Source organism: Hyperoodon ampullatus (genome assembly GCF_949752795.1).
Source record: "Hyperoodon ampullatus genome assembly, chromosome: 14".
NCBI lineage: Eukaryota > Metazoa > Chordata > Mammalia > Artiodactyla > Ziphiidae > Hyperoodon > Hyperoodon ampullatus.
The window spans coordinates 61,457,364-61,526,141 of NC_136927.1; the positions used below are offsets into that span (position 1 = coordinate 61,457,364).

The following is a 68,778-nucleotide window of genomic DNA, read 5'->3' on the forward strand; positions in this document are numbered from 1 at the left end:
GTCGCGCAGGCCCAGCGGCCATGGCTCATGGGCACAGCCGCTCCGCGGCACGTGGGATCTTCCCGGACCGGGGCATGAACCCGTGTCCCCTGCATTGGCAGGCGGACTCTCAACCACTGCGCCACCAGGGAAGACCCATATACCCATTTTTAAGTGTGTTTTTAAAATGTGTTCTCACCAAACTCTTGTTTTGTCTCTTGCTTTTCCTCACATAATAGTATGGCAAGGCCAGCATTCCATGTCCAGAAATTAAATGATCCTCATCACTTTTAACAGCTTTGCCACTTACTAGCTGTGTGACCTTGCACACATGGTTTAACCTCTCTGAGACTTGGTGTGCTTAATCTGTAGATGGGGATAAACATGTAACTGTCACATAGGGCTATTGTGAGGATTAAATGAGTTAACCCACGTAAAGCACCTTGTATAGTGTCTGACACATACCAAGTGCTCTCCCTGAGCACCATGTTTAGCTGTACCATAACTTACTTAACCAGTTCTGTACCCATGGTCACTTAGTGTGCTATGTTGTTTACAAAGATGGCTACAATGATCCCCCCACCCCCACACATGACTCTTTGCAATATGACTTTGATGTTTTTTCCATCAAGGGATGGAGTCTATTTCTAGTCTCCTTGAATCTGAGCTGGCCATGTGACAGGCTTTGATCAATAAAATGCAGTGAAAGTGATGCTACAGCTCTTCCGAGCCTAGGCCTCAAGAGGCCTTGCTGCTTTCGTTCTTTTCCTTTCAGACGCCATCATGAAGAAGCCTGAGCTAGCTTGCTGAAGAAGCCACATGGAGAAGAACCTAGGCACTCAAGCCAGTAGGCCCAGCCACCTGCCAGACCTGTGAATGAGGCCATATAGGACCAGTGAGCTTGCCGACTTGCTAACTGACTGCAAATACAGAAGCAAGCCTGGCCAAGACCACGTACGGCAGAAAAGAGCTGTCTCAGCTGAGACATGTCCAAGTTGCCAATCCATGCAAACATAACCAAAAATTTATTGTCGTTTTAAACCACTCTGTTTTGGGGTGATTTGTTGAGCAACAATAGAAAGCTGATATGCTGAGGCTATTCTTACGCAGTGCCTATGGCCCTGGTTGGAATGTAAGCTCCATCTCTTGTATGTGACCTTGGGCATGTCCTGTAATCTGACTGAACCTGAGTTTCCTGGTCTGTACAGTGGGCTACTTTTAGTTCCTACCTCATCAGGCTGATGTGAGGATTAAGTGAGATGATGGACATTCAATGTGTGGCACAGGACAAGTACTGTGAACATCTTAACTGTGGTTGTGGCTGTTGTTATTGTTGTTTGAAGGAAGTCTAGCCTGAGACTTGTGCCATGGGGGTCAGGAAGTGAGTATTAAAGATAACTGAGCTGGTCTTTGGAGGCTCCATAACTAGTGAACACTGGAGACTGATAGCTTTTTGGAACTAGAGACCTATACCAGGCTAGCCTGAGATGGCAGGGGCTGGGTCTCCACTGTGTCCTACAAAGTGCAAAGGGTTGTATGTCTGTGCCTGGGTGAGCCCTCTGAATGATGTCAGGGATGGAGGATGGAATTGGGTAGAAGAATGAAGAACTAAGGCTGTAGGAGGGGCCGAGATCATAGGAAAGGTGTGAGGGCTAAGTCTTGGGACTTACCCCCACTCTTTTCAAATGAAATTCCAGACTCCTAATCATGGCCTGAATGCCTTGGCCACCTCTCCCACCATATTTCCTACCCTTCTTCCCTTCACTCACAGTGCTTCAGCCCCCCTGGCCTCCTTCCTCAAACTTATCAAGCTCTTTCCTGCCTCAGGACCTTTGTTCTTACTTTTTTTTCTCAGAGGGAACTTCTGAACCACTCAAGCTAAAGTTCTCCCCTCTTTCATTCTTTTTCACAGCTACTTATATTTTTCCTTCACAGTACTTATTCATTTTTTTATCTGTGCATTATTTATCACTTTAGAAGGTGAATTTCATGAGAAACTGGTATCTGTCTTGCTCATGCCACATCCCCAGCGTCTAGCACACCGTATGGCTCATGGCAAGTGATCAACAGCTGTGAATTGAATAAATGTGAATAAAGATAGGGGAAAAGGAGCCACAAGAGCTGAAAAGACATTATCCAAAAGCTAAGTGAAGGCCTCATTTCCTGGAAGACGGCCTCACAGAAACCTTGGAATCATCTTGTCTAACCTTCTCAGTCCACAAGTGGGGAAACCAAGACCCATAATGGAGAAATAACCAGCCTGTGGGCACCCAGAAAGCCATTTCTGTGGACTCTCAGCCCATTGGGGTCAAATGCCACAGACCTGTCTGACAGATAAGGCTCAGAAAAGGTCATGGCCACCTCCCTGAGCCCATCACTATATGTCTGCAGCTGCCACCACCCCATCCCACAGGGGAGGAGATTGTCTCTTTGGGAGCAGAGGTGCCAGTCAGCTGATGAACTGTGAAAGGAGGGCTGGGGAGGGTGGGGAGGCCCATCCTGGGTAGCAGCTATTCTGAGGCAGCTCAGGGATAAAAGCAGGTACCAAAATAATCCAACCTTCTAACACTTGTTCCAGACCTCACACCTCTGCCCTACCAGAGGTGAGGCTAACACTTGAATTCCTCTCAGTAACACACACACAAGCTTTTAGCAGGGCCTGCAGGGAACAGGGTGATCATCAGACTCAGCCCTGTCCACCGGGGGCTCACAGTCTGATGGAACAGGCAGGCTAGGGACCAGTCAGGTTGCTGAGTGATGGTGCCTAGGTCTGAGGGAACTAAAGGTAGGGAAGATCCCGAGAGGAAAGGATTAGCCCGATGGACATACAGAAGTTAGCCAGTCCAGGAGGTGACAGGAACAGAAGTAACTGCCAGTGCAAAGAGAGGGAGGCTGACAAGTTTCAAGAATAGTCTGTAGTTTTAGTGGGTGGGAGCATCATGAAATTGAAATGAGAGGGGCAGAAGAGGCGGCTTGGCGGCGAAGGGAGTGTCCAAATTATGCAGGAACTTGGATATCAAGAGAAGAGCTCGGGCTATCTTTGGTGCACAAAGGCAAGACTTGGGAGGTTTTAACCAAGAGGACGTCATGATCAGTTTTGCAAGATAGAAACTGCCCTATAGCTGCCCTGGAGCCGTTGCCCAGGCAAGCGGGGTGGAGGGAGGCAGATCGAAGGGAGAAAACAGTTTATTCTGGATGGGCAGCTCTGCAAAGGGCTCCTGTAAGAGGCATGAATTGGGTCTCAGTCTCTAGAGGGCTAGTACCGTCACTTCCTCGACTGCTGCGCCACACCACTCCCGGGGTCCAACTTTCGTTCACTTGTTCCGGAACTCGAAGTTTGAGCAGAAAAAAACGTGCTGCTGGAACCCCAACCCTAGACGAGGGGCCTGAGCAGCAGACTTCAACTCCCAAAACGCTTCGCTCTCCAGCTCTGAACGTCGCGCATGCTTCTTTCCAAGAAAGGCGGGCCGGCTTGCCGACTGGTAGAACTCGCCAGCCGGGTGAAGTGCGGGAAACCTAGGGACCGCCATCTTACCTTGGGTCAAACCAATTATACACTGAGTGGGAGGTTCGTGTTCTCTCTCTCGTCAGTTCGTACAGGTACTGAAATAAAATGCGCTTAGTTACTGCAAGTCTCCTTATTATGCTTTACGTTGAAAACTTGTTCCATTTTGCGCCCCAGTCTGGAACTGAACTCCGAGGAATACAATGACACATCCCAGCATGGCACCGCACTCTGCGAGATTCCGCTGGGGGAGGAGTCGGAAGCGGTCCCGCCCCGCCTCCCGGTCGGAGGGGGGTTCCGCTTCCGGCAACGGCGGCTGCAGCCTCGCTCTGGTCCCTGCGGCTGGCGGCCGAGCCGTGTGTCTCCTGCTCCGCCGCCGCCATATTGTCTGTGTGAAGAGAGGGGAGAGCGGCCGCCGCCGCTGCAGCTTCCACCACAGGTACCGTGGGAGCCGCCAGGCGAGGTCGTTGGGGGGTGCGGGTGGGCCCAGGATGGGGCAGTGGGGCACGGCCGCCTCTAACGCTTCCAGCAGACTCCCGAGCGGCCCTTCGCCTTCCCCTGCCCCCCCCCAACACACACTAGCCGAGGTTCCTGCAGCCCATCGGGGAGGCCCTGGGCCACCCCCCAGGGCGGGGAGTGAGGCTTGGGGGCAGAGGCTGATAGGAGGGTGGGAACTGGCTCTCGAGAGTCCAGCTTGTTGCGGGGGAGAGGACTGGGCTGGGGCGGGGACTAGGGGGCAAGTTGGAGGAGGGGGTCGCCAGAGGGGGAAGCGAGCTGGAGGGGTGGGGCCGCTGGGGGGGATGCCGGGGGAGGGTGCCTAGGGGAGTGGTGCCCGCAGTGTAGGCTGGGGTGGACCCTCCCGCAGAGCAGAGCAGCTGTAGTGGGGGCCTTCTAAGGTCCCTCTAGGCGAAATTGGGCTTCCCACCTGCACACTGGGGTGCAAGGTGAAGGGGACCCGGGGCGAGGTCGCTGAGGATAAAGGGGAAGGGACCATGAAGTGGGGCAGAACGGGTGGAGTTGGAGTTAAGGGTTAGTTGGGAGCCTGGATGGAAGAGGAGAGGTATGTAGAATGAAAGGTTGGCTAAGAGTGTGCATGTTAGTTTGTGACCTTTGAAGAGTAGGACTTTTGTTTTTGTTTTTCGGTTTTTGTTCATATTTTTGCAGCGTTGGAACATTTCTAGCCTTGGCAGGTGATGGGTGGAGCTTATGTAGTTTGTTTTTGGGAAGGAAGGGTCAGGAGAAGTTGCTTCTCGGCTGTTGCTATTGTGGGAAGGAAAGAGTTCTGGAAAGGAGGTAGCAAATTAATTGAGGAAGACCTGATTACCTTTCAGCTGCTAAATTCTATTGAGAAGTGGGTATGAGGAGAGGAAATGAAAAGAAAGCTAGAAAGGGAAGATTTTTCTAAGAGTTGGAAGACCCCATTCCATCTAAGGAGTGGCAGCAAATATCTGGATTATCAAATATAAGTGCCACTGTTATTTAGCTGTGTGACCTAACTTCTGTAAACCTCGGTTTTCCTATCTGTAAAATGGGGGTGATAATATTTCCTAGATGGTAAGTTTATGGTGAGGAGTAAATAAGATAATTTGTGTCAAGTGCTTACCACAGTGCCTGGTAGGTAGTAAGTGCTCCATAGACCTTACCTGTCACTTTTATTAAAGGGACTAGCTGGTATATATGGGGTTCCTTCAATCTAGGTAAAGTTTATGGTCAATAATCTGACAATAGGCAAGGCTTCAGAAAATTATATTTGTAGTTGTTGAGGTGTTTTTCTTTTGTTGTAAGTCAGTTGGCTTAACTGGCTTGGTGGACCTTGAGCTGAAAGACCAGGACCAATACTAGTTCTGCCTCGTGTCGTTTTTAAAAGTTCATCAGCAGCTTTACCTGGGCAGTTGTATCCTTCTGTGACTTTGAAATACTTGCCTTTCATTTGCTATTGGGGGAGGGTGTATGACTTGAAGAAAGAATGAAAATATTTGAAGTTTGCTTAGATTGGTTTATCAGCTGATTACAAAATTAGGTCACCCTAATTTTGACCAAGTTTGGGTAACTTTTGTTTGAAGACCAAGTTTTGGGTAACTTTTGTTTAAATGCAAAAACCAAACATGCCTAGTTATATCCTGTTATATGGAATACAGTAGAGAAGAGGCGCACACATTTAAGGGGGAGCAAGAGGTTAGTTTCTACCTAATGGGTTAATTGCCTAGCTGTTTGGGGATGAAACAAGTTGCTTTTTTTTTACAGTGTATTTTTGGTTCTTTTGCTTAGCCACACTCTTCCAGGGTGAGAGTCCTTGATTTTACCATTGTCTCTGTCTCTGAACATATAGCTTTACTTCACATACTCCTTTGGAGAAAGGAGAAGTTTTCTTTGGTAACTAAGTTTAAAACTTTACATAGGATTTGGGTTTGTCGTAGGCAGAGTGACCACCACCACCATCCCCAAGATGTCTAAACTCTAATTCCCAGAATCTGTAAATATGTTACTTGGTAAAAGGGACTTTGCAGATGTAGTTAAATATCTTAAAATAGGAAGATCATCCTGGATTTAGTGGGTAGGCCCAATCTAATCACGTGAGCCCTTAAAAGCAGAGAACTTTCTCCAGCTGGGAGTCGAGAGAGATGGGGCAGAAGGGGAAATCAGAATCGAATCATGAGAGGGACTCCATTTGCTGTTGCTAGAGGGGGCCACGTGGAAAGCATGAGAAGGAATGCGGGGAGCCTCTAGTAGCAAAGACCAGCCCCGGCTGACAGCCAGCAAGGAAATGGAGACCTCAGTCCTACAACCACGAGGAACTGAATTTGGCCAACAACCTGAATGAGCTTGAAAGTGGATTCTTCCCCAGTTTCCAGCAAGGATAACACCTTGATTTTGGCCTTGTGAGACCCTAAGCAGAAGACCTAGCCAAGCCCACCCAACTTCTGACCTACAGAAACTGTGAGACAATAAATTTCTATTGTTTTAAAGCCACTACGTTTGTGGTTTCGTTACGGCAGCAGTAGAACACTAGTGTAGATTTTGGTACCAAGAGTGGGGTACTATTACCTAAGAATGTGAAAGCGGCAGTAGAAGAGGCCAGCAAATTTTTGAGGAACATAATAGAAAAGACCTAGAACAGATCATTAGTAGAAGTAGTGAGGGCTGAGGTGGAAGTGAGGTGTGCATTGGAAACTGGAGGAAAGAGGATCTTTGTTACATAGTGGCAAATAAGCTTAGAATTGTGTCCTGTGGTCAGGTGGAAAAGAAAACTTATAAGTGATGAACTTGGATATTTAGCTGAGATTTCCAAGCGAAGTATTGAAGGTACAGCCTGGTTTATTCGTGGGGTATGAGTCTCAGTGAGCTCATGTGAAATTCATGTGAAGCCCACTAGGTTCTTGAGCGTTTTATACTAGCAAAAACAGTGCCAGCTTGGATTGGAAAACACAAAGTAGTAAATTAAAGAGAGCTCTCAACCCACCCGCCCCCCAACCCCCACCCCCAGTTTTACTGGTAGGAAGCAGGCTGGTAAAAAAAACTACTTAGATGTGAATGTGCTCCTTTTCATTAAAAAAGAAGAATGACTCAGAGGGTGGAACCAAGAGCCCAAAGAGGTGGAGTCAAAGGCCGCAGAAGAGTTTTCCCTGGCTTTGAAATGGAATGGAGTTTGCCCACATTTTGAAACTGCTTTGGACTGATGGATCTGATTTTTCTTATATTTTCCGCACTTTCTTTTATATTTTCCCTGTTTGAACTAGAATGTCTATAAGTTGCCTTATGCTGGTCTCACCATTGTATGTTGGGAACAGATAACTTTTTTTTTTTCCCTAGGAATTGTGCTCCAGAGGTTGCACTTAATGTATTACAACCAGAGCTTCATCCACATTTGATTTAGATGGTGAGATTTGGGAGTTTTGAATTGATGAGCTTTAGATGAGATTTTTGGACTTTCAGTTGATGGTTTAATGGAATGAGACCTTAGGATACAATGGATATATTTGCATTTGGGAGAGATATGAGTCTTTGGAGCCCATAGGGTGGACTGTGTTAGGTAGAATGACCCCCCCAAAGATGTGCCCTAACCTCTGAATTTGTTACTGTTTTGTGGCAAAAGGGACTTTGCAGATGTAACTGTGGTTTAAGGATCCTAAGATAGGATCCTTATCTTATCCTTATCCTGGATTTTCTGGGTAGGTCCAGTCTATGCACATGAAAGCAGAGAACTTTATCCAGCTGGAGTTAGATTTGAAGCAGGAGAGGGACTCACCCTGCCATTACTGGAGGGGACCACGTGGAAAGCACAAGAAGGAATGCTGGCAGCCCCAGCTGACAGCCAGCAAGGAAATGGGGACCTCAGCCCTACATCCGCAAGGAACCACATTCAGCCAACAATCCGAATGAGCTTGAAAGCAGATTCCCCACCCCAGAACTTCCACCAAGGAACACAGCCCTATGGACACCTTGATTTTTGGCCTTGCAGGACCATAAGTAGAGGATCCAGCCAAGCCTACCTCACTTCTAGCCTTTAGAAACTGTAAGATAATAAATTGTGTTATTTTATGTTTGCGGTAGTTTGTTACAGCAACAATAGAAAACCAATTAGAAAATTTTAAAATTCTAAGAAAAAGAAAACTAATTCGAGGGGTTTTGCTGATTTTATTTAAGAATCTTTGGGGGATTATTTTCTAGAGAACAAAGGCAGCAAAGATTATTCTGTAGTGATTTGGTTCTGGAAGACTTCACAGAATAATGGTGTTGAGAGGAACCTAGGCCTCTTCCCTAGATGTTTTAAGCATCCTGTTACTGTCATTAGATGCAATTTGAAGGGGCTAAATGACCAGCTCAGTAAAACATAGATTCTAGAGCTCTAGGCCATTCTGGTAGAATTTCTATAAATTGATAATTCTTCCATGCCTATAATAAACGTCTTGGACAATTCCTTCATTCATCTTTATCGGCTGAATAAGGCGTTGAGTTTATTTGACAACCCTTTGTAGACTTAATTCCTATTTTTTAGAAGAGATGCAAATGAGTGATTATTTTTTATGAATGGATAACCACTACTATATACAGTAGTCTGTCTGGTCTTTCATACCTCCCACCCCAACCCAAAGTTGTCGTAAGGTCTTTTCTCCCTGTCATTGTCATTTGAGGTTAATAAGATTTGGGTGTATAACTAAATCACTTTGCTGTACACCTGAAACTATTACAATATTGTAAATCAACTATACTTCAATTTCTAAAAAAGCCAATACAGTTTAAAAAAAAAGAATAAAGTTTGGTGATCATAATTGCAGAATAGAGTTCTAGCTTTTAAGAAAGGCTTTTTGTTTATCTGTATGCTATTGATTAGATTCATAAAACGTGGATTCTCAACTTTAGTGAAGGGAACTTCAGAGGATGGAGGAAATAAGGCAGTTTCTCTTTGAGTTAGTTACCTGAATAGAAGGATGATTACAGAATTAGAGCATTTCAGGGTACGAAGGACTTTTGTGATTATCTGTTTGACTTTTAGGTTTAGAGTAAAAGAAATTGGGCCACATGAAGGTTAAGTGACTAAACCAAGTATCTCAGCCCTACAGCTGGCCTAGAATCCTGGTCCAGGCAATGGGGATTCATGGCTTTTAAACTATATTCCCTGTGTACCCCTGCCTTGTCCTTTTTTTAGATTTTACCTTAGGTTATCTCTCTGTGCCTCAGTTTCCTCATGAGGGTCATTGTGAAGATTAGTTGAGATAATGCACGTAACACATTTAGCATAGTACCTAACACAGTTAAATGCCCAAAAGATGTTCACTGTTATAACATTTATGATAATTGTTTTGACAACTGTATGACAGCTTTTACGTAAATATTACAGTACAATTGTACAAGTTCAGAAACTGAGAATGATATGATTTGGCATTGGATTAGGTAAGGAATTAGCATTTTAAGGTAATGCTTGTGATACTTGGTTTAAAATGAGAAACCGGATTTGATCGTCGGTCTATCACAATTCATTGGGTGACTTGGGCCAAGTTTGTTTCACAAGGGTGTTAGTGTGTTCATACACCTAAATTTCTTTGAACTCCTAAGATGGATAATTTCAAAAGTAGTACTATATCATTTAGTTGTTTCTTATTAGAGAGAAATCTAGGCCAGCTAGCTTTTCAAATGAAGAAATTCCTCTAGGATTATTAAGAAAAGGAACTGCTGTCATTTGTCACTGTAACAAATATTTACATTGGGTTATAGACAACTGGTAGTTTTTCTTAAATATTTGGTATGATCCAGGGTAGACTGCAGCTGACCAATTTGTTGAGCAAACTTTTTTCCCTTTACATTATAGAAATCAGACTGAGTTTTTTAAAAAGTTTAAGGTGCAAGAATTAACAGTATCATACTAGGAGTGAGATTTCACTGGTTTCTACAAATTCTGTGTCTTTCAGCCTTAGACATAAGTGTACTTAACAATGGTTACTGTGGTGGGCAAGCTTTTTTTACATTAATGGTGATAGTGTTTTCTTGCATAGGGTTTTCTTGCATAGGTTTCTTGGTTTTAGGGTTAAATACCAGAGTACACTTAGAATAATGTTTTATAATTTTATGTGTCACATCTTAAATGCCTTTATATTGGCCACTTTTTTCTTTTCATTCTTCCTGGTCTTGTGGATTTTCTGACAGGTTTTTATTAGCTGAAACATTTTAATCTGCTTGGAAAAGTGAACACTTGAAATTTTTCTGAAGTTATGACTAATGCACTAATGGGCATTTCTCAATTTAGCTAGCTCATTAATATTATATAATCTTTAAGAAAGCAACCTTGTTAAAAATGAATGTGTAAATTATTTTCCTAAAAATTTAATCATGTCATATCAGAGAGTACAAACTAGCCATTTGGCTTTATTGAATTTATAACCAGTTTTAAACAATGTTACTCTTTCAACAAGCCCTGAGTTCTTGCTACATTTCAGGTAGGTGCTGTGCTGAAGCTAAATTATCCCTGACATCAAATTTAGCCCTGAGGCTAAATTATCCCTGACATTGTAAATTTGTCCAGTGACATTTTGTAATAATGCATCATTCCATAACTTAGTAGCTTTCTGGAGTGTTTTCTTATGAAAACTCCTTTGGCTTTGTATCTTAGGTATAGTTTCTGAAACAGCTGCAGAAATTTGGTGGGCAGTGGATTGAGAATTCCTCATTCTGAATGGAATTCTTTAACAGATTACTGGGAGGACTGGGGAAGGAGGCAGCAGGATAGTTGGAAAGAGCTCCAGCTTTGGAGTGAGACAGACCAAGTTTGGGTTAAGTAACCAAGGTTACTTAACTTACTCTTAAGCCTGGATTTTGTCATCTCTGCAGTTAGGATAACAACTACCTTGGGCACAACTTTTTTTTTTTTTTTTTTTTTTGTGAGGTACGCGGGCCTCTCACTGTTGTGGCCTCTCCCGTAGGCTCCGGACGCGCAGGCTCAGTGGCCATGGCTCACGGGCCCAGCCGCTCCGTGGCATGTGGGATCTTCCCAGACCAGGGCACGAACCCGTGTCCCCTGCATCAGCAGGCGGACTCTCAACCACTGCGCCACCAGGGAAGCCCAGCACAACTTATTTATTAGCCTTCTGTTTCTTCATCTGTAAAATGGGGGTCAGTACTTACCTCAGAATATTCTTGTGAGGATTAATAGCTAAAGTGCCAGCTAATGTTATCTCAGGGTAACTCTGAGTATTAAAGGAGATAATTTATAAAATGCCAGGTGCCTTTCCTTTCCCTGTCAGTGAAGACAGTGTGTTCATTGCCAGTGCTGCTGTACTTCTGTTTCTGGTGTGGCCTGCTGGGTGGGTGAGGTACTGAATTGCTGCTGCTTAGGGGTGGGTCAGTATGTAACTCATGCCCAGTGTAGACTGCCTCAGTTACTCACCTTCAGTGTGCATTGCCAAAGTGGTTATCTGGTCTTGGTGAATCTAGGGTTCTCTTGCTTCTAGATAGAGAAGTGAATCTTCCCATCGCAGACTTGGGGAAAGTTCAAGCTTTGCTCACCTGTAGACTTGTGAACCTGGGATCAGAGGCCTTATTCCCAGTGGTTCTTTGATCACAGTTTGGGAATTAACTTTTGTGTGTTTGGAGGAGAACTTTTTCCTGCATTAACATGTTCTCTGTGTCTTGCTCTCTCAGGTAATCCACTAACGTGCTTTCTTTGCTCTGTATTCTTAAATCATACATACACTCCTTAGGCAGAGCAGGAACCTGTCTTTATCAGTACTTTACAGTACTCTGTATTTATGACTCTATAGAATGAATACAAATAGCCATCTGCCTTGGGAGTTGTTCTTCCATCTTTTCAAACGTGATTTTGTATACCACTGTGACCTGGTGGCCAGCCCATTCAGATAGGAGAATAATGAAGACTCCAGATTGTTGAAACTCATATCCCTCACCCCTCACCTTGCCTCCAAATTTAAAGCAATCCATTTCATTGTCATATTACAAAGGTAAGCCGTTGTTGAATCAGTGTGCAGAATTGGGGAATTAGTGTTGAATTAGTGAAAATAACCTATTTAGGCTTTGAAACCTAACATTTGACTTGGGTTCAAATCTGGCCTCTGCCACTTAGTATCCTTGTGACTTTTGGCAGGTTATTTAACCTCTTAATCTATGTTTATTTCTAGAAAGAGAATCTACATCTCATACCACATCTAGTTTATAAGAGGCATTCAAATGATAGCTATTACATACATAGATGGACTCTACTTTAGATTACTCTAGGTCGCAAATGAATCTTTTTTTTTCCAGAGGGTTGTGGCCAGTGGAATAAAGCTTCAGATGGTGACTTTATTTCGCTCGTGTTGCCTGGTAAAAAGATACACAGATGATAGCTTCTTTGCCCATCGTTGATTATATTTTGTATTATTGGAGACTACTGTACTTCAAACTTATGTCAAGTGTTTGAGATATAACTGTTAATTCAAATCAAACCAAACTGCTTGGGTTTTTTTGTTTTTTGTTTTATTGAAGTGTAGTTGATTTACAGTGTTTCAGGTGTACAGTAAAGTGATTCAGAGATATATATGTAATATATATTATTTATATATATATATATTTTTTCATATTCTTTACCATGCTTAGGTTTTCTTATAATTCTTCCCTTCACTGGAAGACCTCCCACTGTTGCTATGTTATTTATGTAACACTGACACTTTGATTCCTTTTCTGGCTTAAAGGTGGAGAAATGAAATTCACACAGAAGGCCCAAATGCTAATTTTTTTTGTGATTCCATACTTGCTGGTTTGTTTTATGGAAATGCCTGAGTGTATTGCCTTTAAAGCAAGAATCCTGTGAGTTTTGCAGATGGGAATAAAAATAAGGCCCAGTGATATATTAAGATTATAATGTCTTGAAATCCTGCAGGGTTATGCAATCAGTAACTTGATAACTTCATGAAGTTATCGGGTGTTATTGTGAATATTTATATTCTGAATTCAGACCCTTAACAGGGCCCGAAAAAACTTATACTCTTGGCTTTGAACAGGTAGTTTTCTTGCTTATTCAATGTGCACTTGGAGTCTTGGGATTTGAGGGTTGGAGTGGGTATGGGGAACTGTCAACTATTTGTTAACCTTTTTGGCCTGTTTATTTTTCCCCAATTAAAAAAAAAAACATTATATGGCGTTAGTTTGATAAAGTAGAGAAAAAAAAGATAGCTTCATTTAATCTTACATTCATTTTCCCGACTAATCTATTTCCTTTTGATTTATTTCAAGCTATAGGGTTAGGAGGTTTAGGCTGTTTTTGTTTTCTTGTGCCAATGACCTCCAAATAGATGATCTCCCAGAAGGAATGGTAGTATATTAGTGAACTGTACTTGAAAACTGCAAAAGGTGATTGCTTATCTCTTGAAATAAAGGGGAGCTATGAAATAAAGGGGAACTATGAAATAATAGTAATAGTTTTCTCAGCCTACTTGCATGGATTTTGACTATTGAGCTTACGATCTCTTTAGGTTAATTAAATCAGAATTTTTCAGCCAGTGGACTATATCAGGGAGAGTTACAGAAGTGCTGAGATTCTGGTCCCCTCAGCCTTCTGGCCATTTGTGCAGGGTACAGGGCCTCCAAGCCAGTGATCTTAGGTCCAGAGGTCTTGATCCTTTATCCAAGTCTGCCATATAAATATTTTCTCTTTGTGTTTTGACTTTTTAAAAGCTGTAAGCCCTAATTCAGAAAGTTCAGTAATTGAGTATCTTAACAGTTTTAAGACTCTAGGGGATTCCAGTCTTAAAGTAGTCTTGGCTTTAAGTTTAGAAAAAACCATTTTAAAATCTCTGACCCTGAAGCAATTCTCTTTCCATGTATATTTCAGGGGATATACTTTATTTATTTATTTATTTATTAAGTTTATTTATTTTATTTATTTATTTTTGGCTGTGTTGGGTCTTCACTGCTGTGCGCGGGCTTTCCCTAGTTGCGGTGCGCGAGGGCTACCCTTCGTTGCGGTGCAGTCTTCTCACTGTGGTGGCTTCCCTTGTTGTGGAGCACAGGCTCTAGGCACACAGGCTTCAGTAGTTGCAGCATGTGGGCTTCAGTAGCTGTGGCTCGCAGGCTCTAGAACGCAGGCTCAGTAGTTGTGGCGCAAGGGCTTGGTTGCTCTGCGGCATGTGGGATCTTCCTGGACCAGGGCTCGAACCCGTGTCCCCTGCATTGGCAGGTGGACTCTTAACCACTGCGCCACCAGAGAAGCCTCAGGGGATATACTTCAAAGTGTAAGATTAAACGATTAAAGTTTGGACACTTGTAAAGAAATTCAATTTCTTATTTTTTTAAGCAGTAATGGAAGGCAAAACTGAAGTTCCCTTGTGTAAAACTGGTGTCCTCCCCTGACTCTGAATGCCACTGTATCTTTTCTGAAGCTGAAATTTGTTAATCATTCATCAAGCATGGGTCTCATGCTGGAACATAAATTGAAGCCTAGGATACATTGTCTTCCCCTCTTCCTTCAGGAAAAAATGGGATATGCGTAACTTGAGAAATTTAATTGTTTAGTATTTATGTAAATTATCAAGTTAACCTTTTTTTTTTTTTTTTTTTTTTGCTGCTCGCCTTGAGTGATCTTAGTTCCCTGACCAGGGATCGAACCCATGCCCCCTGCAGTGGAAGCACGGAGTCCTAACCACTGGACTGCCAGGGAATTCCCATCAAGTTAACCTTTTAAAATTGACATTTTGCAATGTGAAAAATGTACCTTTCCTTTTGTCTAATTCAGCGATTCTTAGTTTTCCTGGGGTTTACAGATTTCTCTGAGCCTGTAATGAAAGCTCCTGATCTTTTCTTCAAAAAAATGTACCTGTACAATGCTACTTTGTATATACTTTAGGGAGTTAATGGACCTCTGATCTCATTGATAAACTCCATTTTGAAATAATTTGTATGGTCCAAATAGCAGTTTCCCCTTTTTATTATTTTTAATACAGTAACACTTGCATGACTTATTTGTCACAGTATTCTTTTTTTTAATTGAAGTGTAGTTGATTTACAACGCTGTGCCAATCTTTACTGTACAGCAGAGTGACTCAGTTATACACATATGTACATTCTTTTTTAAATATTCTTTTCCATTATGGTTTATCCCAGGAGATTGGATATAGTTGCCTGTGCTATACAGTAGGACCTTGTTGTTTATCCATTCTGAATGAATAGGTTGTGTCTACCAACCCCAAATTCCCAGTCCATTCCTCTCCCCCTCCCCCCCGGCAACCACAAATCTGATCTCTATGTCTGTGAGTCTGTTTCTGTTTTGTAGGTAGGTTCATTTGCACCATATTTTAGATCCCACATATAAGTGATATCATATGGTATTTGTCTTTCCTCTTTCTGACTTCCTGCACTTACTATGATAACTGCACTCTAGTTGCATCCATGTTGCTGCAAATGACATTATTTTGTCATTTTTTTATGGCTGAGTAGTATTTCATTGTATATATGTACTACATCTTCTTTATCCATTCATCTGTCAATGGACATTTAGGTTGTTTCCGTGTTTTGGCTATTGTGAATCGTGCTGCTGTGAACATAGGGGTGCATGTATCTTTTTGAATTATAATTTTGTCGCGGTATATGCCCAAGAGTGGGACTGCTAGATCATTCTATTTTTAGTTTTCTGAGGAACCTCCATACTGTTCTCCATAGTGGGTGTACCACCTTACATTCCTACCAACAGTGTAGGAGGGTTCCCTTTTCTCCACACCCTCTCTAGCATTTATTTGTAGACTTTTTAACGATGGCCATTCTGATTGATGTGAGATGGTACCTCATTGTAGTTTTGATTTGCATTTCTCTAATAATCAGTGATGTTGAGCATCTTTTCATGTGCCTCCTGGCCATCTGTATGTTGTCTTTGGAGAAATGTCTGTTAAGGTCTTCTGTCCATTTTTTGGTTGTTTTTTGTTATTGAGTTGTATGAGCTGTTTGTATATTTTAGAAATTAAGCCCTTGTCGGTTGCATCATTTGCACATATTTTCTCCTAGACTGTAAGGTGTCTTTTCATTGTTTTTTGTTTTTTTGTTTGTTTGTTTATGGTTTCCTTTGCTGTGTAAAAGCTTGTAAGTTTGATTAGATCCCATTTGTTTATTTTTGTTTTTATTTCTATTGCCTTAGGAGACTGACCTAAGAAAACATTGGTACCACTTATGTCAGAGGGTTTTGCCTATGCTCTCTTCTAGGAGTTTTATGGTGTCATGTCTTAGTCTTTATGCCATTTTGAGTTTATTTTTGTGTATGATGTGTTCTAACTTCAGTGGTTTACATTGCAGCTGTCCAACTTTCCCAGCACCACTTGCTGAAGAGACTGTCTTTTTTCCATTTTATATTCTTGCCTCCTTTGTCAAAGATTAATTGACTGTAGGTGTGTGGATTTATTTCTGGACTCTCTGTTCTCTTCCACTGATCTGTGTGTCTGTTTTTATACCGATAGGACACTGTTTTGATTACTGTAGCTTTGTAGTGTTGTCTGAGGTCTGGGAGAGTTATACCTCCTGCTTTGTTTTTGTTCCTCAGGTGTCACAGTATTCTTTCAACAAATATTTCTGAAAGGTATTCTATGTCAGCTTCTGTGGTAGATTCCTCAGGATACAAAGGCACTCTTCACTACTTTTGGAGCTTTGTTTAGCTAGGGCAACAGATGTGTAAACAGTACAGTGACACTGCTAGATGGAAAAGGTAAGCAAAGTGTGCTGTTGGAGTACAGAGGAGGGGTCTTGATCATTAGAAATTTTCTGTAAATCTGTGGTTAGGTCTGTATTTCTTAATTGGCAAAAAGCATACTGCAAAGTACTCCAAGGTGTTTTTTGTTACGTTCTAACTGGACTAGTAATGGAAACTAAATCATGGAGCAAATGGTGTTAAGTTGAGAGCTTAAACCGGCTTGCTGTTGCATCTGATAATGCTGAATGTCTTCTTTGCCCATATTTTTCCCCAGTTACCTTTTTAAAATATATCATTTTTAGTTTACTTATATATTTATAAATTTATATATTTAGTATAGAGCAGGGATTGCTAACTGAAATACTTGCAGGAGTCGAGCCAGTAAGATAAATGTATAGAGTTGTCCAGGTTTACCTGTGGCATCTTCCAGTGGGTTGGTTTTAGAGCCCTTTGTTGGATAATCACCGTTAGCAGATCCAAGTGATTTTGTCAGTGCAGGAATGCAGAATCATTGTTACCAGAAAGACAGATCTTTTCTCCTTCCTTCTTAAGAGAAACTGAAGGTTGATTTGTTTTTTAGTGTTGGCAACCAAGTCACACTTAGAAATATTTATTATGAAAATCTTTAACAAATAATTGAACTTAATATCTGATTCACTTTTTTTTTTTTTTTTTTGCGGTACGCAGGCCTCTCACTGTTGTGGCCTCTCCCGTTGCGGAGCACAGGCTCCGGACGCGCAGGCTCAGCGGCCATGGCTCACAGGCCTAGCCGCTCCACGGCATGTGGGATCTTCCCGCACTGGGGCACGAACCCGTGTCCCCTGCATCGGCAGGCCAACTCTCAACCACTGCGCCACCAGGGAAGCCCCTGATTCACTTTCTAAAAACACTGTGGAAAACTTGCACAAGAATGTTCATAGCAGCATTACTCATAATGACCATAAAGTGGAAACAAATGTCCATCAACTGATGAATGGATGAACAAAATGTGGTATATCCTTACAGTGGATTCGGCCATAAAAAGGAATGAACTACTGTAAAGCTACGTCATGGATGAACCTTGAAAACATGCTAAATGAAAGAAGCCAGATACACAAGGATACATATTATGTGATTCTGTTTTTATGAAGTGTCCAGGATAGACAAATCTATAGAGACAGAAAGCAGATTAGTGATTCTTAAGAGGTGAGGGGGTATTAGGAGTGACTGCTATGGGAAATTCATTTTCTCTGGAGGTGAAGGTAATGTTCTGGAATCATATGGTAGTGATGGTTGCATGCTACAAACATACTAAAAACCACTGAATTGTACACTTTAAAATGATGGATGTGATGTTGTGTGGATTTTATCTGTTTTAAAAATTGGAAGAAAAAATACTGTGTGAGCCAAATAGGACATATATGTTTGCTATAAAGCAGAACGAATAGGCCGTGAATCTAGACAGAATATTTTAAAATCACCACCTCATTGTGACACTGTAAAAATTGCTCAGATTCACCTTCTGTAAAATGGGAAAGGTATTACCTAGGTCTTAGACTTGTTAGGTTTAAAAGTGATAAATATAAATCCCAAGGAGTAGTATAGGCATAGGCGTTCACATTTCTTTAGAATTGGAAGCTGGAAAATGTTTGCTGCCCTCTGTTCCAGCCTATTATCTGTTGTTGGCAAGTCTAGGACAACCCACCCTATTAATTATTGCTTATTGATCACCTGCAGGGAGTATCTCCTGGGTAACCTATCTCCATGATAGTAAAGGAGGGAGAGGGAGAGGATATTACGCCTTATATTCTGCAGTTTCCTCACTGTAATCAGATAGGTTAAATGACAGATCCAAGGTCATATTTGGTCCTAGTGGCTCCAGTGTTCCTGTTCTTTTAAATCCAGGGTTCACATTTTTCAGTAATAGAGTACTGAACTGTTTCTGTAGCTCTATCAAGGATTGTACGGCACTGTGCTCATCACCTGGGTAAAATGCATGGCCTCATAAAACTTGTGGTTCCAAAGAAACATCTCTCACACATACTGACTGGCTTCACATCTCATTGGGAAGTGATAGTATGACTGTTATGTGATAAAATTTACATGCAAGACCAAAGAGCATCTTTAAAATTGGCTGCACATCAAATATCCATTATACTTGTACAGCCAAACTGCTTTTCTCAGTTCTGAACAGGAGCAGGTCCGTATGCAAGGAAATTTGATTTTTGCCAAAATATTATCTATTACTGTCTTAATATCAGTTCATCAGACATTTATGGAACATATCAACATGCTTAGGCACTGTGATAAACACAGGGTATATACCAAGAGAAATAAACCATGGTTCAGGTCCTTGAATTGATAGTTTAATGAGTGAGAAGTATGTAAACAAAACACATGTGATAATGTCATAAGTATATAGGGGTGCTTTGGCACCACAGAGGAAGTATTTTGGTTCATTTTGGAGAGTTGTGGAAGGCTTCATTGTGGACGTAAAAGTGGCTGATTCTTGAAGGGTGAGTAGGATTTCCCCTAGCAAGCTGTATTGTGGAGGGCATAAAGTATAATGGCACAGAAAAGGCAGGGGGAGCATGTTCAGTACTCATTTGCTTAACATTTTGAAAAGTTTTAAACTTTTTACAAAGTGTTATGGAAATACTAAGCTGTGCAGTAGGAAGACATTAGGATAGAATGGAGGTTAAAAACTGATAGCCAGTTACAATACTGATTGAAATGGAAATGGCTGGATATTCAGGATTTTCATTTCTTCTTGTATCAGTTTTCCTAAGTCTTTTTCCCCTAAGTATTTCAGATATGTTCTTCATGTTATCCTGTGTTTTAGGATACAGCATATGATAGGATTTCTCCCTTTTTTTAATTTTATTTTTTAAATCAGTATACAGTAAAATTGATTCCTTTTTGTGTGTACAGTTCTGTAAATTTTGACACACAGAGAGTCAGGTAACCACCATCACAACAAGGGGACAGGACAATTATATCACCTCCCTCATATTACCCAGCCTCCCACCCCTATTCTCTGGCAACCACTGTTCTGCTCTCAGTTACTATAGTTTTATCTTTTCACGAATATTATATAAATGGAATCAAGCAATATATAATATTTTGAAACTGGATTCTTTCACTCAGTATTTCTTTTGAGATTCATCAAAGCTGTGTGTATCAGTAGTTAGTTCCTTTTTATTGTTGAGTAGAATTCCATTGTATGGATGGACCACAGTTTGCTTATCCATTTAAGATTCTTTGGTGATTATGAACAGAGCTGCTGTAAATCTACATGTATAGGCTTTTATGAACATAGTGAGTGGGGCTTCTGGGTTACGTGAAAATTTTTAACTTCCTAAGAAATTGCCAAACTGTTTCCAGAAGGGCTTTGTTATACTATTTTGCATTTCTACTAGCAATGTAAGATCTCTCTAGCACCTAGTATTGTCCACATTTAACTTTTAATTTGAAGTAATTTCAGATTTACAGAAGAGTTGCAAAGATAGAATCCTCATATACCCTTCACCCAGCTTCCCCTAATGTTAACGTATCACATAACCATGACACTTTATTAAAACTAAGAAATTAACACTGATACAGTACTATTAACTAAACTGTGGACTTTATTTGGATTTTACCAGTTATGTCGTTTTTCTGTTCCAGGATCCTGTCCAAGATACCAAATTACATTTAGTTGTTTTGTCTCCTCTAGTCTGTGACAGTTTCTCAGTCTTTCCTTGATTTTCAAAGCTTTGACAGTTTTGGAGAAGACTGGTGAGATTTGTAGAATGTCCTTCAATTTAGGTTCTAATCTTTTTCTAATCTCTAATCATGATTAGATTATGGTTATGGCTTTTTGAGAATGCCACAGAGGTGATGTGCTCTTCTCATTACATATTTAGGGTATATGATATTAACATAACTGATCTTTAGTGATGTTTAGATAGTGTCTACCAGGTTTCTGCACTGTAGAGTTGCTATTTCTCCCTTTCCATACTTATTCATTAGAAGGGCTTTCCTAAGTCCAACGCACCTTCAAGAGAAGGAACATTAAGCTACACCTCCTCGAGGGAGGCATATCAAATAATTTGTGGACATATGTTAAAACCATCATAGTAGTTAGTGAGTATCCTGGAGGAGATACTTAGAGGCTATGCAAATATCCTATTCTCTTAAAAATTTTACTAACCAATTTTAGCATCAGTCAGTGGATCTTGCCTGTGGCAATTACTGGGCTGATCTAATGGTAATTTTCTATTTCTTTTTTGCTTTCTACACGTGTAAGTTGAATTCTTGTATAAGGAAGATTTTTTAAGTTTATTAAATCATTTATTTATATAGTGTGGACTCATGGATGTTTATTTTATTCTTTGGGGTTACTATCTAATACTGTCATTATATTTTATTCAAATTGTTCAAGCTTTTGCACTTGGAACTCTTTCAGGTTGGCTCCCATGTCCCTTTGACTACAAGATTTGCCAGGCTATCCTATGTTTTCCCTGCCTCGATCCTAGAATCAGCCGTTTCTCTAAAGAGCCTGCCTTCCTTTTATTGGAGAAAGGTATTGAGAAACCAAGGTTTGGACACTATTCTTGTTGCTACTCATTGACACTACTTCTAGGTGGTCTTAGTGGACAGAGCTAGGAATTTGCATCCAGAAATGTCCGCTGTTCGTGGTGCACAGTTCTATGGGTTCTAACAATACTTAGAGTAATAAATCCACCTCTGCAGTATTAAACAGAACAGTTGCATTTCCATGTGTCAGTCACTCATGTTCTGTCTTCATAGTTTTGCCTTTTTCAGTATGTCGTATAAATGGAAACATACAATACCTAGCTTTTTGGTTCTGGCTCCTTAACAAAATATATTTAAGATTCATCCATGTTGTTGTACAAATCAATAGTTTGTTTCCCATTGTATGATTATACCACCATTTATCCATTCACTTGTTGGACATCTTGGTTGTTTCCATTTTTTTGCAATTATGAATAAAGCTGCTGTCAACATTTGCATACAGGTTTTTGTGTGAACATAGATTTTCAGTTCACTTGAGTAAATACCTAGGAGTGGGAATGCTGAGTTATATGGTGTTTATTTAACTTTATAATCAGTGGCCAAATTTTTCCAAGATTGCTATACCATGTTGCGTTTTCATCAAGAATGAATTAGTTTTTGTTGCTCCTAATTAGTTTCTGTTACATCCTCACCAGCTTTTGGTGTCGTCAAATTTTTATTTTTAAGGTATTTTAATAACTCTGTAGTGGATCTCATTTTAATTTGATCTTTTGTGAAGTGTCTGTTCACATCTTTTGCTTGTTTTTTTCTTTTTGGTTTTTTGGGTTTTTTTGCGGTACGCGGGCCTTTCACTGTTGTGGCCTGTCCCGTTGCGGAGCACAGGCTCAGCAGCCATGGCTCATGGGCCCAGCCGCTCTGCGGCATGTGGGATCTTCCCGGACCAGGGCACGAACCTGTGTCCCCTGCATCGGCAGGCGGACTCTCAACCACTGCACCACCAGGGAAGCCCCCTTTTGCTTGTTTTTTAATTGGAGTGTTTTCTTATTGTTGAGTTCTTTGTATTTCATACATGCAAGTCCTTTATCAGGTATGTGATTTGCAAATATATTCTATCTGTGGCATTTTTTTCATTCTGTTCACAGGGTCTTTTACAGAGCAGAAATGTTTTAGTGTTGATGAGGTCCAGTTTTTCAGGTTTTACTTTTATGGATTGTGCTTTTGGTGTCATGTAAAGAACTCTGCCTAATCTCAAATCACAAGATTTTCTTATAAAGGTTTGATCATTTTACATTTAGATCCACAATCCATTATGAGTTGTTTTTTTTTATAAGGTGTGAGGTTTAGATTGAAGGTTGTGATTTTGTATATGGGTCACCAAGTTTCCCAAGACTATTTACAGAAAAGATTATCCTTTCTTCATTGAACTGCTTTTCCACCTTTGTCAAAAATCATTTGGCCATATTTGTGTGGGTCTATTTCTATACCTCATTCTGTTCTATTGATTTATGTTTTATCCCTTTGCTAATGACACAGGTTTAAAAACTGTAAGCTTTGCAATAAATAACTTAAAATTAGATCGTATGATTCCTTTAGCTTTATTTTTCTTTTTCAAGACTGGTTTGGTTATTCTGGTTCACTTGGATTTCTTTTTTAATCCAGTCTGACAGTCTTTTGTCTTTTACCAGAATGATTTATTTCATTTATATTTAATATAATTAGTCATATTTGTGTAACTTTTTTCTCTGTTTCTTATGTTCTGGTGTTTTTTCTTCTTTTTTCTTACCTTTTTTTGGATTCTTCTTATTCAATTCCCCCCCACCGCCAATCTTTCTAGTTTGGAAATACATGGTATTTTTGTTCTATCAGTAAGATACCACCGTAAATATTGTAACTTGGAGCCATAACTTACCAAAGATTTTTTTTGAACTTTTCCATAAATTTTGCTCTTCATTTTCTCTTTCAATTCAAACCTTCCAAATGGGATTATTGTTCCTTATTTTCTTTCTTTAGAGATATTTACTGGATGTAGTTTTTTTTTTTTTTTTTTCTCCAGTACACGGGCCTCTCACTGTTGTGGCCTCTCCCATTGTGGAGCACAGGCTCCGGACGCGCAGGCTCAGCGGCCATGGCTCACGGGCCCAGCCGCTGCGTGGCATGTGGGATCTTCCCGGACCGGGGCACGAACCCGTGTACCCTGCATCGGCAGGCGGACTCTCAACCACTGTGCCACCAAGGAAGCCCATGGATCTAGAATTTTAATGTAGCAGCGGGTTTTTTTCCCCTCAGCACACTATAGGTATTAAACTGTCTTGGCTTCATTGTTGCTTTTGGAGAAAACTGTTCTAATGTTGCTTCTTTGAATGCAGTCTGTCTTCTCTGCTTGCTTTTCAAATTTCTCTTTATCTTCGGTTTTTCTTCTGTTTTATTGCATGATTAGTTGTGATTTCTTTTTATTGATCTTGTTTGGTATTTGTTGGCTTCTGGAATGTGATTGTGTCTAATTGCTTCTGGGACTTTCTCAACTGTTAACCTCTTCAGCTATTGCCTCTGCCCTGTCCCATTTTCTCCTTTTCTTCTAGTTCCAATTAAAAGTATATCAAACCACTTCACAGTATTATTCTTCTCTTATTTTTTCATAGTTTTGACCTTTCTGCTACACTGGGGATAATTTCTAGCCTGTTTTCTAGTTCCTTAGTTTTCTCTTCATCCTTTTGAATCTACCTTTTTTTTTTTTTTTTTTTTTGGCCCCGCTACGCAGCTTGTGGGATCTTAGTTCCCTGACCAGGGATTGAACCAGCGCCCTCCATATCAAGAGTGTGGAGTCCTAACCACTGGACCACCAGAGAGTTCCCTGAATCTACTGTTAAATCAGCCCATTTCAGTCACTTCTTATTTCTGAAAGTTCTGTTTTGTTCTTCCATGTTTTGAAATCTGCTGTTACTTTTTAAGTATCCTGTTCCCTGCAGATATTCTGAAACTTATTGCTGTAAGCATAGTCCACATAGTTGTTAAGTCTCTGTGGGTTTTTTCTGTTGTCTGTTCTTTTCTGCCAGTCTAACTATTGGAGTCTTCAACACCTAGTTATCTTTGATTACAAGTTGGATATTGTATATGAGAAATTATTTGTAGGATTCATTTGAAGCCCACAGCAAGCTTGTTCATGTCAGGGGTATCTGTGGACATTACTGGTCCAGGGACCACCTTAAAACAAGCTTTAGATCAGACATTCCCTCCAAAGGGCTATAGTTCTTCCCTGGATCTTCTACTCGCTGTTCACTCCCACCCTAAGATTGTAACTCTCAAGTCTCAGCTTATTATGTTGAGGGCCTCGTCTTTATCCTCCCTCCCTCCCTTCTTTCCTACCTTCAGTTTATTTATTTATCTATTTATTTATTATGAGGAGGGACTCCTCACCTTGTGAGAGCCCTGGGCTTTGGTTTCTGTCAGAGCAAAATTCTAATTCTCAGGGATCAACAAAGACGCTTTGGGCTTCCTTGCTTGCTTACTGCTCTGGGTTCTCATTTTCTCTTCACTTTTGGCTATATGCTTGTCGGTGTTATTTAAGAATGTGAGGTGTGTGTGTGTGTGTGTGTGTGTGTGGTGTGTGTGTGTGTGTGTGTGTGTGTGTGTGTGTGTGTGTGTTTAATCCATTCTCTTTGGTTCTCAGTAGGAGAGTTGACCTAAATAACCTAGCCCGCCATTACTGAAGACAGGAAAGTTACCTGCAAAAATCTTCACTTTGAAAACTGAGAAGCGGTCACACTTTCAGGGATTGTCTACAAGCTCTAGCTACTTGTCCTTTCTAGGCGTTTTGCTTTGTGACCTCTGCAGTAGAACTGATTTGTTAGAGGAGTGGAGAAAGGAAGAGAATGAGATCTAAAGTGCAGTGGTTGTGAATTAATCATTGTTTCGGGGGAGAGGGCCACATATAGTAACAGTTGAGCAGAGTGCACTAGTGTTTTCCACCGTAGGTATTAAAAGGTTGTTGATCTGATGTGCTTCTTATAGAGGATAACAGGGTGTGCCAGCTTTTGGTCATTTTGGGATACAACGTTATAGGTCTTTAAAATTCCTAACTTAAAGAATTGTGCTTTACAGTTTGTTGTATTGGTGTTTCTCATCTGAATAATTCCTGTGCATCCTTCAAAACTGAGCTTAGATGTTATTTCTTCCCTGACTGCCTTTCCCCAAACATTGAGGTACTCCATAAATATTTATGGAATGGATGATAGTGGGTTGGTGGGTGACTTCAGTTCCCTTCAATTCCTGCAGAGCACCCTGACTTAATTCTTTCAAGCACTGATCAGAGATTTTAATGGTCTGTTTTCTTTGTTGGAGGGCAGAATTACTTTCTCTTTATTCTCCAGGGCCTAGAGAAAGGATCCCTTCCTGGCAATCAAGCATGTTTCCTGGTACATAATAAGTGTTAGATAAATGCTTAATGAATGAACATTCTGCTCTTGATTTTGAAAGGAGGAGATAATTGGAAATTAAGGGCAACTATGGACATTTGAAACAAGTAATTCAGATAGTATTAACTACTTATGCTTTTTTTGTGTTCATTTGACCTTCTAAACAGTGCCACTTTGAAAGGGGAAAGGACAAGTTTGTATGACTAAATGTTTGTCTTTGCTTCTACAACAAGGCAAAAACATATACGTAGTTTGTTCCACAAATCCTCTTACCAGTTTTTGCTGCCTGATTGCTAAGAAGAATTCATTCTCTGCTGCAGTGCTTCAAAGATGTTTTTTCCTCATACAACTGCTTTTCCTCTAAACAAGTGGTCCTAAATCACGCAGTCAGTGCAATATAAGCACATTCCGCATTCTTTACTATAGAACTCTTTGTCCTGCCTGGACGAGTATGAGCTCTTGTTCATTAACTATGGTTGATCTAGGGATGGGCAGGGGAACTTTTTTTTTTTTCTTAAGATGGAGACCCTAATAAGTATTAGAGTTAAAAGACATAATAAAACTGTGTCACAGTTTGAAAAATTTTTAAATTTAGAGTTCCAGAATAACCTTTTCTAGTTCTAATACTAGAAAATTGATCTATAAAACTACATTAGTACAAATGACTGATTAGACTTGTGCATTTTCTGATATTGGTCCATTCACTAAGCCTCTGATTTTCTTTTTTACTTGCCAGATTGAAAAACAGAAATCACATGGAGTAGAAGAGATTAGAGGGAGAGTGACTGAAGAGGGCAAAAGGAGTTTTTATTGAAATTAATTAGTTCTGTTACATTTATGTCAATAAACTTACTAGTTTCACAGTACATATTTTAGCCTGATGATTTAGTGAAGTTTTCTTTTCCTTGCATTTTATTAAAGTATAGGTCAAGCAGAGCCATGTATTAATAATTGGCTTTGGTTACAGGTGTGGTCTGACTTTAGTAGGGAAAATTGTGTTGACAAGATAATTTGTCATAGTTGATTAATTGGCTTTTATTAGGCTAAGCATTGAGCAAACAAAACTTAGCCATGTCTTCAGAGTCAGTCTGAGGGCTTTTAAAATAGAATTAGTGATCTGAAATTTGAAATTATTAGCCATGAAAGTTACATCTCCTTTTATGCAATACATGAGGACAGTAAGAACTAAGTAAGGTCATTTAAAATGGAAATTAGGGCTTCCCTGGTGGCGCAGTGGTTGAGAGTCCACCTGCCGATGCACGGGTTCGTGCCCCGGTCCGGGAAGATCCCACATGCCACGCAGCGGCTGGGCCCGTGAGCCATGGCCGCTGAGCCTGCACGTCCAGAGCCTGTACTCCGCAATGGGAGAGGCCACAACAGTGAGAGGCCCGCGTAATGCAAAAATAAATAAATAAATAAAAATAAAATGGAAATTAAAAGGAAAGGTAATACTTCTTCTGTAAGTTATATTTTTTTAAGGTATACTTCTATTGTGAATGGTAGGTAGGAGAATTGACCTTCAGGATACTCAGGACTCAAGCACTTTTCCCAACTTTCAGATAAGCCATTGTAAAAATTGCTAAACTAGAGTTTCTTCAGTATTCTCTTAATTCTAATTGTTGTGGGAGAAAAGTACAAATCTTAACTGTGGCCCTGTTATTTAATAGAAGAAGCTATAATGGTAGGGCGGGGAGTGAAGAGAAAATTACTCAAGAACTCTTGAGTTAGTCTTTTAATTTTCCTAGCTATGTACCAGATGACCTGAAGTGTTTAGGGGTACTCTACCTTTTGGAGGCAACTTCATTTTTATTTCATTTTTTTGAAAATAAACCAACATTGATTTGATTGACGAATAATATTTACTGGACCTCATACAAAATGCAGAGACTTGAGCTGGGTACTGTAAAATCAAAAGATGAATTAGATAATGGATCTTGACTTCAAGGAGCTAAGGGTCTAATAAGGAAATTAAGGTATGATGTAGAAAGTGATAAGTTCAGTTCGATAGGAATGAAAAGACATGAACCTTGGGGGCCAGCCATTTTGGCTTTGAATCCCAGCTCCATCTCTACTGGATATTCTTGCCAAAGCTACTGAATTTACTTAGGCTGTTTTCTTATCTGTAGATTAGGAAAAGAAATGCCTGCCACATACAATTCTGGGGGAGAGGTGTGGGGGGGCAGGTATTTAAAGCTGAAAAACTCTTTTAGCTCCAGACTTATAATACCTGATTGCCTTTTCAGTACCCTTTTTAATATGTCGAAGAGCCATTTTAACCTTATGTTCAAAACCTGATTTGTGAGCTCTTCCAGAATGTTTTCTGTCTCCATGAATGGCATCAACAGTCTCTCTAGCCAGAAATCTAAAAGTCACTTCCACTCCTTACCCCATTATCCAGTCCACCCAGAGCTATTGATTTTACACCATAAATTTTGTTCGTCATATTAGTTCACTTATCTCCTTTGCTACCACCATAGGTCAGGCCTTCATCATCTGTCTTACACAGGCTACTGTTGATAGCTTTCTGTTTCCCTGAAACTATTCTCTCTTGCCTGTCTCACACCCAGCCAGAGTAAACTTGTTCAAAATGTACATATGGGTCACTTTTCTGCTTAAAATTCTTCAATGAATTTTCATTATCCTTAATCTGCAGATAAAATCTTAAAGGCACATTCGTCTCACTGTTCTGCCTTGCTCATTATTGTATTCCCAAAGCCTAGCATAATACTTTTTCATAGTAGATGCTCATATATTTAAGGGATGAACAAAGGAAGGAATGTCTGAAAGAACCAAATCTGTAGTTGAGAGATTTAGGCTGTCCCTGTATTTCCTTCCTTTTAGGCTGCATGTGAATATACATATACATTTACAGCAGTACAAGTGAAATAGTATTTCTGAATAGAATAATGTTTATCTTCTTTTTTCTATCTTTTCACATCCCCTCTTTACCCCATTCCATCACCCTCCCTCATCCCTCCCTGCACCATTTTATTTATCTGAAGTTGCTAAGCTATAGTTTAAGAACACACACCCCACCGTCCCCCACCCCTGTTTTCTTCTCCCCGCATAATTAATGAAGGCCAACTATTTGGAATTCATGTGAATGACTCTCTTACTCTAAGCAGATTATTTGGTATGCATGACAGTAAAGTGAAGCACCTCTTTGGGTTACTGCAAAATAGCTCGTTGTCCTCCCAGTGGAGAATCAAATTCACCAGTTCATAAATTAGGTCCCAGTTGATGAGGCACAAAGCTGCAAGGGCCAGTCAAACAAGTACTTGAGAATCTCAGGAGTTTCATTAGTGAATAGCCTTGCTCTGCGCTTCTCAGAGAATGCCAAGGCCTTATGAGAGCAGAAGACTGGGTGGTAAGAGTGTGATTGATACATGGGCTAATAAATGGGAGTTGGGGAATATTTTCCATGTGAGTCAGATGATTTCCGCGGAGAAATGAGGTCTCATTTTGTAATGGCATGTCCACCCATGAGTTGGCCCTCAGAGGCTGGGAGTTAACCACAGCTCCTATAATTTCTGTGCTTGGCAGAAAACTAGGAGTGAAGACCACAGCCTTTTAAGGTTAGGCTTCTGCTTATTAGTTTTCACTAAGGAGCAATGGCATAGTAATCATTTAATAATAATTTACATGTGTTCAGTGTTTTTGAGCCCTTTCTGGAAGATCATCTCACTTGAGCTTCCCTTCAGTCTGCAAGTGCAGTTAGGCAGGTTTTATAAGTGATGAATCAAAGCTGGAAGAACCCCAGTAGAGGTCCTGTAGCCAAACAGGGATTTGAACCCAGGACTCCACTGCTTGCTTCACCACATTGCATATTGCATCTAATCCCATTTATTAAATTTGTGCTGATTTTACAAACTTCTTAAGTTCATTGGGGAAGAGCTTTGACATCCAGGGTGTCTTACAGAATATCAACAGAAAGAATAAAATACCTATAAAGGAATATAGAGACTGAAGAGAAAGATACTGTTTCAGAGAAGAAGGTAAGAATTTAAGAGTTTAGTATTGTTAAAATTCATAAATTCCTGGGACTATTTCTGCTGGTTTAATGCTGTTGTCTATACCGTTTTGGCTATTTGCGCACTTACACACACCTTTACCCATCTCCCTAGTGTCTTTTGCTGTTGTTAGTGCAGTGATAGTCGTCACCAAAAAAGCCAGCAGTCCTAAAGCACAAATGACCTTGTTTCTTTGGGAAGAAAAATTACAATAAAAGTGTCTGCTTTCTGGTTTTTTGCTTGTTTGGGTGTGTGTGTGTGTTTATACTTAATCGATATTAGGTAAAGATACATTCGGTTATTATCACCCAGGTGGTTTTATAAAACCAAAGAAATAAATATTTGGAAATAATTTTAAAGACGGCTTTGGTCCACTTTTTAGTAAGTATCTGAATGATTTTATTGTGTTCTGGCCATTTAAGTTGTATACATATGGGACCCCAGAGTTGAACAGAGGCAAGTTATAGGGGCTTTTATGAATTGGAGAATTCGTAGGTAGACATATGGATCTTTTGATCTCATATATTGCTGGGGGGGCAGAGTATCATTGTTTGTCACACTTTTGGAGGATAGCATTAACCCCCATCCTAGTCTTTCTTGCTTTTCCTCTAAAAGCTTTAAGCCGCTGAAATTGTGGGCATAAGGAGACATCTCTTCTGGCTTACTTTTTGGTGTAGTAGCTAAGCTCCAGCTTAAATACAACATTGGAAAGAACATGTAGATTGTTGTGAGTCTCATAGAGGTCTCAAATAGGCACAGTTCTAAACACTTTACACTTATTAGCTCATTGAATCCTCACCACAAACCTGAGAGGTGAATACAGTTATCTCTGTTTTGTAGTCTGGTTAAGTGTCGTCAGCTCCTTCTAGCTGTGTGTCCTTTGGCAAGTTACTTAACCTTTCTTTGCTTCATTTTCCTCATCTTTAAAATGGGGGTAATGGTAACTGTCCTTACCAGTTCCTTGTGTGGTAAGGGTTATGAAATAGTTCACATAAAGCACGTAGTGAATGCTTGTAGGTGTTAGCTGTTGTTATCTAACTAGCTTATGATTACATGGCAAAAAAGATTATCGTCACAAGAATCAGAAGTTTGGTTTCCAGTCCTTAACTCTCCTGTTAAGTAGCTATGTGATTATAGGTAAATTTTCCTCTTTCTGGGCCTCAGTTTTCTTATACCCATTTTTTAAAAACTTTTTACTTGGAAGTAACTTCAAGTTTATAAGAGACAGAAATAAAAATAGTACAGATATGACACCAAAAGCACAGACAACAAGACAAAATAGACAAATTAGAGTTCATCAAAATTTAAAAGTTCAGTGCATCAGCGGACACCACCAACAGAATAAAAAGGCAGCCCACAGAATGGGAGAAAGTATTTTCAAATAACATATCTGATAAGGGGTTAGTATCCAGAATATATAAGGAACTTCTACAACTCAACAAGCAAAAGAAAAAAAATTAAAAATAAAGGACTTGAATAGTCATCTCTCCAAAGAAGATAAATAAATGGCCAGTAAACACCTGAAAAAGTGCTTAGCATCACTAATCATTAGAGAAGTACCAGTCAAAACCACAGTGAGATACCACTTTATATCCATTAAGATGGCTGGTATTAAAAAAAATTACATAAATGCTGGAGAGGATGTGGAGAAATTGGAACCTTTGTGCATTGCTGATGGGAATATAAAATGATGCAGCCACTGTGGGAAAGAGTGTGCTGGTTCCTCAAAAAATTAAAGATAGAATTACTATATGATCCACAGTTCCACCCAAAAGAATTGAAAGGAGGAACTCCAGAAGATATTTGTACAGCAGTGTTCATAGCAGCGTTATTCACAATAGCCTAAAGGTGGAAACAACCCAGGTGTCTATTGATGAATGAATGGATAGACAAAATGTGGTATATACATGCAATGGAGATATTCAGCCTTAAAGAGGAAGGAAATTCTGGCATATACTACAACATGGGTGAACCTTGAAGACATGCTAAATGAAATGAGCCAAGTGTAAAAGGGCAAATATTCTACAATTACACTTACATGAGGTACCTAGAGTAGTCAAACTCAGAGACGAAAAATAGAATGGTGGTTGTATAAGGAGCTGGGGGAGGAGGGAGTTGGTGTTTAATGGGTACAGAGTTTCAGTCTGGGATGGTGAAAATTTTCTAGAGATGGAGGATGTGGTGATGGTTGTACTAGAATGTGAATGTACTTAATGCCTCTGAACTGTATGCTTAAACATTGTTAATTTTGGTAAATTTTATGTTATGTATATTTTACCACAATTTTTAAAAATATATGTTTCAACAAAATTAAAATAGTACAAAGAAACATCTGTATCCCCATTTACCCAGATTTACTTACTGTTATATTTTACCCCATTTGCTTTATCATGTGTGAGTGCATTCTTGTATACACCTAATCTAAATCCAGTTTTGTCATTTGATCTGATAGTATTTGTAATAGCATTTTTTCCCCTCTAGTACAGGATACAGTCTAGAGTAGGACATTGTATTTAGTTGTCATGTCCCTTTAGCCTTCCTTTATCTTGTATAATATTGACATGTTTAAAGAGCACAGTGTATTACTCCCCACCCCTGAATTTTTTAATAGAAGCTTCCTCATTTTATGTGTGTCTTTGCCTTGTAATTAGATTGAGGTTACACAGTCTTGGCCAGAAAATGCATGGGTGATGTGTCTTCCTCAGGTTATAACATCTGGAGACTCAATATATTTTTTTTAAATATGATTGGCTTTATTCTGTGATTTATGCATCATCGGACAGCGTCCCATCAAACAAACAGAAGAAAGGTGTTCCCTCAATACATTTGTAACTAAATGCAGAGTAAAGGGAATCTACAAATGCTATAGGAATCTCAGAGAATGGAGATAACGAGATTGGAGTGGTCGGGGAAGACATGGAGACTTAGTTTACTGATTTGGTAGAAAGCACATTTCTAAAATTTTACCAGCTTTTCCTCGGTATCAAATTCTGCATTGGTTCAGCCAATATATATTACTATCTTCCACCAGTTTTTTTATTTACTTATTTTTTAAATTAATTAATTAATTAATTAATTTTATTTATTTTTGGCTGCGTTGGGTCTTCATTGCTGCGCTCGGGCTTTCTGTAGTTGCGGCGAGCGGGGGCTACTCTTTGCGGTCCACAGGCTTCTCATTGCGGTGGCTTCTCTTGTTGCAGAGCACGGGCTCTAGGCGTGCGGGCTTCAGTAGTTGTGGCTCGCGGGCTCTAGAGCGCAGGCTCAGTAGTTGTGGCGCACGGGCTTAGTTGCTCCGAGGCATGTGGGATCTTCCCGGACCAGGGCTCGAACCCGTGTCCCCTGCATTGGAAGGCGGATTCTTAACCACTGTGCCACCAGGGAAGCCCTCCACCAGTTTTTATTAAGCTTGCCCCTATATTAAATAAATCAGGAGGAAATTACTGGTTTCTTTCTTTTTCTTTTTAATGAAATCAAGTGTATCTTTCAAATGGTGATCACTGGCCTACGTATTATTATGTAAAGTTACCCAAATAATAAAACGACGTTGAACTTTGATGTATGAGAACAAGTCTTTATTCTCTTCCTGGTTTCATCAAATATTAGAGTCAGGCTAAGGTTTGTACTCTTGATTTTGCCACCATTCTAGGGTGTTTTAGCACCCTTACTTGAGCTGTAGAAAGCTGTTGAAAGGAAAGTGCTGTTCTTGCTAATACTTTTTTTTTTTTTGCTGCATTGGGTCTTCGTTACTGCACGCAGGCTTTTTCTACTTACGGCAAGCCAGGGCTACTCTTCATTGCGGTGCACGGACTTCTTATTGCCGTGGCTTCTCTTGTTGTGGAACGTGAGCTCTAGGTGCGCGGGCTTCGAAAGTTGTGGCTCGCAGGCTCTAGAGTGCAGGCTCAGTAGTTGTGGTGCACGGGCTTAGTTGCTCCGAGGCATGTGGGATCTTCCCGGACCAGGCCTCAAACCCGTGTCCCCTGCACTGGCAGGCATATTCTTAACCACTGTGCCACTAGGGAATCCCTTGCTAATACTTTTTGTAGAATGTATAAATAGTAGTAGTGCTGATGGGCTTATCCACAATGCCATTCTTCCCTTTCAGGCTATCTTTTAAAGAGCATCCAAAGTTTAGATGAAGAGGTAACAGGCTACTTTGTAGAATAGGATTAGGGCCAGTATAGGTTTAAGTATGTTTCTTGGGATTTTGGTGTTTTGTTTTAATTTTTCCCCATGTTTCAGGAAACACTGTGATTGGCACAGTTGGGATATATTCATCGGTTAACAGGTAGGAGAGCCAAAGGTATGTTTGAGGCCATTACTCAGGATGATTTTTTTTTCTTCCTATATGCTTTTTAAAAATGGTTCCTTGGCCTTTGTGTGTTTTGTTTCTGCAGTTTGAAGAAAACAGTTCTGAAACGAGGTCTTACCCCCAGCTGCCTCTCAACACAGTGATTGCCATCTCTCCAAACGTCAAGTCCAGCTTTGTCCGCCAACCTGTCTGACATGTCGGGACCCGTGCCAAGCAGGGCCAGAGTTTACACAGATGTTAATACGCACAGACCCCGAGAATACTGGGATTACGAGTCACATGTGGTGGAATGGGGGTAATAATTTCCGTTTACTTCACTGTACTCACCCAAAGGGCTGACTCTTGTTTATTTGTTGCGTAATTTACAACAGGAAGCTTCCCTGACTGTACAGTTATAAACCTCAAGATTGAACGCAATTTTTGTTTTCTTCTACAGTAAAGAAACAGGGTATTGGCTTTGGTCAGTTAACAGTTCTGATGGGTTTACCATTTAAAAAACATTTTGGTCTCTTATTCTTTTCTCCGATGTATATATTCTGTATGGTAACAAAGAGTTATCTATTAGCTTGCTCAGCTAAGGGCTTTGCAGTTTGGTGAGAATTAATACTTGAGAGACTTTGAAAACACCAGGCTCTTACATAAAGTATTTTTGAGGTCAGAGAATGTTGTCCCATGATGATACTGAAGGATAAAACAGTTCTCCAGAAAGATGTCCTCTTTCTGATGAGAAGCAAAATTAAACCCTTAAAACATTTGCCCTTATCATGAGGCTAGCCATGTGTAACGTGGAATTCAGCCCAAATTCCATCCTGAACAGTTGCAGTCTGCCTGAACAGCTGTGTTTGCCCTCCTAATTTTCTGTGCAGTCTCATTTGGATGTTTGCATTTCTTGTCCCAACATAGTATGTATTTAATTGATCAGGTCGTACCTTTTGTGATAAAATTATTTTGATATTCAAATGCAAAAGATAGCAATTTGAAAGCTTGGTAAAGCTGCAGCTCCCATACACTACATTTTATATCTGTCCACATGTGATTTTCATAGCATGTAAATGGTCTTCAAAATTTGTCATAGGGTGTGTTTTAATGCTGATTGGGCCATGATTCTTAACGGTAAGTACATTATCTCTGCACAGGGAGGTACAGTGTGCTTCAAAGATACCATCAAGAACCATGGTACAGTGCCAATAAGTGTTATCATTATTGATAATCTAACAATTTTCCTCTTACATCACATGTTTCGGACTCTAGGAATACCTGAATTTTACTGCAGACATTTCAACTCTCTTCAACTTAAGTGCTTTGAGCTTAGTTCTGCTTAAATGGCACTAAACAACCCTTTTGAGTTTTTGGCGTGGTGCTGTTTGCTTGCTTGTATTTGTTTTCTGTGCCCTCCCACAGGAAAAGAACTCGACCAGAGCTAAGAGCTTCCTTCCCTAGACCTGCCGTGATTATTACATTGTCCATTGTCCTTAGTACCTTTTACCTTCTCTGTTCATTCACTTTTCTTTTTTTTTTGCTTGAGAAAAATGAATGACTGATTTTTTACACGGAATTGTCAGTGTCTCCAGCAGGAGTAAATAGCATTTAGGCCTTATTGAAAAGACTCTCATTCTTTAGAGCAAATTCCTCTAAGTTGTAAGCAGAGGCAGGGAGAAAAATGTTAGCATTTCCCTTATTCTTTTTCACCACTGATGTTGCTTAGTAGTCTTGGAATATGGGTAAAAGTAGGAGAAGGGACACCTAACTGTGGTTCATGATCTGTGGCGTGGTTTGCAAACTTCATTACGTGGACTGTCCTCAGAGCTTTGGAGGGCAAGTTGGAGGTCAAACCTATATGTTTGAAAGCCACTTATCTGCAAAGAGACCCATTAAAAATCGGCTGCTCCCAAAGTGTGGCTGAAATGAAATATTCTTGTATTGACTTCCTGTAAGATGCCAACACTGAGCCAGGCACTGAGGGACAGGAATATATAAAAATTATTTTCCAAGGGAAAGCTGTCTGTTGTTGGAGACAAACATACATAACAAACCCCAATACAAGCTATCTACGTGTGGTATGTCAATAGAGATGTGAACAACTTGGGATTTGAAAGATTAACTGAAAGTCTTAAATTTTTTAATTCTAGGATTTGGAACACACATTTTAAATTGGCCAAATTTTTTTAAAATACAAAGAAGCCAATTTGGGAATTATTTGAAATACATTTTATTTCTTTTACTCTACTGGCTATAGTTTTGTAAGTTGAATTAGTGCTTGATAATTTGAACTTTTTAAATCATTGTGACTGACTCTTTTTGTTCCCAGAAATCAAGATGACTACCAGTTGGTTAGAAAATTAGGCCGAGGTAAATACAGTGAAGTATTTGAAGCCATCAACATCACAAATAATGAAAAAGTTGTTGTTAAAATTCTCAAGGTAAGTACAAGAAGAGAGATTATAACTTCACAGGTTTTTGGAGTTTAGACTTTTTTTTTTTTTTTTTTTGCCGTACGTGGGCCTCTCACTGTTGTGGCCTCTCCCGTTGCGGAGCACAGGCTCTGGACGCGCGGGCTCAGTGGCCATGGCTCACGGGCCCAGCCGCTCCGCGGCATGTGGGATCTTCCCGGACCGGGGCACGAACACGTGTCCCCTGCATCGGCAGGCGGACTCTCAACCACTGCGCCACCAGGGAAGCCCTAGACATTTTTTTTTAAGTAGCACTTGAAAGGGTTTTTGGAGTGCTTTAACACCTTGATTTTATTGCTCCTTTGAAGTCGATAGAAGAGATTATCTTCATTTGACAGATCAGGAAACTAAAGCAAGAGAAATGTTTGACTCAAATCGTACAGCTAGATTGTGGCAGAGGGAGGGAGTAAAGATGCAGTCTTCTCTGTCCTAGATCTTGCCTAACACTGATTTCCTATTTCTTACATTTTTAGTTCTATTCCATGCTTCTGTTTTCAATGAGTTGTTAGCTCTACTGTGTAAAGATGAGGAGCCACAAATGCAGACTTTTAGAGGACAGGTGGATGACATTAATTAATGCAGCTAATCTGATTTAAGTGCCCATGATTAGAAGATGTGAGTGATGGGTACTATGGCATGTGCTCCAGCTCCAGCTGATGATTGCCCAGCAGCAATGCAAGTCTAATGTTGTTTGGTACTGTTTTGCAAAAAGAAGCTAGACATTTATATTTGTATACTAATTCCCCTGGTTTTTAAATGTTGGCTTGAGTTTTTTAAAACACCATGCAGGCCAGATTTGGCCAATGAGCTATCTGTATGCAAATTGTGATTTAGTTATAACTGTACTGTACACTGCCATATATCAGGAACTTAGCATACAGTTCCTTGCCACAGGAACTTTTCCATATTTGACACGAGAAGCAGAGGGACCCAGACTTTCTCAATTTATAGCACCCATATTGCCTCAGTGACTCTCACGGTACCCCTAAGCCAAAAGAAATACAGTTTTGTTTATTAAGTAGTTAAGTCCAAATAACTAAAAAAGGTATTTATGTTTCAACTGGTAGCCATTTAAAAAATTATACACATAAGTTGAAAGAGAAAAGTAATTTTATTTTATTCTTATATAACCATAATTAATTACTATTGGGATATGTATACCTGTTAGTCACTGCACAACTTCTCAAATGTTGGAATCAGATTGGACACCAGCAGCCTCATTTCCTGTTCCACATTGATTTTTGCACAATACTTGCTTTTTGTCACAGCAACTGCTGAAAACCCAGTTTCACAAAAATATGCCATTAAAAAGAGAATGTACTGCAATCTAATATTGAAACTGAACTACCTCAGGCTGGTAGTGTACTCAGTAACTGACAGACAGCAAGTATTAATTGGCGTTTTCCCTCAAAAATTAAAAATCCCACAGAACACCTGTGAATTTGCTGGGGTTGTTTTGGCATACCTTTCGGGAACCAAAGTTTAAGTATTTATATGTTGTGTAGAAAGAGAACTAGGCTGGAAATCGGGACATTTGGATTCTAATCCAAACTCTAAAAGTAATTAGCCATGGTAGTCCTTTTAATTATTTAAGACATATTGGTTCATCTGTGAAAATGAGAGTTACCAGGATCAAATACAAAATTGTATATAGATATATACTTTGGAAACGGAAGTTCTGTGTAATTGTAAAATGATATTCCTATGGAAAAGTATATGATAGACTGAGGTGATATATTATTTAGAGTCATCTGAAGGCATAAATAGTGAGTCTTACAGTTCAGAAGAGAATAGTGATGGTTAGGCAAAGCTCCCTGGAACTGTTTTCAGGCCCTGAGTGGGAGAAGGATTTGGATTGGTGTGCATGGGAGCATGGAAGGGAAGCATAATCTAGAATGCACAAGATTAAGAAAAGAGGAAGAAATAAGTGAGAGAAATGTTTCATGTGGAAGCTGTCATGTGATCATACATGGGAAGTAAACTTGGAAAGGGAGATTAAATTAGTGATGGCCTGGGAAAAGATAACATCTCCATTTCCTTCCAGCCTTGAAAAATATGATTTTTATCTCATCTAGGTTGTTGGGAGCCATTGATGGTCTTGAGTGATGGGTGGTTTGGAAAGATTTTTTTTTTCTAGCTCAGTCTTTTCCTAACTGTACTGTATATGTTACTGTAACTGTGTAGCTACGTGGTATAATTATAGATTAAGTTCACTCATAACTATATTTAAATTTTTAAATTTTCCCCCATTTATTAGACAAAATGTGCGTTGATCACATTAAATTAGGATTTAAGTGACCTGCCTGGTCTGTCTAGCTTTTGTAAGTTTATAGATTTTAAGGGTTCTGTAGAATAAAGGTTTTGTAAACCAGTAGCTTTCTGCCATCAACCAGCAGTTGGGATATAGTGATTTAGTAGAAAACAGGAGAGAGATTGATGGATTAGTTCCTGGAGAGTAGAAACATCTCCTAGATACTCCAGCAGATCAGAAAGAACTGGTAGTCGAAGCAAATAGAAAACTTGTGATCAGCTTGTTTCCTAGCCAGTGTAGTGAGTTCTGATAGAAGCAAGGCTGAGGCCATGGATTGAATTAAATGTGGAATTCACTATTAGTAAAACAGCTTCCATTTATTTATTTACTTTTAATATGTTTTTTTTATTTTTGGGGGGGCCACGCCTCATGGCTTGCGGGATCTTAATTCCCTGACCAGGGATCGAACCCGGGCCCTCGGCAGTGAAAGCTCGGAGTCCTAACCACTGGACCGCCAGGGAATTCCCAGCTTCCATTTATTGACTGTCTACTTTGCATTGGGCCCTTTTGTAGCTGTAGTATTTACATCACAATTCTGCAAGGCAAGTGTAAAGTTCAGAAACACTTAAGTGCTTTTCCCAAAGCTACACAGCTACAAAGCCAGGTTTTGAGCACAGTCTGTTTCCAAAATGTGCTTGCTTCCTGCTGTACCATGTGCTTAGGACTCAAGAAAAGGTTAAAAGAGTCTATACAGTATTGTTTGATAGTTCCTAGATCTGGAATATCAACCCGAGAAGTGTCTAAAAATAGATCTCCAGCTCTGTTCTCAAGATTCTGATTCAGCAGATCTATACAGTTTGTATATTTAAAAACCCAGGTTGATAATCAAAGTTTAGTAACCAGTAGTCTTGTTAATGAAGAGATGATATATACTTAACAACAGTTTCTAAGAAGCGTGTGCAGTGCGTCAGTAGTCTGAGGTGACCAACACCAATAGGAAATATTGCCTGGTCCAGTGTGGCAGACACAGGTCACACGTGGTTATTGAACATTTGAAATATGGCTGGTCCAAACTGAGATATTCTGTAAGCATAAAATACAGCAGATTTCAAAGGCCTAGTACAAAAAAAAAGAATATGAAATTGCTCATTAGTAATTTTTTATATTGATTTACGTGTTGAAATGATAACATTTTGATTATATTTTTGTTAACTAAAAGGTATTATTAAAATTAATTTTGACTGTTTCTTTATATTTTTTAAATGAGGGTACTAGAACATTTAAAATACACCTGTGGGGAATTCCCTGGTGGTCCAGTGGTTAGGACTCGGCACTTTCACTGCCACAGCCTAGGTTCAGTCCCTGGTGTGGGAACTAAGATCCCACAAGCCGTGAGGCGCGGCCAAAAAAATAAAACAATAAAAAATAAAACACACATGTGGCTTGCATTATATTTCTTTTGGACTAGCACTGTTTTAGACTGTTTAGAAAGAAGGTTTTGTAGAGGAGGTGCATTTGGACCAAAGCCCTTCTCAAAAAAAACAAGAAAGAGATTTCTGTACCAGAGTAGATGGGGAAATGATGGGTGAAGATAAAGGAATGTGGAGGATATATTGGTTATAAGGCTAGATAGATATTATGTGTTATGTCTCAGCCATATTCTGAGGTCTTTTCAGGTACCTCATTTGATTCTTGCAATAATATTATGAGATAAGTACTCTTGTTGATTGTTTTACCCATAATGAAAGGTTTAGAGAGGTTATGTAACTTGCCCATAGACACACAGCTAGCAGGCAATGAAAGAAGGATTCACACTAGGCACACATTTAACCCAAAAGGTTATACTGCACAAAGATGGTGTGGCCATCTTTGCTGTTGGTCCTGATTTCCTTCATTTCTGTAGGGTGTTTATAAGACTTAGAGAAAGGAATGGAAAGAGCCCCATGTTTCATGCTAATTAATAAAAAGATTTTTCTAGATATATCTTAGTATTACCATTTACATTCCTAGTTTGTATAGTTTTTAAAAGTTAACACATTAGGACTGATGATCGGAATTAAATGGTAATTCTGCAGAATTTTGGTCTTTGGAGTGGAAATCTTTTTTTCTTTCAATTCAGTATTTGCTAAGTACCTGCAAAGTACCTGGTACAGGGCTAGGAGAAGGGGGATTCAGAGATAAATCTGACACATTTCCTTCCTTCAAGGAGCTCATAAGTAAGCCATTCATGTATTACATTACCTGTTGAAATATCCTGAAATAATTTTTTTTAATGATGTACTTTTACCCTTTCAGCCAGTAAAGAAGAAGAAAATCAAGCGTGAAATAAAGATTTTGGAGAATTTACGAGGTGGTCCCAACATCATCACACTGGCAGACATTGTAAAAGACCCTGTGGTGAGTATAATAGGTGCTAGTAAGGCCCACCAGGGCTGAGGTGGTGTTTGACCCTGAGCACAGCTGGCCTCTGTTTGTTCCTCCCTCTACCATTAAGTCCTGCTTTAAAAGTGCTTAATCAGTTATACCACTTAACTAGCTTGGGTCTTTCTTTCAAAGAGATCTCCACCCACAGACTATTTCTTATTCTTCTAGGCTAAGAGACTGATAGCACTGGAAACTGAAATGTGTTAATCCATTTTGCAAACTCAGGTCCGATGCCGATGGGCGATGGGCGCATTGTTGGGCTGCCTAGAGCCTGGTGAGACTTCAGCTCCATGTGTTCTGTTTGAAATCCATCCCCAATATGACCTAAGTGTGGTGATGATCAGAGTGGGGAGGGCTTATAGCAATAGAGGGTTTCCTACTACTGAGGCAAGGACTGCCAAATTAACCACGTAGTGTCCGCAAACATTGTGCCCACTAAAGCTGCCAGGGCTATTACTAATGTGTGTTTTCTTTTTCTTTCCCCTAGTCACGAACTCCTGCCTTGGTTTTTGAACATGTAAACAACACAGACTTCAAGGTATAATATATAACCAACCATTTCAAGCTGTTGGGTTTTTAGACCACATAGAAAGTCTTTCAGGGATGTTACTGTTAGAAGAGCTTCCTTCTAACTTACTTAAAAAGAGCTTTTCATCCTTACAGTGCTAATTTTTTTTTCCTTTCCTTCCTCCCTTCCTCCCTCCCTCCCTTCCTTCCTCCCTTCCTTTCGGCTGCATCGGGTCTTAGTTGTGGCATGCGGGATCTTTGTTGAGGCACACGGGCTTCTCTAGTTGGTGGCGTGTGTGTTTTCTCTCTAGTTGTGGCGCACGGGTTCCAGGGCACGTGGGCTCTCTCGTTGAGGCACCCGAGCTCAGTAGTTGCGGCATGTGGGCTTAGTTGCCCTGAGGCATGTGGGATCTTAGTTCCCCGACCAGGAATCGACCCCACGTCCCCTGCATTGGAAGGCGATTCTTTACCACTGGACCGCCAGGGAAGTCCTCTTACAGTGCTAAATTTAAATATAGACATAGTCTTGTATAAACAATGCTCACTTTCCATATCTTGGTATTTTGCCTTTTTATTTGTTTAGTGCTCTTTCTAATGACCAGTACTTTTATTTCTCACCATTTGACAGTTTACCATTCGTTTGACAGTTTCCAGTGATATCATACTTAATGAAAGCAACAGCTCATGTTTAGTCAGGATCTGGCCTTAGGACATTTCTCTTTAAAATGACAAAGTTCAAGAAGAAATGTATTGTGTATATATAAAAGCAAGGACTGCTTGCTTATACCTTAGGATTCCTCAGAAGCTTTGGATTCTAGATCTTAAAAAGAGATGGGTGGGGAAGGGTAGTGTAAATTCTGGTAAAGCGCAGACCTCTGCAACAGATATCTCTGACTTCTGGAAATTCTGGAGAATTTCAACAATTCTCAACTCCAGCACAACAGAAGAATGTAGGCACTCTCTTGGGTTTTAACTTGTAAAGGTATTTGACTTGCCTTTGCACCAGGCCAGTATCATTAGGTATATGGGTCTTCCCTGGTGGTGCAGTGGTTAAGAATCCGCCTGCCAATGCAGGGGACACGGGTTTGAGCCCCGGTCCAGGAAGATCCCACATGCCACAGAGCAATTAAGCCCGTACGCCACAACTACTGAGCTTGTGCTCTAGAGCCGGCAAGCCACAACTACTGAGCCCGTGTGCCACAACTACTGAAGCCCGCGTGCTTAGAGCCTGTGTTCTGCAATGAGAGAAGCCACTACAGTGAGAAGCCCGCGCACTGCAGCAAAGAGTAGCCCCCGCTTGCTGCAGCTAGAGGAAGCCCGCACACAGCAACGAAGACCCAATGCAGCCAAAAATAAATAAATACATAAATTTTTAAAAAAGAAATATTAGGTATCAATAAATGAGTGAATTCTTTTGCTGAGTGGAGGAAAAAAGGAAGAAGAATTGTTTTAGAATCAGAATGATAACTTCAAGGAAAATGTTGTCAGAGGACACCACTGACCGTTTAATGATATGTACATTTTTTTTTTTTAAGTCTGAAACTCTTTAGAAACTGGGAAAGATACATGACATGTTCAGAGTTTACTTTCATGACATGTTCAGAGTTTACTTTCAAATTGGGACAGTTCTGTTAAATTGGCTCAGCAGATTTGACAGCAATCCATCTGCATACCAACTGGTGATCTGCAGTGCCTGTAACTAGGCCAAAGGTGAATTAATTCCCTACTAAGGAGGCTATGTGTTTGCCCACATGTGTTTTATGAGAAGATCTGGAGGTAAATGAAAAACTATAAATGTATATCAGTGCGTGTTGCATATGTAAATTGGTATGTTCCCAAAAGTAGATTATAGCTTCAGCAATATGAACTTAAGTAATTCTTCACTTTTATATATAGAGTTAAAGACCCAAAGTATCTCTTTCGTGTTATATTGGAGAGGTAGAGACTGGTGAACAGACAGATTTTAGAACAGTGGTAAATGAGCCCAGTCTTGATTTGAATTACTACAAATGAGGATGAGAAATTTCCTTCCTTTCAGTACTGTTTCATGGCTCAAATGTTGCATTTGTCTTTAACAGCAATTGTACCAGACGTTAACAGACTATGATATTCGATTTTACATGTATGAGATTCTGAAGGTAAGAGAACCTTGAATACTAAATATCTTTAGATCTCCCCTTTGTTAAATAATCCAAATGACTGTAGAAAAGCCAGTGGGTTAACTTTGTAAAATATGGGGTTTGGGGGTCTGTTTATATAAATTTTAAATAAATTAGTAGCATCAGAATTCTTATGCTGATATAAAGGTTATGGAATAAGGGTCTAGTAAGAATATAATTTACAATGCTTTGGAAGGGGTATTTAGAAGAGAGGTGGGACTCCTTAACAAATATTTGTAATCTCTATCTTGCTCTTATGAAAGTTACAGTTAAATTGTCAAAACTTGTAAAAAAAAAAAAACCAAAAAAACTCCTGGTGTACTTTATTTTACTTAAAATTGAACAAGTAAAACAGTAAACTTTAACTCAGCCCTCAAAGGGCCATTGTCCTAAAGATTATGTAAATCTGTGCTTAGAGATTGGTGATTTAGAATGAACTTTGATTCCTGAAGTGGGATCACCAAATATATTGCTTCCAGTAGTCAGAAGATCAGCTTTATAGATAAGAAGATTGCTAAGAGTTGGCTAGTGTCTTACTAAATGAGGATTGACATAAAGCCTGCATTTGAACCTGAGAAGTATCCTGAAGAGACTAGGCCCGCAGAAATATTTGATCTTTCCATTGGCTCGTGCATTCTTGTGGCAAGCAGGACTTCCGAAAGTTAAGGATATGCTTGCCTAACCCTGGGAACCATAGGAACCCAAGTTGCCCTTCAGAAAGGACAAGAACTTGGCCAATGACATCAGCTGACTTGAAGGCCTGGATTAGCAAGCCCCAGAGGTTATGCCACTCACTAGTTTGAGATTGGACATGGTTTTCAAATTGGGTTTGATGTCATAAATCAGGAGTTGGCAAACTCCTTTACAAGGACAAATGGTAAAATTTTTGGCTTTGTGGGCCATAGGGTCTTTTCTCACACTACTCACCTCTGATGTTGTAGCATGAAAGCAGCCACAGGCAACATGCAAACAAATAGATGTGGCTGTGTTCCAATTAAGCATTCACAAACACAAGCAGCAGGCCATATTTGGCCCATGGGCCGTGGTTTGCCGACTTCTACTGCATAGTCTTAGCTGCTAAAGAATTACTGTTCTTTGAATATGAGGTTTGTAGTACAGATCAGTTTTCTTCTTTTGAGGGACTCGTGTTTGTAAACATGATCCAGGCTTTGGGTAAGGGGGAGAAAATGGAAGTCATGTAAGTGGTGTAACACTTTGAGTCTTTGTAACAAAAAGGATGTGGGAACAACTGTGCAAGAACAGGATTTGAAGTTTAGAGGCCATGCATGGGCTTGCACAAGTCTCTAAAAAATACCTGCGGAAGTGATTGTCCTTACTTTGACTCTCAGGAGTGTTGTGAGGCTAGAAGGAAAACTGTGGAGGAAAACGTAAGGGACTTTAACTAAAAAATCACTCTTATACAAGCTAACGCTTTCCTTTCTTACCTGTTCCTCCCACAGGCTCTGGATTATTGTCACAGCATGGGGATTATGCACAGAGATGTAAAGCCGCATAATGTCATGATTGATCATGAGCACAGAAAGGTAAAGTGATAGATGGACAAGTCTTATTTATCAACATGATAGAGTTAACAGCCCATCTTTAACATTTTATTCCTAGCATCTGTCATAGTCCGTGGTACTGTTAGGCACTTAATAAATATCTGATGAATGAATGAATGAACAAATCAGTGTGGAATCTACAATATGACATTAATGAACTTATCTATGAAACAGACTCACAGACACAGAGAACAAACTGTGGATGCCAAGGGGGAGGGGTGGTGGGGGAAGAATGGACTGGGAGTTTCTAGAATAGATAAATAACAGGGTCCTACTGTATAGCACAGGGAACTATATTCAATATCCTGTGATAAACCCTAATGGAAAAGAATGTATATGTGTATGACTGAATCACTTTTCTTTACAGCAGAAATTAACACGACGTTGTCAATCAACTAGAATAAAATAAATTTTTTTTAAAAATCACGATGAGGGCTTCCCTGGTGGCGCAGTGGTTGAGAGTCCCGCCTGCCGATGCAGGGGACACGGGTTCGTGACCCGATCCCGGAAGATCCCACATGCCGCGGAGCGGCTGGGCCCGCGAGCCATGGCCACGGAGCCTGTGCGTCCGAAGCCTGTGCTCTGCAACGGGAGAGGCCACAGCAGTGAGAGGCCCGTGTACAGCAAAAAATAAATAAATAAATAAAAATAAATAAATAAATAAAAATCACGATGATTAAAACATCATTCATTCATATTCCTATCAAAAAGAAAACAGATTAGTGTAGTGGGTAAAACATTAGTTTTGGCAGGGAACCTGGTTTCTAGTCTTATTTATTGAAAAACTACTCTCTTGGGAAATGCCTTTCTCCTCATCTGCCTCTTTTTTTTTTTTTTTTTTTTGCGGTATGCGGGCCTCTCACTGTTGTGGCCTCTCCCGTTGCGGAGCACAGGCCCCGGACGCGCAGGATCGGCGGCCATGGCTCACGGGCCAAGCCTCTCCGCGGCATGTGGGATCTTCCCAGACTGGGGCACGAACCCGTGTCCCCTGCATCAGCAGGCGGACTCTCAACCACTGCGCCACCAGGGAAGCCCTGCCTCTTTTTTTATTTTTATTTTTTAACCTATACAGTGGGTATACAAGTAATATTTGTCTTGCATGCCACTAGATTATTGTGAGAATTAAGTGTGTACAGTTGTGAAATGGATGAAATATTCAGAAAATGCTGCTGCTTATTAGCAAGTATCATGAGGCCCCTGAGCTCTACAAGTACTTTTAATGAAAGCTGCAGTGTTAACATTTCTGTTTTTTAAGGTGACCCAAGCCCACCTTTTATGCAGTGATGGCTCTCTGTTGTAGGCTTTGGGGATATAGATGATTTGTTCATTCAGTTAGTATTCTTTTAAGCACATACTGTGTAATAGGTATTGTTCTGGAGGCTGGGGATATATGTGTGAGACAAAAATAGATAAAAAATTCTTGTCCGTAGGAGTTCACATCTGGGGGAGACTGGTAGGATAGAAAGTTAAAAGTGATGTGGAAGGGGCTTCCCTGGTGGCGCAGTGGTTCAGAGTCCGCCTGCTGATGCAGGGGACACGGGTTCGTGCCCCGGTCTGGGAAGATCCCACATGCCGCGGAGTGGCTGGGCCCGTGAGCCATGGCCGCTGAGCCTGCGCATCCAGAGCCTGTGCTCTGCAACGGGAGAGGCCACAACAGTGAGAGGCCCGCATACCGCAAAAAAAAACAAAAGTGATGTGGAAGAAAAAATAAAACAGGAATAGGCAGTGGCAGAGGGTGTTGCAGCTTTAAACAAGGTGGTAAGGAGAAGGTTTCATTAGGAAGGTGACGTTTTGGAGAACGCTTGAAGGGAATCAACCATGCAGTCTTGGGAAGAGGATATAGCAGATGCAAACCCCTGAGACAAGAATGTGCTTGGCGTGTTGGAACAGCACGAGGGTAGAGCTGGGATAGAATGAACACGGGGAAGAGGGGAAGGAAAGGAGATCAGAGAGATAAATAGAACCAGATCATACAAAACCTGGAAGATCACTGTCAGGCCTTTTCTCCGAAGACACGGGTTTTGCAGGATTTGAGCAGAGGGTTGGTAAGTTCTCACTTGCGTATTTAAAAGTTCACTACGCATCTATTAGAACAGCTAAAATAAAAAATAGTGACAGTTCCAAATACAGACAAGGATGCAGGGTAACTCAATCTCTCATACATTGCTGATGGGAATGTCAAGTGGCATACTCATTTTGGAAAATGTCAAACTATTGTTTTGTAGTTTGTCAGTTTCTTTAAAAGCTATAAACAACCCAGCAGTGACATTTATCCCAGAGAAACAAAGACTTAGGTCCACACAAAAACCTTCAGTGCATAAATGATTCATCAAACTCTGGTGTATCTATACCATGTAGTATTGTTACTGATTAGTAAGAACTATTGATAATGCAACAGCTTGGATGGGTCTCATGCTGAGTGAAAAAAAGCAGTCTCAAAAAGTTAAACTGGGGCTTCCCTGGTGGCGCAGTGGTTGAGAGTCCGCCTGCCGATGCAGGGGACACGGGTTCGTGCCCCGGTCCAGGAAGATCCCACATGCCGCGGAGCGGCTGGGCCCATGAGCCATGGCCGCTGAGCCTGTGCATCCGGAGCCTGTGCTCCGCAACGGTAGAGGCCACAGCAATGAGAGGCCCGCGTACTGCAAAAAAAAAAAAAAAAAAAAAAGTTAAACTGATGGTTCCATTTCTATAATACTCTCAAAATGATAGAGTTAGAAAACAGGTTACCAGGGGTTAGAAAGTGAGAGGAAGGTATAGCACAAAGGACATCTGTGGTGATGTCCTTTATCTTGTGGTGTAAACTATATGAAGCTGCACGTGATAAAATTGTGTAGTACTATACACACACTTATGCGTGTAAAACTGCTGAAAAAGAAAGGTCTCTGAATTGTCAGTTTCCTGGTTTTGATACTGTACTATAGTTACGTAAGATATTACCATCAAGGGAACTGGTGAAGGGTACACAGAACATCTCCAAATTCCTATGAATTTATAATAATTTTTAAATAAAAATACTTTTTAAAAGGATCATTCTGGTTCCTGTGTGGAGAATTGAGGGTAAAAGTGAAAGGTAGACCAGCTAAGAAAAGCAGCTATTGCAGTAAATCAGAGATTGGTGATGGCATGGACCGGAGCAAGGGCAGTGGATGTGATGATATGGTCAGAATATGGTAGAGCCAGCAGGATTTGTTGACAGATTAGACTTGGGGTGGAAGGGAGACAAGAGTCCAGGGTGAAAAGTTTTTGACCTGGGGCTTCTGTGGTGGCGCAGTGGTTGAGAGTCCTCCTGCCGATGCAGGGGACATGGGTTCGTGCCCCGGTCCGGGAGGATCCCACATGCTGCGGAGCGGCTGGGCCCGTGAGCCATGGCCGCTGAGCCTGCATGTCCGGAGCCTGTGCTCCGCAATGGGAGAGGCCACAACAGTGAGAGGCCCGTGTACCGCAAAAAAAAAAAAAAAAAAAAAGTTTTTGACCTGAATGACAGGATAAATGGAAGGTAACAGAGGAGGAGGAATCTGTGGGAGAAACAGGTTTTGCAGGGAATTATCAGAGGTTTAGTTTTGAGATGTCTGTTAGGTGATCACAGAGAGATGGCTGGTGATGTGTGTGGGCTAGAGAGTATAAGTGGGAGAAGCAGAGATACTGTGTGTGAAGCCACAGACCAGAAATAGTCATCTGGGAATACTTATTGATAAGACAGAAAGCTCAGGGACAGCTCTGGAGCACTGATATTAAGAGGTTGAAGAGAAAGATGATAAAAAAGTTATATTTTCTTTCATACCTTTTGTTATATTTCCCTTTGTTTACTAAAAGAAGACACTGAACCTAATTAACAGTGAACTTTTGGAGACAGTGCTGGAGCAGTCAGGCATTACTCAGACCCTACTGCTCACACTTCAAATCCTGGTCATGGTTTGCACACAAAGGGCAAATAGGTTGCCTTTTTTTTTTTTTTTTTAATTGGGGTATAGTTGCTAAGGTTGCCTCTTGTCCTTGCTACTACTGTTTCCACTTTCAGGATACATTTTGGTAAGAGCTGTTTTGTGTGGCTTTTCTCTTACTGCATTCACTCAGTAAATATTTTTAGGTTTTCTCCTGTGTACTGGGCATTACATTGAATTCTAAAAATTAGCAAAGGTGAATAAAACAGTCCCTACCCTCAAGGATCTTACCGTCCATATATTTTTTTAAACGTTTTCTTCTTTACTCAGTTTTTTTTTAATAAATTAATTTTATTTATTTATTTTTGTCTGCGTTGGGTCTTTGTCGTTACGCGCAAGGCTTCCTCTAGTTGTGGCAAGCAGGGGTTACTCTTCATTGTGGTGTGCAGGCTTCACATTGCGGTGACCTCTCTTGTTGCAGAGCATGGGCTCTAGGCACACGGGCTTCAGTAGTTGTGGCATGCAGGCTCAGTAGTTGTGGCTTGAGGGCTCTAGAGTGCAGGCTCAGTAGTTGTGGCACACGGGCTTAGTTGCTCCGCGGCATGTGGGATCTTCCCAGACCAGGGATCGAACCCATGTCCCCTGCATTGGCAGGCAGATTCTTAACCACTGCGCCACCAGGGAAGTCCCCAGTCCATCTTTTTTTAAAAGGTAGCAAACAAATATTCAGTAAAGAGCTGTAGGTTCTATTAAAGAAATTTATCTGAGGTTGGTTGGGTGGGGGGGCATATCAAAGACAATAGTTGCTTCTATTTGCATAATTAGAAAAGACTTCATTAAAGGAGCTAACTTAAATAACTCAAAAGATGAGGTGTTCACCACAGTAGGAGTCTATATTGAATAGTGGAGACATTCTAGTCAGATGAGCAGTTTAAGAAATTTGCAAGCAGCCGCATAGCACAGGGAGATCAGCTCGGTGCTTTGTGACCACCTAGAGGGGTGGGATAGGGAGGGTGGGAGGGAGGGAGACTCAAGAGGGAAGAGATATGGGGACATATGTATATGTATAACTGATTCACTTTGTTATAAAGCAGACACTAACACACCATTGTAAAGCAATTATACTCCAATAAAGATGTTTAAAAAAAATCACTAAAAAAAAATTTGCAGAAGCACAGAATGAGATTGTATTTTTCAGGAACTGTAAGTCTCACTAGAGCAAAGGAATTAGATCCTGGAGAGAACCCTGTATGTCAAGCTAAGAAGTTTTATTTTCATCCTAAATGCAATAGGTGGTCACTGAAGGGGTTTCAATAGAGAGTGACATGGCTGTTATTTTTAAAAAGATTAGTCTAGGGAATTCCCTGGGGGTCCAGTGGTTAGGACTCTGTGCTCTTGCTGCCGAGGGCCCGGGTTTAATCCCTGGTAGGGAACTAAAATCCCACAAGCTGCACAGTGCAGCCAAAAAAAAGAGTACTCTAATGGCAGTGTGAGGGGTAACTTAAAAGATAAAGTCACTCATTATTTATTATCTTTTTCTTTCAGCTACGGCTAATAGACTGGGGTTTGGCTGAGTTTTACCATCCTGGCCAAGAATATAACGTCCGAGTTGCTTCCCGATATTTCAAAGGTCCTGAGCTACTTGTAGACTATCAGGTGAGAAGAGGAGGGCAGATAAAATTTTGGTCCTTGTGTTTATTTTGCACATAATTTGCAAAAAAATGTCATTTTGCACTTCTGAGTAGGCCATTTATGCACATCCATGGCTATCCCTTTTATATGAATGTAAAATATGAATCACTTCAGTTCATCTGCCACAACTTATGTTTGTATTGTCATAATGTCAGTAGAATATGAATAGATCTGCATTTGATCCTAACTGAAGAGAAAGACACACAGCTAGTTTGAGAATTGTAAGCTAGATTTAACCAACCTTAAAAGTAAACTGAAAAAAGTGTTCTCTTCTTAAATTATACCTAGATATAAAGACCTTCCCTCTACCAAAAAAGAAAAGAAAGCACTCTTCTCACGGAAACAAAATCCTTGGGAATACCTTTCCTGTCCCAGTCCTCCCAGGTGTTATTATCAGATACCTTAAAAAGTTCAGACTCTGTCCTAGAAATTCCTTTTCTGGGGTCTTGAGGATATAACCCTGAGTTCAAAAAACATTTTATACATAAAAATATTCTTTACAATGTTATTTATAATGGTGAAAAACAGAACACTATCCTGTTGTAGGGGAAGTTAAAGATTAAATTCTGAAGCATTCATGCAATAAAAAAATGATACACGTTAGAAGGTTTCCATAGGCTGACAATTGGGTTGTTCTTACATAAGTTAAGAAAGTCATTCAAAATAGTATGTACAGATTTAAAATGAGAGGGTGGGGGAGCATGGGTGGGAATGCACAGAAGAAAAACATGTTTTTGGTATTTGGACTTTAAGTCAGTGGAGTGGTTTGTTTTTAATAAAAAGCTTTTCTAAAAAAATTTGAAGTGACAGGATTCATTCTTGTCATTTCATGTGTGATGACGACATTTTCTTTAATGCAGATGTATGATTATAGTTTGGATATGTGGAGCTTGGGTTGTATGCTGGCAAGTATGATCTTCCGGAAGGAGCCATTTTTCCATGGACATGACAATTATGATCAGGTGATATATGTTGTTCCTATTAGGACATTTACTGGTCTTACCTAGTGACGGCCAGATCTGCTTACCCGCTAGAAACTGCAGTGGATCTTGCTAAAATACAGATGCCTGGTCCCCCCCACACACCTGAGAGCTATTAAATTAATAAGTTAGAATCTGAGAGTGGGACCCTAGAATAATTTTCAATTAATGGCTTGTCAGCCAACCTGACATTGATCCTCAGATTGGTGTCTTGGGAACTATTGGTTTAGCTTATTGAAATTAGAGTTTTTCCTTTGCATTGCTTGTTTAATGTGAGATATACTTGTATATACATGTTTTAGGAAATATTTTACAATTCAAAGAATAATAGTTTAAAATGTAGGATATTACCTTAGAATCTCCTAATGTGAGCTTTCATTAGGGTTAGGAATGTTTTCTCCAGCATGTTGGTTTATATGTGGTATTTCTGTGATCCTTTTGTCTCGTCATACGGATTGAGTTGATGTATGTCAGTAGAAATATAGATGGTATTTTTTATACTAGCTGCACTTCCCCTTGTAGATCAAGGGGCCATTTCATTCAAGGGAACCTGGAATGATTCTAGGGCCTTGTGGAAGGTACTGTTGCCTTGTTTGAGCACCATGACTTTTTAAATTAAACTTTATTTTGAGGTAATGTAAATTCATGTGAAGTTGTAAGAATTAATACAGAGAAATATGGTGTGCCTTTTGTCCAGTTTCCCCCTAATATAACTTTTTGCAAAACTATGTACAGTATCACAACCAGGATGTTGATATCAATATAACCAAGGTACAGAACATCTCTGTCACCTCAAGGATCCTTCATTTGCCCTTTTGTAGTCGCACCAACTTCCCCTCCCCCCTTTCATGCTTCTCTGTTGTAATCTCCATTTCTACAATTTTATCATTTCGAGAATGTTATATACATATGATGACCATTTTTCACATGAGTCGAAGAATACCATGTGAATTCAGTTAAAATCAGCAACTCTTTATCAGGTGCCATGTAGAATTGAGGAATACAGACAAAAAGAAAAAATAACCCCTCATCTCAAAAGTTCTTCATAGTCTATCTAGCAAGGGAACCAAACATATAAGAAAGTACGTTACAGTAGTAAATGTCAGAGTAGAAGTGTAGACAAGATACAAAGGACAGTTGTAATGGGAATGAGTGGTCTGAGTATATGGGGTTGGGAGGGAGCTTCCCAAAGGAAGTGACATCTTCAGCTGGGTTGTAAGGGGGAAAAAATAAGACTTCACCAGAAGGAAGGAAGCAGGTTATAAAGTGGTTTGCTTTTTCTGTTTGATACATTCACATCAGTAATAATTTAGGGAACGTTACGTGGAAATCCATTCATGTTGTGCAAAAAAATTTGAAGTAAATTGGGTGTAACATTCATACCTGTAGCCATGATGATCCCGTTCTGTTAATTCAGTCATGGTTAATTGTTGATTTAATCATGTAATATGCTTTTGGTGTGGGTTTTGTCTTCTTCAATCCTAGTTGGTGAGGATAGCCAAGGTTCTGGGGACAGAAGATTTATATGACTATATTGACAAATACAACATTGAATTAGATCCACGTTTTAACGATATCTTGGGCAGGTAAGTCACAAAATAAAATCTTTGCATCTGTGCCTTAAGCAGTTTGGGTGTAAACTGGTACTTTGGATCCCCAGAATAGTTATGTTCTCTTTGCCAGCACTGCTGAGGTATCTCTGGTCCACTGCTACAGAATGCTGCATAGGCAGGCCTGTGATAAAAGCATTGGATTGAATGGCCATTTCCCCAGATTCACTTACAGGATTCTGAGTGTGGAGGTTGTAGTCAGAAGATTCCTGACTATGTAGAGTCTAGTAGAAGGGTTACAGTTGAGTCAGAAATCAAAACCTCCTGATTCAGCTTGCTTCTCTAAATGACAGAATTGTCTGTAAGAGAAAGAAATAGTCATAGAATAAGTACATGCTTCAAGACTGATGTGCAGACAACAGACTCTAAAAATAGTGACTAGACACAATACTAGCTCATTCACCACTTAACAGGAAGAGGTGAACTTTCTTGATACAAAGGCTTTTGCTGGCCAAGTGGCAGAGATGCCAGGAAAGGGGGTGTGGGGGATGGGGAGGGAGGCCTGGTTAGCCCAGCCACCTGGCCCTCCTTGCTGTGCAGGAGCATTCAGTCCTGTAAAGTAACCTGAATTATGTTTCATAAAATTGTGGGGACCCAGATTTCTCTTTTCTGCAACACTGCTCTTTCCAGTCTCTCCAATTAGTTTTGTTGTCTCTGCAGTGGCAGAGCGGTATAAGACTAGTCTCTGGAGTTTTTATTTCTCTTGTGATTGGCTGGAATCCTAGCCACTAAGGAAAATGTAGGAGTGAAATGTTGGGCGCTTCTCTGCCCCTTGGTCCATTTCTCATTCCCCCTTTTGGCTTTGCAGACATTCCCGTAAGCGATGGGAACGCTTTGTCCACAGTGAAAACCAGCACCTTGTCAGCCCTGAGGCCTTGGATTTCCTGGACAAGCTGCTGCGGTACGACCACCAGTCACGGCTCACCGCAAGAGAGGCCATGGAGCACCCCTATTTCTGTGAGTCCAGCTGTTCAGCCCACAGAGCCTGTGCAGGCCTGCCCAGTAGATTGTACCAGGCAGGGGAGAATATATGCTGTGAAGAAAGCTCTGGGCCCAGAGCCCTACAGAACAGAATTGGAATTCCAGCCTCCTGTACTTAGCTTGCTGCAAAGTTACCTCACCCACAATGAGCCTTGGTTTCTTCAGCGGGGACCATGATTGTTGAGAGGATTCTTATCTAACAGAGTACCTGACTCATGATCACTCCTAAATAAATTGCTTTTCTTACTGTGTGGGTGACACTTCTCAGTGGCTAGTCTGGAGTGGTTGGATTAGAACATACAGCCCTATATCTGTCCTGTCTCTTGTTAATCATTTGTTGGAGAGAGCCAGAAAGGCTTGAAAACCTTATTGTATGAACACCTTGACCTAGGTTGTGAGTATAGCTAACTACTGTCATGAGTGAAAATGCCACTTAGCTGCTGCACCCATCCTCACTGTGTTGGGTTGTTCCTTGGGGAGTGGTGGGATGGTATTTTAGTGAATCAATTACACTCTTGCTCAGTCTCCTGTACCTGAAGCAGACTGAAAGGCTGATGGAGATGTAGAGTGAAGTCTGTGGTCATAGCACTAATTTGCACAAGCCTGTAGTTTTGGCCTATTTGGCACCAAGCTGTGAACTGCAGTAAAACCAATTCACTCTGATAATATATTTCTGTCTGGGTAAGGGTAGATTGTATTATGTCATTAAACTCTAACAGGATTGGTTTTGTTTTAAATTAGCTCTACTATGGATAATTACCTCCTTTTCCTACTATTTAGTTTAGTAGTTGGCCTTTACCACAGTTTGACAGGAAAGATAGTTCTATTTTGTATTACTTGTTCAATTCATAGTGGGCAGTTGACACCTTAATTCTATTACTAAGGGAATAATATGGAATACAAATAAAATGTAAAGAATGAGGATGACTGCTTTAAGGCCCCAGCCCATTAGTTTAATCCTTCAAGCATAACAGAATCTAACCTTTTTGTCTCTTTTCTAGACACTGTTGTGAAGGACCAGGCTCGAATGGGCTCATCTAGCATGCCAGGGGGCAGTACGCCTGTCAGCAGCGCCAGTATGATGTCAGGTCAGTTCATTGGTAAATTTATTTTTTTAAAAAAAGATAGAAGTCAGTTATCATTCTTAATTTTGCTCCCTCTTTGTGACCTGATTTCAGTGGCCCTCCCTCTTCTCTATAATGATTACCTTATTGACATACTGACCTGTATGGCTCTCCCCACCAGGTTTCAGGATGCTTTTGAAACCTGGTATACCTTAATGGCCCTGCCTTGAGTAAGAGTATCAACAGTCTCTTCTAGGCCAGAATCACAAAAATTATTTGGGACTTGAAAGTCTCAACAAGCCATGAAAAGTAAAGAGATCCTTTCATCTCACCGGTTAGACTGACAGTAGGTGATGCTATCCTCAGAAACAAGATGAAGAAAATGAGGGAGAGTAGAGATGGGGTTTGTACATGGGTATATATGCATATAAGAATGGTTCTCGGGCTTCCCTGGTGGCGCAGTGGCTAAGAATCTGCTTGCCAATGCAGAGGACACGGGTTCAAGCCCTGGTCCAGGAAGATCCCACATGCTGCAGAGCATCTAAGCCCGTGTGCCACAACTACTGAGCCTGCACTCTAGAGCCCGCAAGCCACAACTGCTGAAGCCTGTGCGCCTAGAGCTCGTGCTCCGCAACAAGAGAAGCCATTGCAGTGAGAAGCCTGCGCACCGCAACGAACAGTAGCCTCTGCTTGCTGCAACTAGAGAAAAGCCCGCGCGCAGCAACAAAGACCCAACACAGCCCAAAATAAAATAAATAAAATAAATTAATTTAAAAAAGAATGGTTCTCTGAGTTTTTCCAGAGCAACTACAGTGTGCCTAGTAAATTATAATGGTTTATATGAAATTATCTTTAATGTTGTTGAGTCATTATGATTTAGAGCGAGTTTTTACCCAGAAGAAACCACAGTTACCCAAAAGAAACCATAGGCCTGTCCCCTAAGAATTATATATGTGGGCAGCATCCACATGGATATACTCGTGATTGTGAGGGCACTTAACTCAGACACCCTCAAAGAATTGCTGTTGTCTGAATTCTTTTTTTAAAGAACTAGCTGCCATCTAGAGTTTATCCTCTGGGTATCATGCCAACGTGCAAAATTATATATGTCCAAGGTTACTCATTCTAGCCTTATCTGTAATCAAAGAACATTAAAAACAGCTCCGTGTAGAGTAGGGAATTGATAAAATGAATTACAGGGCATCCATTCAGTGGAATGCTATATGGCTAGAGAAAAGAATGAGTGTTTCGTGTTCTTGTCTAGTTTCAACTCCAAAGTAGTAATGTGAAATGAAGAAAGCAAGATGCAGGACCATGTCCAAGACCGGGAATGGGCGAGAATATATAATCACATTCTTATATGTGATTCTTATATGCATATTTTTATAAAATTATATTTAAGTATATGCATAAAATATTTCTGGAAGGATACACCCCAAAAGTGGTGCCATAAGTTGGCCAAGTGACAGGGCAAGGGAGAATTCTCACTGTATACTCTTTTCAGCTATTTTTGAGTCATATAACTATATTAGCTATTCAGAAAATATATAACATTTTGAAAATGTAAAGAACCAGCTGATTGAGGGCAGTCTAACAGGTAATCTGATCATGGGTGGAAGAAACTAAATGGAAGTAAATCCTAAAACACTATTTTAGTTTACAGATGAAAAATGATCCTTTCTGCACTGAAAACAAGGGAAGGTGGTCATGAGCATGAGCTTTGACTCCAGCCTTCTACTGTTCAGTTCATAGTGACTAGCCACATGTGGCTATTTATATTAACTGAAATCAAATAAAATTTTAAAATCAGTTGCTTAGCTACACTAGCCACATTGCAAGTGCTCAGTAGTCACATATGGCTAGTGGCCATCACGTTAGTACAGATTACAGAGCATAAAGTTTGGTTGGACATGCTGCCCTAGACAGGCTTGGGTTGGAATCCAAGCATAGATGCCACTTACTAGCCATGCACCTTGGACAAACTGCTTAAACTCTCCAAACTTAGATTTCTTTACCTGTCTACTAAATTTATTGGAGCTTGTCATTTTAATTTGTGAAGATTTAATTTGAAATTAGATTTACTTTGTAAAAATCTAAGGAGAGGCCTTTATGGGCTTCCCTGGTGGCGCAGTGGTTGAGAGTCCGTCTGCCGATGCAGGGGACACGGGTTCGTGCCCCGGTCCGGGAGGATCCCACATGCCGCGGAGCGGCTGGGCCCGTGAGCCATGGCCGCTGAGCCTGCGCGTCCGGAGCCTGTGCTCCGCAACGGGAGAGGCCACAGCAGTGAGAGGCCCGCGTACCGCAAAAAAAAAAAAAAAAAAAAAAAAAAAAAAATCTAAGGAGAGGCCTTTAATAAAATGAGAATTTGTGTCACTTTTGCGATAGGTGCTCTGAAAAACTGGTGACTAAGATTTCCATGGTTAGTGTCTCTAGCTCACTGTCAGCTGTTGTCTTTCAGGGATTTCTTCAGTGCCAACCCCTTCACCCCTTGGACCTCTGGCAGGCTCACCAGTGATTGCTGCTGCCAACCCCCTCGGGATGCCTGTTCCAGCTGCCGCTGGCGCTCAGCAGTAATGGCCCCTTCTGTCTCCTGATGCCTGAGCAGAGGTTGGGGAGTCCACTTACTCCCTTGATGCAGCTTACGCCTGGCGGGGAGGGGTGAAATACTTCAGAAGCACCGTGTCTGAACCGTTGCTTGTGGATTTATAGTAGTTCAGTCATAAAAAAAAAAAAAAAAAAATTACAATAGGCTGATACTCTTTTTTTTCTTTCTTTTTTTTTTAACTCGAACTTTTCATAACTCAGGGGGTTCCCTGAAAAATTATCTGCAGGTGGAATATTTCACGGACAAATTTTTTTCTCCCCTTCCAAATTCAGTTCCTCATCACTAAAGAACAAAGAAAAACCAGCCTCAATTCTGGCTGCTGCGTTTGGGTGGAGATTTCTTCCCGTGCCCACCATTGCTCCCCTACCATCCCATACTTTGAGGGGTTTGTATTTCACGCTGTCCTCCGGAGATTACAAAAATGTAGTCTCTTGAAGGGAGGTGGGAAGGAAGGAGGAAGGAAGGACCCAACCTATAAGAGCAGTGTACTGCTAGTCACTTATATCACTTTACTCCAAAAGTGCTTCAGTGGGGTTATACTGGTGAATCTAGTGGAAATGTGTCTTAGTTACACTGAGATGCTGAAAATCTACCCAAAGTGCAGACAGGTCCTGAAAACGTCTGTTCAGTATGAATCATGTCTTGACCTAACCTAAATCCAACTCACTTATAATTTAGTTTCAGTTCAGTTTCACACTTCAATACCGTCCCTCCCAGGCTCCTTCCCTTGGTCCTCTTCCCCTTTCATCTCCCAACATGCTGGTAGGAGGGGGAAGGCAACACCTTTTTCAGTTTTCTTTGACTTGGCCCTTTTGAATTCAGTTAGTTACTGGGTATAATTATTTTTTACAAAAGAAAAAAACATTGTCTATGTTGGTTTCATGCTAGTAACTCTTGAAGAGCTAATGAGAGATGTGGCCACTGCATTTTATTTTAAGCTTTCTACCTTCTTTTCCTCCTACCTTCCCCTTCCCTCACATGCCATCCATTGAGCAGACCTGCCCCTCAGTCTTGTAAATGTACCTGAGAGGTAGGAGCAGAGCCGCTATCTCCAGTGAAACTGAAATGGTAGACCTGGAATTGTGGGAAAACTAAACTCTCTTGTTACAGCCCTGCCACCCCTTGCTGTGTGTATATATATAATACTTTGTCCTTCATATGTGAAAGATCCAGTGTTGGAATTCTTTGGTGTAAATAAACGTTTGGTTTTATTTATCAAGGTTAGATTTAAGTTCCCTGTGTAAAGGTCTCGCTGGGTGGGTGGCTCACGTTCACATCTGAGGGGCCTGCAGCCCTGTACCGTGGAGGCTTCCCAAGGCCCCCATTTTTATACAACCCTTGTTCAACCCATGGTACCGGGCAGGCAGAGAGGCCTTAAAAAAGCTCCACAAGCCAAAGCGTCTCTGGGGATTAAGGATCCTTTGCCATAAATTCATTTTGTGTCTCAGCAGTGCAGGGATTGGGGATGGGAAAAGTCGCCAGTTTTTGTGTGTTTGTGTGTGTAAAGTGGATTTTCCACTGTAATCCAGCCACCTAAGTTTATCAGGTGCTTCACTGAGGAAGCCTAGTTTTTTAAGCACAATAGCAAAACCATCAGCTCTGTATTTTCTCCTGTTGCTTCATTACCATAGCTGCTTGTGGGGACTAGGAAAAATTCTTCCAACATATTTTAAGGCCTGAAGTCTTAGTTCCCCATTCTCCTACCTTTATAGATTCACAAGTCTTTCTCACCTGGGCGTCATAGATAAATATAATTGTTTGAGGAGTTGAATTTAATGAACTTATCTAACTTTGTAACCCATCTTAGCTCTAGTAACTTTATCAAAGGTGGTGGCTTTAGTGAATATAATGGTAAACTTTAGAGGAAGCTAAAGCCTCCTTTTATAATGCTTCTCAACCATAGGGAAAACATTCTGACTATGTGGCAGGGTGGTCTTCTCCTTCGTGGCCACTTACAGTGGATATTTATTGTTCTCGACCCTTTTATGCCCTAGAATGCTGTGGGGGTTACCATGTTGAATTTGTGCAGAACCTCAAAGCACCAGATGTGCCAGAGATGCAGTTTGAGATTATGTTTGCACTGGATTGTGATTTGAACAGGACACTTATGACTGATGAATTATTTCTTTTGAGGTGGGGAGGAGGGCTGTAAATCAAGACTTCACATCCCACCCTTGTAGCTCAGAGAACCTAGGTGTAGCTGAGGCTGATGTGGGGAGCTGCAAACAGCTGGACCTCCTGACATGCATCAGACCTTGCAAGAAACGTAAGGTGAATGCAGAGGACTCTGAAATGCCACCCAAGAGCCTTTTAAAAGAAATAGAAGTATTTAAAATGCTACTTAAGGAGTCACTGCAGAAGCATGAAAAAAAAAAAGACCCAATTGGGTGGGTGGGTGGGGGGCAAGGGTTTACAGAGTAACAACTTCTGTGTTGTTGTAAATTACCTCATCTGTATACCTTGTATTGGGACACTTCATTTCTCAGCACTACCTGTGTTTGCATTGATTAGATGGCAGGAAATGGAAAGCCAATCTAAGACAGTTGTGTTGGCAATTACTCTGAAAGGTTCTTTAAGTATTTTTTTAACTTTGTTTGAAGTGCTCCCTCCCCCCTTTTAAGTTTGAAGTCATAAGTTCCCCCTCCCCACCTTGATGATTTATTGGTTGTAATTGTATTGTATTTGGTATAACTAAAACATAACTGTGCTGGGAAGAAGTTGTGCCATGAAGGTCTTTAATTTTTTTTTAATAAAAACATTTAAACAAATGAAATGTCCCTGCAGCCTGAGCAATATGCTTCTCCAACCGACACCGTGTGCGTGATAGATGGCTTAGTTCTCAAGTGCTTTGAATTTAATACTGGGCTGATGGAGTTGTGAAGTGGGATGAATTAAGGTTGGTTGAGGAGCACTGAAGTGTAGGAGTTTTTGACATTGAGATACAGTGAAGAGAGCATGATGTTGTTGCTAAACAGGACTGGTTTCATTCCTGCCCTCGTCACATACTTGGCTACTTGGCAAGTTACTTCTGAATCTGTTTCATCATCTATAAAATGGAGCCACTGCTTCTTTGGGATTAAATGAGAGTAAATGTCAAGTGTCTGGCACCTGTTATGCCCTTGTTCAACCTAATACCCCTGGCCCCTGGTATGGGGGATTAGTCCTTGGCCCTGACTTTGCAAGTAATTCACAGTATGATCTCTCCTCTGGCTCTCTTGGGACCAGTGTGTGTTCAGTCAGGGGAGTCTGGATGAGATGTCTTCTGAGTTCTTTTCAGCTCTGACACTGATTTTAGAAAGTTTGAGTTGTGTAAATACAGAGGTCCATGGAGACAGTTGGTTTGTTAGCAGAAAAGACCAGTGCTCAGTGAATGGCAGTAAGCCCTGTGGAAGGTCAGCCTTGGAGAGACCTCCAGGGCAGGAGGCAACGTGCAGTCTTGGTGCCTGGAATGAAAGTATGCTGGTGAGCAAATGGGAGCATATTTGGCAGCTTTAATAGAAACTACCAAAAGGGCTGGTAAAAGAGGTGAAACAGAGTTTACTTGTTTATTAATGTCAAATGAGTGAATTCTACAACAGTATATACTTGAATTTTCATTTTTTCTTTCTCATTTAACAACAGTTGAAAAGTTGAAAGCAGGAAATGCTGTTATCCCAAATTCTTAGTTTCCTTTAAATGTTCAGTGCATCCACATGTTAATAATATTGGGAGTTGAGAAGTGTGGTTTAGATAAAAGGAACCATTGTGTAATATCTTATACCTGAAATGCCTAACTTACATGAACATTAATTTCTCACATTTACTCTTATTTTATCCATGAGACAGATAGGAAGATTAAATTGTTAGAGTGGGCCTATTAGAGACAGAGGAATATATTTTGTAAAATTAGATCTTCAGGGTATGGCTAATTACTGTAGTCCTAAAGTAGTAGAGAAAATTGTGGGTTGGTTGACAGATTTTGAATTTTTTATTTCCTCTCAATCTTTAAATTTCATCTTGTTTCACCTGTTGTCAAGTGTGGTTACAATTAGAACTGACCTTTTGAGTATCTCTTGAAAAAATCTAGTTCTGTCACCACTCCCACCAGCAGATTTCTCTCCTGAGATTAGAATTGGGTTTGAGTAGTTGTTTAATCTTAACAGTCCTTGCCTGTACTTCCCTGCTGGTAATTTCCTCCTCCCTTGTGCTGATTGATGCTCCATCCTATGTAAAAGTCACCTCTCTCTGCTTCCCCCACTGCCGTCACTACCCCTGCGCCCTTTTTCCTTATAACACCTGACCTTATGTTACTTTTGTCTCTCTCCCCACCTGCATGTAAAGTCCCTGATGACCTTGTATGTCTTACTAATCTGTGCATCCTCATAAAAACCTTTTTTTTTTTAAGTGTGTTAATATCCTTCAGAATTGAAGAGGATCAAATGGAGTAGCACAAGGAAAATGCTTAGCACCATACCAGGCTCATAACAGATGCTCAATAAATAGTAATTCCATCCTCCACTCCCAGTCCCACCTTCCCCCTCCTCCACACACAATAAGTTAATGGGAGTATTGTTGAATAAAGAACGTCTCAAGATGAGAAGAGCCTTGTTCATAGATGTGCAGCTATAATTATAAGCCACAGGCCAGACTGGATTAACATGACAAAATGTTTATTAATGTTTACTTATTTATTTAAATTATTTAATAATTTAATGAGCCCTTGGTGAAATCTTGAGTGGCTGAAGGCTGAGCAATGGTCCTGACCAATTCAGTAGAATTAGGTGCTACAGTATCCCTGCTTTCCACCATTGGTATATAACAATGTGAAATTCAGGCTGTTCTCCAAGTAGAACAGATACATAGAGGGTGTCACAAGGCAGTCTGGTTCTGGAGTCAATGTGGACAAGTGCTTTCTAGATTTCATAACTCTACTATGGTTCTGTGCTAAATTTAACCACTTCAGAGAAGCAACCTAGTAGAACTATAAATGCCCTGGTTCTGATAAGAGTTATGTCTGGCTGTGTAGTTTTGGCTCAGTAATTTAACCTCTCTGAATCTTCACAACTGACTTAAATTATTATTGTAAAACATTTTAGATGTACCAAGTTGTAAAGAGGCTGTAACACACCCATGAACCCACTGCCCAAGTTAAGTCTATATTACCAGTACAGATGAAGCCCCTTTTGCCCCTCTTCTCTTCCTCCCTGCCCCAGAGGTTCTAATATCTTCTTCATATGTAAAATTGGGGTGTTAATACCTATTTTACAAGGTGGTTATAAGATTAGATGATAAATGTTTGGAAAGTGCCTGGCACACAGTAGAGTTGGGCTAAATATTCACTTCCACTCTGAATTGTATAGTTGTGCAGGTTACGTGCAGAAAAAGGTGCCATGTCTATAGGAATGCCATAGACTTGTGCATTTATTTCTACAGTTTTACAGTAGATGGCAGTAAAATATCTGGTTCTAGAAGAAAAAATCCATGCATTAGATATGACAGGTTTTCAACAGATGCAAGTTGTTTCTAATTTCCATGAAGGCCAGCATTGCCCTGTTCTCACCCCCTCTCACTCTTCTCCTCTAAGATTCTATCACTCTTATCTCCTCTGAATTTTTAATTTCTCTACTGAAAGCCAAGTATTTTTGCACTATAGCAAATTACAGTCTGGATTTGCCTCCCTGTGGTCATAATCACCAGAGATTCTTAGTGGTCTCAGTGTAAGAAGCTCTTCCCCAGGCACCTCCAGATGGGAGTTTATAGGATGGACAATCCCTTTCTTAGAGAAGTTCCCAAGGGGATTGGGTATTTCTGAGTCAGCCTTACTCTTGCATCATCTGCTTTGACAGAATTTTCTTGGCTCCTCTAATAGTGAAAAGCAGCAGCAGCTGGCAGTTGGTTTCCTGATTTCACCCTGTGAGTGAGAGTCTCGGCTATAGCTAAACATTTGTAGACTTATCTAGAAAGGGAGGACTTTGCTTCTCTGTGTTGAACAGTTCTGGGAACTCCACGGTGAACTTCCCTATGAAGAAGCCTGAATACCCACAGCTCTCCACACCTCATTCTGTTCCCTGCTCACCCACTCAGCTCTGTCCCCTCAGCCCAGAATCAGAGTTTCTTATGGACTCATCGTCTTGACTGGTCTTTCCAGAATTCATTTGTTTATACAATATGCCCCTCAACAGTGTTGATGTCTGTGAGCCTGGTCCTATGCTAAACACTGGAGATTGGGAGAGATGAGACGCAAGACCATGGGGAAATGTGTTATTGTCAAGCAGAAAGGCAGGAAACAAATTGTTCCCCAGGAAAAATCATATTGCTAGTCAGCATGGTGGATTGAGCTAACTCAGATAAGTACCCACCTCCTGCTCCAAATATGTGAGGATGTTGACTGACATAATTTACTTTCAAATAAATAGCCAATTTCAAAGAAAAAAGTGGAAATTCCCAGGTGGCAGAAAGGAAGACAGCATTCATCCTGAAGGTAAGTGGGTATTGAAGTCACAGTGGGCCCCCGACACCAGGCTTGGATACAGATGGGCCTCAGAGCATAGGGGCTAAGGTTTGAATGCCCCCAGGGAGATAGGAGACAGCCTCAGTGCCTTTGAAGGTAAAAACAAAGAATCCCCTGGCACTTGAAAGAAAAGGCTGCTCCCAGGTAAAAAGGTTAGAGGAAAACAAAATATTAGCTGTAGTTGCTTCTGGGAAGGGAGTTTGTGATGTTGTACAAAAACTCCTTAGGAAGAAGTCCTGAACTCTTGGGGGAGGAAGAATGGTCAGGAAAGCCTTCCCAGAGGAGGGACTGCTGGAGCTGGCTTGAGAGAGGTCCAGCCTTAGCAGGTTCGAGCTGCCAGAGCCCACACTTGCCATCAGAACCCATGTCTCTTGCTTAGTTCTGCTTCCTGGACTGCCTTTTCATAGCTGTGCTTCCAGGAATCCCTGTCCAGGTTTCTAATCAATCATTATAGATAAACTTTCTTTCTCTTGCTTTTTGCTCTCTGGTCCTTTCAACAAAAAACATTTATCCTCACACAGATCTCTAGGTCAGCTATAGTTCAACTGATCTAAACTGGTTCAGCCAAGCAGCTCTGCTTCAGGTTGAGGATTGACTGGGCTGGACTAGGCTCCTGTGTTGATTGGTTTCAGGTTTGCTCCATGTAGTTCCTTCTGGGTCCCATGCCGAAGTTGCGGCAGCTACCCGGGGCATGTCCTGGTGGATTGCTGGGGCACAAGAGGCCAAAGGACAGACACCAAGCCAGAGAGAGATCCAAGAAGCTCTGAGAACACCAAGCAAATTTATACACAACTAGGCATATCATATTCAAAATGCTAAAACAGAAGACAAAAATCTTAAAGGCAGCTCAGAGAAAAAAATGACACATTGCATACAGAGGAAGCTAAGAATTATCAGAGACCATGCAAGCTAGAAGACAATGGAGTGACTTTAGTGCTGAAGGAAAAATAAAACAGTCAATTTATAATCCTATACCCACTGAAAATATCTTTCAAAATGAAGAAGAAATAAAGCTTTTTCTCAAAGAAAAACTGAGGAAATATGATTTAATTGCCTTAAAAAAATAATTGAAGTCTAAAGTAGGAGGTCTTCAAACTTTCTGTAAAGGAGCAGATAAATAGTTTAGGTTTTGCAGGTTATATAATCTCTTGAAAGCAATCTACTGTTGTGGCATGAAAGTCTTAGACAATAGGTAAATGAGCATGGTTGTGTTTCAGTAAAACTTTATTTATGGACTCAGATTTGGATTTCATATAATTTTTATGTGCCGCAAATTATTCTACTTTGATTTTTTTGCCAATAATTTAAAATTGTAAAAGCCATTCTTATTAGCTCATGGGCCATACAAAAGCAGTCAGTGAGCTGGTCTTAGCATGCATATGGGTCATCCTTTGCTGGCCCCAGGTCTAAAGCAAAAATACTAGCAATGAACTGTGTATTTATAGCATATGTTAAATTTTTTTAATATGAATAAATGAATTGATATATCCATATGATGAAATACTAAACAATAAAAAGTAATAAACTTGATACGTGCAACAACATGGGTCAATCTTAAAATAATTATGCTGAGTGAATGCCAGACAAAAAAGACTACATACATTCCAACCATATAATATTCTAGAAAATGCAAACTAGTGACAGAATGTAGTTAAGCGGTTGTCTGCAAGTGTGAGGTGAGGCAGGGTTCCGGGTAGAAGGGGAAGAGAAGGAAGGCTTTCAGAAGCAAAGCAAAGCATGTGACAACAGCATGGAGAACAGAAGGGAGGAAATGGGAATCTACAGTTGTAAGGTCTTTATACTACCCATGAAAGCAGGATATTTGAAGGAAAATTGGTTAATTTAAAATGTGTATTGTAAACCCTAGGGCAATCACAAATTAATCTCCACCTCTTGCCCACTCTCAGTCCCAGGTTTGGGGACTTTTCTTGGAAATTCTGAGACAAGGACGATTCAGCTATATTTCACAGGGTCAGATGCAGAAAGTATGTGAGAGCTGGGGCTGCCAGAGTCATATTATGAACCCAGGGCCTGTGGGAGAATGCAGTCAACATGAAGAAATGGGCAGCTGAGAGATAGAGGGGATGCAGAAGGGCAAGAGCTTTTCAGTTACGTGAGCCAGTAAGTCTTTTTGCCTGTGCTTTTTTTGGGGGGTCGGGGGGTAAAATTTTCCGTCGCTTGCTGTTTAACAAAATACCACAAATTGATTAAAGGCCTACAGGAGAATATCTGCTGCTTTGAATTTCTCCAGGTAAGGCCTGCACCTTCTTTTAAAGCAGCGGTCCCCAACCTTTTGGGCACCAGGGACCGGTTTCATGGAAGACAATTTTTCCACGGACCAGTGGGGAGGGATGGTTTTGGGATGAGTCTAGCACATTAAATTTATTATGCACTTTATATATTACAGTGTAATAATAGAAATAATGAAATAATTATACAACTCACCATAATGCGGACAGGAGGCGGAGCTTAGGCGGAAATGTGAGCGATGCGGAGCAGCTGTAAATACAGATGAAGCTTTGCTCGCTCACCCACCGCTCACCTCCTGCTGTGCGGCCCGCTTCCTAACAGGCCATGGACCAGTACCGGTCCATGGCCCAAGGGTTGGGGACCCCTGTTTCAAAGGACTTGATCGATTAGGTCCACCCAGGCCAATCTTTCTTTTGACTACAGGGTCAACTGATTTGAGACCTTCATTACCTCTGCAGAATCCTTTCATCTTTGCCGTGTAACATCACTGGAATCATGAGACTGAGATCCCTTGATAGTCACAAGACCTGCCCACACTCAAGGAGAGGGAATTAATTAGGCATGTATACCATGGGGTGGGAGTCTTAGGGACCGACTTAGAATCCTGCCTGCCAGAGTGACCTAAGATGCCCCTGTGCCCTGCACTCAATCATGAATCTCTTGGTTTCTGGGATTTTCCATGTTCTCCCAGATTTCTAGGTTGCCCTCTGTCTGACCTCTTTTCACTTGGCTTTGCAATTGCCTGGTTACTTGTCTTCCCCTTTAGAAGTTGAGCAACTCAACATTTGTCACTACGGCCGACCTCATAGCCTAGCACTGGTTTGGGCCATAAACATTTGTATGGATCAGCGGAGGTGATTCTTATTGGAGATAAGGATTAATCTAGATGACATCAAAGACCACATTCAATGCTAAAAAATTCGTTAATTCACCCTGCTGACTCCATCCAGTCCAAACTCTTTGAATATGGTTTAAGAGGTTCTGTCTAACTTGTCCCTGCACGCTTCCTGCCCTCACCAGTGTCAAAGTTCACTTTGTCTTTCATGCTGTGCTATAAGAACACTAAACCACTTGTAGTTTCTAGACTATGATTTGCTTTCTGTTAGCTTCAAGATGGTGCCTGTGCTATTTTCTCAGACTAGAATGCTCTTCCCTACATCAACTGACCTACATCAATTGACTACAAATGTTCAAAGGAACTTAATTGACTAAGTTTATTAATGGTACTGTTACCAACCCAAACTTGGGTCTGGTTGCCCGTGCACAGTAAAGCCAATCTACTGACACCAAGTTATGGTGAAAGAAAGTGCAGCATTTATTGCAGGGTGCCAAGCAAGGAATCCAGGCAGCCGGTGCTTAAAAGACAAATTCCCTGATGGGTTTCAGGGAAAGGATTTTAAAGACACGGTGAGGGAGGGGGGGTGTGCAGTGCTTGATTAGCTCGTGGACATTCTTCTGATTGATTGGTCGTGAGATGATCGGGAGTCAACATCATCAACCTTTTAGTTCCAACTGGTCTATGGACAGCATACAGTTAACTTCTTCCACCTGGTGGGGGTTTCAGTATCTGCAAAACAACTCAAAGGATATGGCTCAGAATATTATCTACAGCCCTTGAGGAGGAACTAAAGGGCCTTGAATTTGTTCAATGGTAAACTATTATTATTTTGTCTTATTTGACTGTTTTCCTTTCTTTCTGTATTTTTCTCACTTCTCAGATTAAATTTATTTTCTGGAACTTAAGGAAGGCCTAGGAGGCTAAAGTTTTTCTACAGACAAGGGGCAGGCAGAGGACATGGTTGGCAGGTTGGGGATGGGCGGGGGGAGTCTGTCCTGGGAAGGCCCCATAGGGTCCTGCTCAGTTATGGTAGCAAAGTGATTGTTAAAATTTACTAGATTTATGAATGGAATTGTAAAATTTGTCAGTTGAAGGAAAAACAAGATTTGGGGATTTCTAAATTTAATACATTGAGTATTAGTTTTAAAAATCAAATGAACTTCAGA

At 40.7% G+C, this 68,778-nt stretch overlaps 1 protein-coding gene across 1 annotated transcript; it reads left to right on the top strand.

The window, feature by feature from the left end:
• The first annotated feature begins 26,607 nt into the window (after nucleotides 1–26,607).
• On the top strand, nucleotides 26,608–58,332 carry CSNK2A1 (casein kinase 2 alpha 1). Its single transcript, XM_079719817.1, has 14 exons — nucleotides 26,608–26,994; nucleotides 29,469–29,544; nucleotides 33,954–34,163; nucleotides 36,177–36,288; nucleotides 40,865–40,966; nucleotides 41,481–41,531; nucleotides 43,579–43,638; nucleotides 45,120–45,203; nucleotides 50,648–50,758; nucleotides 51,655–51,756; nucleotides 53,260–53,360; nucleotides 54,193–54,341; nucleotides 55,367–55,453; nucleotides 57,888–58,332. Exons 3-14 carry the CDS (start codon nucleotides 34,063–34,065, stop codon nucleotides 58,001–58,003), a joined length of 1,176 nt encoding a protein of 391 aa, XP_079575943.1. The 5' UTR covers nucleotides 26,608–26,994; nucleotides 29,469–29,544; nucleotides 33,954–34,062; the 3' UTR covers nucleotides 58,004–58,332.
• Nucleotides 58,333–68,778: the final 10,446 nt, after the last annotated feature.

What these genes read in the sequence shown, in the direction of transcription:
- CSNK2A1 (XM_079719817.1), top strand. Translation starts at nt 34,063, where the DNA reads ATGTCGGGACCCGTGCCAAGCAGGGCCAGAGTTTACACAGATGTTAAT. An exon ending in TTTAACGATATCTTGGGCAG is followed by an intron (nt 53,361 to 54,192) that starts GTAAGTCACAAA and finishes TTGGCTTTGCAG; the next exon opens with ACATTCCCGTAAGCGATGGG. An exon ending in CATGGAGCACCCCTATTTCT is followed by an intron (nt 54,342 to 55,366) that starts GTGAGTCCAGCT and finishes TCTCTTTTCTAG; the next exon opens with ACACTGTTGTGAAGGACCAG.